This window comes from Macaca fascicularis, chromosome X (genome assembly GCF_037993035.2).
Source record: "Macaca fascicularis isolate 582-1 chromosome X, T2T-MFA8v1.1".
Lineage (NCBI taxonomy): Eukaryota > Metazoa > Chordata > Mammalia > Primates > Cercopithecidae > Macaca > Macaca fascicularis.
The window spans coordinates 116,351,147-116,412,500 of record NC_088395.1 but is presented as its reverse complement, the minus strand read 5'-3'; the positions used below and the strand labels follow the sequence as shown (position 1 = coordinate 116,412,500).

General features: G+C 41.8%; 1 protein-coding gene across 1 annotated transcript; it reads right to left on the bottom strand.

Moving 5' to 3' along the window:
• Positions 1-29,078: 29,078 nt before the first annotated feature.
• Positions 29,079-33,285, bottom strand: LOC123571271 (uncharacterized). Its single transcript, XM_045384057.3, has 4 exons — positions 32,953-33,285; positions 32,811-32,874; positions 32,622-32,695; positions 29,079-32,295 (listed from the first exon to the last, which is right to left on the bottom strand). Exon 4 carries the CDS (start codon positions 32,235-32,237, stop codon positions 30,645-30,647), a length of 1,593 nt encoding a protein of 530 aa, XP_045239992.2. The 5' UTR covers positions 32,238-32,295; positions 32,622-32,695; positions 32,811-32,874; positions 32,953-33,285; the 3' UTR covers positions 29,079-30,644.
• Positions 33,286-61,354: the final 28,069 nt, after the last annotated feature.

The window sequence follows — 61,354 nt, the reverse complement described above, 5'->3', positions numbered from 1 at the left end:
CTAAGTGAAGTCCCTCAGAGATGCTGAAGAAATCTCCAGAAGATTCAAAGTATCATATTATTAATCCCACCCCCACCACATCCCCTACTGTCTCTGCAGTAAACATAGCTCTGGAGAAGTATAGACTGACTTTGGGTTTCAATTTTCCTTAAAGTTGTCCAAACACCATTTTATTATTATTATTATTTTTAAAAGATGTTTATTTAGCTCAAGGTTCTGCAGGCTGCAAAGTACAAGAAGCATGGTTCTGGCATTTGCTCAGCTGCTGGTGAGGGCCACATTGTAGGTCAAACCATCTCAGGGAAAGTCAAAGGGGAAGTGGACTCATGCAAAGAGATAAAACTAAAGGAATGTCCTGGTATTATTAAAACCCATGTTCCTGGGAACTAATTCATTTCCATGAGAACTAATGAAGTCTCATTGGAGTGAAAACTTACTCACTCACTATCAAGAGAACACCACCAAGTTATTCATAAAAGATATTCCCTGGTGACCCAAACACCTCCCACTACACCCCACCTCCTGACACGGGCACATTGGAGGTCATGGTTCACATGAGTTTTGGAAACGCTTAATTTTAAAAGCAAGCGCCTGGTCAAATGATATGCATATGGATTTGTCAACCAGCTACTTTGAGTAATGATGATAACCATGAGGGCTGGGGTAGAGGAGGTTGGAATTTGTAATCACTGGAAAAGCAAAAGCCCTCACCACATCCAGAGCGTGACTTTCTGGTACAATAGGCTTCTGGAAATAGATGAATCTGGGTTTTTCAAGGTTGTCATCTTAGCAAGGGATGAACTTGGATTGTTCAGGTTTCCAAGGAAGCCTGAAGTATACCCAACGGTTCTGTGAAGGTAGTGATGATTCTGAGAAATCGTAGAGTCTAAAAGTTTATGGTAGAGTAGGTAAGGTATTCTTATGGTGATGTAATGAAATTGTAACTGGCCAAAATTCCAGAAAGTGTCAATGGTGTCTTCAGCCCAGGAAATGTCTAACTACTGCCCCTTTGGTTCCATGTGATTTAGAACTCTCCTGAAGCCCAAGGTTATTCTTCCGGAGGTAAAGGGCCCTAGGCAAACTATCTGTAGGTCTTGTTCAACAACTCCCACCATTTTCATTTCATATTAAGACGTGAAAAAGGAAGAGTTCTTTTTTCATTCTCCCAAAATTTTGTTTGGATAACTGAAGCAGAAGACTCCAGAGCACCGCACAAACAGAGAACGAGCACTGGGCGGATTAGGAGTGCCATTGTATGTAGGGGACAGAAGAGCATCAGTGCTCCCACTGTTACCATGGGTATGGTAGAAGTGTGGATGTGGGTGTGGCCATGTGACTCTGACCCTAAGAGGATGTGATGTCATGTCAGGTGTTTCATCATTAGCCTCTAGAAGTTGGGGGCTAACACTTCTGTCTGATCTCTGAAGCAACATACATTTCACCTATTCTCAGGGAAAGCCTGAAGCATTTGCCCTTATTTTCTTTTCATGAACAATTTTGAAACATCATGCTACTCATTAGAGCTTTGATCTCAAGGCCTATAACCTTTAATAGATCTGGTGTGAGTAGGAATGACTTGGACCAAAAGCAGCCCTAATTTAAGAAACTAACATTAAACACTGACTAAGGTTTCTACAGGGCAGCTAAAGGGGAAATGATCAATTACAAATCAGTAATAGCTAGCCAAAAGTCAGACTTCTCAGTCACAACCTGGGGGTAGGCCAAAATGTGAAGTCGAACAGTAGTGTCACAAATAGTTGACTTTTTTTGCATTTGTTCTGTTAGGAAAGTCTGTCTTGGAAGATTCAGTAAGGCAGCTGGCTGGTTGGAGAAGCCATTTGTCACTTTAGCCAGAGAAGCCTGTAATCTAATAGTTTCAGTTCCCCTGGGAACAAGAGCATAGAGGCATGCCTGCTCTGGAAAAGGCAATTTGAGCAGTGCCAGGGTGCTTGGAAGAGCTTCAAATACAGGCTGTGAGTGCTGGCTCCTCAGAAGGTCTTACCCGGAGAACAGAAGCCTGGGGCAGCCCAAGGTACTTCCCACCACCTTGTTACTTGTGATGTTGAGTCACCTATTTTGCTTCCCCAGGCCTGTCTTTTTACTTGTAAAATGGGGTTAAGGATAGTAACTCATGCTTTGAGTCAGGCAAGGCCAAAGTTCAAAACTTCATTCTAACATTTCCTATTTGACCTTTGGCAGTTACTTACTCTCACTCTGAACCTCTCTGAATGATCGTTTCTTCATCCATAAAATGTGGAAAATAATGCTGATTGTGTGGCTCTTAGAAAATACAATAATGTATGTAAACACAGTAGACATTCAACAAATATTTGTTGAATTAATAGATGAATGATAGTGCCTGGCACATAGTAGGTGATTTTTAGGTGTAGGTTCATCTTCTTTCTTCCCTAACTAGATATGATATGGAATCATACAGTGAGACAAATTATTCTTACTGAGCCACACGATCCAGGTATCAGCCTAATACTCTAGAGAATGTTAAGTTTACATCTTCTAAGTTTTTTCAATTGTTTTTATAGGCACTATTCTGGTCAGAAACATGCCTTAATTGCACTGATGGAAAATATGTCATAGCTAAAGGCAAAAATAAGAAGTAATGTCATGATAACCCAGCTAATATCAAAAAGGTGAACAATTCCTCTCTATAGAAAAATGTGCACACATTCATCAACACAAAGAAACCCTCACAGAGTTCGGCATGTAACCTCAAGGATCCTCCAAAGCCCCAGGTTAAGAACCTCTGGTGCGCAAGACTGGACAGGTAGGGCAACTGATCAGGTAGTTGGCATAACAACCTTGTAAAATATTTTGCCAAAAATTTTAGGCAGATGCAGATTTTAAAGAATAACATTAGCTTTTCCCTGCAAACTTTCACTCTAGTAGAACCCTGCTTAACCCTTCTTAGCTCCTATCTTTTCTTTTTACCGCCTTCCATTCCTTTTAAAGCTGGTCACAAGTCTTTCTTTAAAAAATGAAAATTACCCAGGCATGGTGGCTCACGCTGGTAATCCCAGCACTCTGGGAGGCCGAAGCGGACAGATCACAAGGTCAAGAGATGGAGACCATCCTGGCCAACATGATGAAATTCCATCTCCACTAAAAATAAAACAAAAAAAAACAAAAAAATAGCTAGGCGTGGTGGCAAGTGCCTGTAGTCCCAGGTACTTGGGAGGCTGAGGCAGGAGAATTGCTTGAACACGGGAGGCGGAGGTTGCAGTGAGCCGCCGAGATTGCGCCACGGCACTCCAGCCTGAGTGACAGAGCGAGACTCCGTCTCAAAACAAAACAAAGCAAACAAAAAAAAAGAAAGAAAAGAAAAGAAAAGAAAATTATAACTGGTTTATAACATTTCCATTTGTCTTTGCTATGTTGAAGTTAGGAAGATCTATAGTTGGTGGTCATTAGCATTTCAATGCAGTTGTATTGCTCTATGTGTTAAATGTTAATATTCTTTATGGTAATTGCTGATTGGTCTCGAGTTGCAATGTATATCTGTATATAATTATATATGTAGATCTCTGCCCATGACCATTAATATCATCCATTCTCCGTATATAAAGGTTGCACTTTGATCTATAGGTTCAGCTTAAAGCTCTTCGAGAGTATCCAGGCCTTTTAATGCTCTTTCTTAGAATGAGCAGCCCTAGTCCTAATCATGGCATACCTTGTATTCTGTCTTTCTGTCTGTTGCAATTTCCCCCGGCAACTGCAGTCTATGTTTTGAAGTCATGACTCAACACATATATAGAATTTTTCTGGCCAGTGCACTGGGTCACGTCTGTAATCCCAGAACTTTGGGAGGCCCAGGCAAGCGGATCATGAGGTCAGGAGTTCAAGACCAGCCTGGCCAACATAGTGAAACCCCATCTCTACTAAAAATACAAAAATTAGCCGGGCATGGTGGTGCGTGCCTGTAGTCCCAGCTACTTGGGAGGCTGAGGCAGGAGAATTGCTTAACCAGGGAATTGGAGGTTGCAGTGAGCCGAGATTGTGCCACTGCACTCCAATTTGTGCAACAGAGTGACACTAAAAAAAAAAATTTTCTGTTCACCCAGTTTGTGGTTAGCCCACTTTAATCTATCATATTACAGCTGTTTGAATACGGGACAGTTATCCATTTTTCCATCCTCGAGAGGCTGTGTTTTAATGATTATTGTTTCATTGCAAGTAGACGGTCTATGTTCCAGGAACTGTCCTGTCACTGCATATTGAGTACAGTTCCTGTATTATGCTGGTAAAGCAAAGGTCCTTCATTATAGCGTAAATCTACAATGTGATTCTGGGCACACATGACTGCAATTTTGTCCAGTAGCCAATACCAGAAAATTTCTGTTGGTGAACTTTGTTTCAGTGGAAAGCATGATAGCTACCCCAGGCAGCTTTTGATTTTGAAGATGGGGATGATTGCAGACTCTTTCCATACCATATCATTGGTCAAATGCATCAGACAGAATGTCCTGACTGGTTGAAAATTCCCATTTGTGAGTCACTGCTTCCTTCACTGTCTCTTACCAAAAGCTTTCCTTTAAAGTTCAACATTTGTATACTGTCCCTTAAGAGTATGAATGGTCCTGGCCGGGCGCGGTGGCTCAAGCCTGTAATCCCAGCACTTTGGGAGGCCGAGACGGGCGGATCACGAGGTCAGGAGATCGAGACCATCCTGGCTAACTCGGTGAAACCCCGTCTCTACTAAAAAAATACAAAAAACTAGCCGGGCGAGATGGCGGGCGCCTGTAGTCCCAGCTACTTGGGGGGCTGAGGCAGGAGAATGGCGTGAACCCAGGAGGCGGAGCTTGCAGTGAGCTGAGATCCGGCCACTGCACTCCAGCCTGGGCCACAGAGCCAGACTCCGTCTCAAAAAAAAAAAAAAAAAAAAAAAAGAGTATGAATGGTCCTATAATACCCTGCTATGTGAAAAAGAATGGTGGGAGGCAAGGAGACTGTGAGCAGCAAATCCCTGATACAGACACAAAGGATCACAGACGGCTTGAAGCTTTCACTCAAAGACCTTTTCTTCATTTTTATTCTTTAAAATCCAACCACAGATAGCATTTTTTTTTTCCCAAGGAGCTTTTGAAAGCTGTAGTACCAGCCTCCAAGAATTTTGCCAGACTGAACTCTGCCAGTCCCAGCCAATGCTAAGTACATGCCTAAATGTAAGCGATAGGGCAAGGGACAGGTGGAAATGAACAACATCTCATATTTTTACTTCCTTCTATCTTTCCCCCCTTCCACTGAGAGCTACATGTCAGAATGTCTGCCGTGGAAGGAAAAGATTGATCAAAGGATTCTCTCAGATCTAAAATCATAATGGCCACTAATGTTTGAGCACTAATTCTTTGTCTGATTGGCAGTATAGTGACTAAGGTCATGGGCTCCAGTGCCACATCCCTAGACTCAAATTCTGACTCTCTAGCTTAGTAACCTAGAGACTTTGGGACAATTGTTTTGCATGAGAGCTCTTGGTTTTCTCATCTTTGATGTGGCATTAATATCACTACCTACTTCATTGTGTTGTTGTGAGGTTTATATTAAACACCTTATATATGTGTATGTATACCTGCATGTGTCTCAAAACAGTGTTTTAATAATAATTTACTAATATTATTATTATTACCAGGGTTAAGGGCTCTTCCACTCTGCCCTGTTCTCTTACTGTCATGAATTCCCTACATTGTCCTTGGATCTTGATGCCATGTTTATTGTTCCAACAGTATCTTCAACTTTGAAGGATTAGACTACACCTATGTCCATGAGAATGTTCAACAGGCTCCTGTCCTAAATCCCCTTTGTTATGGCTCTGGGGGTCCACTTGGGGCCTTAACACCATAGCCAAAAATAAACTCCTTAATCTACAAGGGAACAAACAGAATATAAAGAGCAAGGGAGACAAAAGTCAGTAGCAAATGGAAGGCTGCCTAACACATCAAAATCCCTTCCATGCCAATAGGAAGTAGAAGACCAGAGCTATCCCTCTGGTTTGTGGTTTGCTCACTTTGTTCTGTTCCCCACTTCTTCTCTCCCTCCTATTTCCCCACCCATTTGGAAAAAAAAAAAAAAAACAGCATGTTGAGGTTGCTGACGCAGAAATTTGGCTTGTGGTAGCTCTTACTGTGTAGTGACTCACACTGAGGAGCAGGAATAATTTGCCTGATGGGGGAGGGAAAGAAAGTTTTGTCTGTGGAGGGTGTACAGAGCAATTGCTGGGGGGGTAAGCAGACAGCTAAAGCAGCACACCAGTCAGCTCTCCTGGGAAAACCCTCATGGGCCCAGGGCATGGCATCCCCTTGGTGGAGGAAAGGAGTTTGGAGAGGCTGGAAATCCCAATCATCCAGTTTTGAATTTAGGGCAGTCACAGAGGACTTCGAAGCCATGAGACTTTATAGATCTTGGCGATTCCAAACCTAAATCTGGAGGATTTGTACAAAGGAGAACAAAGAGCAGACTAGCGTATGAAGTTCTACTTTCCCCTTCCCCTGTCCTCCAGGGACACAGGGCTTTCATGAGGCTCCGTGCTTCTCCAAACAACTTTCCATTCAGCACCCCCTCTCAAGTGGGCAGGTTCCCAGCCCAAGTATTGCCAAGTATTTCCAAAGTTCATCACAGTGGAAACCATGAATGGGAAGCCTGACCCACTTCATAGCAGGGCCTTAGGCCTCTACCGGGCTGCCTTCTCGGTAACTCCCAGGCAATTTCAGCGTCAACCCGTAGGAGGAGATATGGGCAGGAAGCCACTTTTCCCTGGAGGCAGACCTCCTGGAGGTTTCTTTTCCCCTGGAGGCAGACCTCCTCCCACCCGCTGTTCTTCATACGGTTCATTCACCAGGTTCCTCATAAATACCACGGTCCCCTTTCCCTAGCCTCTCCTCATGACTTCAAAGTATAGGACAACTTAAATGTAGCTCTTTCCCCTAGAGGTGGTCAGGGTTTAGGCCTGCCTTTCTCTCTTTCCCTTATAAAATTTCTCTTGATGTATACTATTTTTCTCAGACCTCTTTTGAATGACTAAAACAGGTCAAATAATCAAATCCAGGTTTGAGTGATGATGGCAGATAGATAATAGCTCACTTTGCTACTTTTCTCAGGCAACTTATGCATTTTCATAGGATCCTACAATATGTTAGCCCATGTATTGGCACACTTTTTCTGTAAAGGGCCAAATAGTAAATATTTTAGGCTTTGCAGCCCATACAGTCTTTGTCGCAACTATTTAACTCAGCTGTTGCAGTCTGACATCAGCAATAGACAATTCATAAACAAATTGGAGTAGCTCTGTCCCAATAAAAAAAAAAAAAGGAATATCATGTTTTCATGTCACAAAATATTATTCATCTCTTGATTTTTTTTTCAACCACGTAAAAATGTAAAAAACATTCTTAGCTTGGACATACAAACAAAACAAAACAAAAAACAGGAGGTGGTCTAGATTTGGTTCGTGGGCTGTAGTTTCCCAAGTGATGCCTTATGAAAGGATTGATTCAAATAAGGGTTTCACATAGTGCTGTAAGTTGAATGGGATGGAGAGAGAGAGCTTTTTAGAATGGGATTAGGGACAACCTCGCCATCCTCTTCAAATCACACCAGCTAGGTACACTGCTGCATACTTGTTATTTCATTCAACACATATTTTTGAGGAACTATATATGCCAAGCACTGTGCTAGGTACTATGTAATACAATTATCATTGACAGAATAAAATATATGTTGTTTATGCCCCCGTAGAATTTAAAGTACAATGGGGGAGATAGATAATCAACAAGCAAATAGCCAATAAACATATCTTTTCAAGTTATGATAGATGTATGAAGAAAACACAGGAGAGAAGTTGCATAGGATGACAGGGGAGCATACTTAAAAGTTGCAGTCAGGGTAGGCCGGGCGCGGTGGCTCAAGCCTGTAATCCTAGCACTTTGGGAGGCCGAGACGGGCGGATCACGAGGTCAGGAGATCGAGACCACCCTGGCTGACACGGTGAAACCCCGTCTCTACTAAAAAATACAAAAAACTAGCCGGGAGAGGTGGCAGGCGCCTGTAGTCCCAGCTACTCGGGAGGCTGAGGCAGGAGAATGGCATGAACCCGGGAGGCGGAGGCGGAGCTTGCAGTGAGCTGAGATCCGGCCACTGCACTCCAGCCTGGGCGGCAGAGCGAGACTCCGTCTCAAAAAAAAAAAAAAAAAAAAGTTGCAGTCAGGGAAGGAAGATTTGTATATGGAGATGTTTTTTGCTAAAAAATTAGTCTGGTGAAGAGAATCAAGCAGTAGGGGAAATTAAGTAAATTCCAGGCAGCATGCAGAAAAACCAGCATGTGTAAGGAGCCTGAGACAGGAAAGAGCTTACCTTGCTCACAGACCTGAAAGTAGACATATAACTAGTAGGACTGGAGGAAAGTGGCTACAGAGGACGTGGGAGAAGTAGACAAAGTCCAGGTTATTTAGAGCTTTGTAGTCCATAGAAAGGAGTATGGGTTTCATTTAAATGCAAGGGAAACTCTTTTAAGAGCTTACTCTGGCTAATGTGTGCAGAATAGACTGCAGGGAAAGGGAGAGCATAAACCGGGTAATCAGTTAAGTATTCATTACAGTAGTATAGGCAAGAAGTGATGGTGGCTTACAGTAGGGTATCGGCAGTGAAAATTAAAAAGAGTGGATATGTATGAGATTTTTGGCAGAGGAGCTAGAAACTATGGAACTTGCTGATTAGATGTTGGAGGTGAGGGAGATAGCAGAATCAAAAACAATTTGCTATTTCTGGTTTCAATGGCCTGGTAGATGGCTGTTCCTTTTGATGAGATAGGAAAGACTGGGAAAGGAAATTATATTTGGGGAATGGGGGTAGAGAAGACGGTACTAATAAAGAGTTCTATTTCTGGACAGGTTAAGTCTGAGATGCCTTTGAGATATCCAAGTAGATGTCTAACTAGTTGATTGTGTGAGCTTACCATATAAAGTAGAGTTTTGCAGTTGGGGATATAAATATGGATGAAGTCAACATATAAATGATATTTATTTAATACCATGGGAGTAGAGGAGATCACTCAGTGAGAGTGCAGAGAGGGAAGAGAGGAAGCCCTAGAAACTAGTGACTGGGCCACTCAAAAATTTAGATATTGAATAGAGGAGGAGTCCATTGGATAGAGGAGGAGTCTTCAAAATGGACTGAAGAGGAGTAGTCACAGATACTGGAGAATTAAGAAAAATATGTATTGTCACAGAAGCTGAGAGAAGAGACTGTTGGAGGAGAGAGTAGTCAACTCTGTTGAATACTGGTGGAAGATCAAGTTAGATAAGGACAAAAGGAACACTATTGGTTTTGGTAACATGGAGGTCTTCAGTGACCTTGGCAAGAAGTTTGGGTGGGGTGGTAGCAATGACTGAGGTTAACAGAGATGTAAGATCTGATAGGATTAGCCTTGTAAGGTCAGCTGTGATCCAGAATGCATACTTGGTGGTTTGGCAGTTTCCAAGGCAGCTACTCCCTTGGGCAGTATTAAGTGGTACGGTCCTGATGGCATAGCATGGCTTTCTACTCTTTCACGGTGGCTTTTTTTTTTTTTTTTTTTGAGACAGAGTCTCGCTCTGTCACCCAGGCTGGAGTGCAGTGGAACGACCTTGGCTCACTGCAACCTCCACCTCCTGGGTTCAAGCGATTCTTGTGCCTCAGCCTCCCGTGTGGCTGGTATTACAGGTGTGAGCCACTATGCCCGGCTAATTTTTGTATTTTTAGTAGAGACCGGGTTTCACCACATTGGCCAGGTTGGTCTCGAACTCCCGACCTCAGATGATCTGCCCACCTCGGCCTCCCAAAGTGCTGGGATTACAGGTGTGAGCCACCATGCCCGTACTCATGGTGGATTTTAAAAGGAATTAAATGCTCATGTATTTATTTGTTCAGTAAATATTAATTGAGCCATTAATAAATGCCAGGTACTCTAGATTCTGGAGGTAAAGTAGGGAACAAACCCCTAAAACTTCCTGCCCTGGTGGAGCCTATATTCAACTGACTAGTAAAGCCAAATAAACAGGCAAATATAGTCAGTCTCATTGAGTACTATGACATAGGAAGATACATTAGTCAAGGTAGTTCATTCTGACTTCCGTAACAAACAACCCTCACATCTCACTAGTTCAACACCATAGAAGTTTATCATTCATGTCAGATGCCAATGCAGGTCAAGTAGCTCTCCTGGGATGCTCTCTTCCAAGCAGTGACTCAGGAACTAGGCCATTTTTGTCTCATGGCTTCACCATCCCATAGACCTCTTCAGCATCCTCAAAAGGAGCCTCTGTATTCTGTAGGTCAACAAGGAAAGATAGCTCACAGAGTATCATGCAGCATGATTTATGGCCAGACTTGAAATTGAAAGTGACCAGAAGCCAATCTAATGGCAAGGGATGCTGGGAAATATAATCTTCCTCTTTGTCCAGGAAAGAAATGGGGTCAATGAGAAACTAGTCTCCACCAGTGAAGTGTAGGTCAGAGGAAGAGCTTTTTTCTTTTCTTTCTTTCGTTCTTTCTTTTTCTTCTTCTTTCTTTCTTTCTTTTTTTTTTTTCTTCCTAACGGAGTCTTTCTCTGTCACCCGGCTGGAGTGCAGTGGTGTGATCTTGGCTCACTTCAACCTCTGACTCCCGGGTTCAAGCAATTCTCCTGCCTCAGCCTCCCAGGTAACTGGGACTACAGGGGCATGCCACCACACCCAGCTAATTTCTGTATTTTTAGTAGAGATGGGGCTTCACTATGTTGGCCAGGATGGTCTCGATCTCTTGACCTCGTGATTCACCCATCTCAGCCTCCCAAAGTGCAGAGATTACAGGTGTGAGCCACCGCACCTGGCCGGAAGAGCTTTTCATATTTACTTAAAGTGTCAGGAAAAGATTCCTAGATGAAGTGACATCTGAGTCACCTGAAAGATGATGAAGAATTAGCCTAGTCAAGTGAGGTTAAGAATATTTCAACCTGAGGAAACAGCAGGTGCTAATGACAGGAGGTAAGAAAGAACATGGTTTGTTTGAAGGGCTAAATGAAGTATGGCAAGGCCAAAGCATACAGCACGAGCTCAGAAATGGCAAGAGATGAGAATGAAAAGGGTCAATGGAAAGGTGAGTGCAGGCCTTTGGATTTCAAATAGAAGAGTCAAGAGATACTACAAGGTAGCTGGTCCCTGATGAAGGCTCTGGGTAGAAGTACTAGGGCAGAGGTCTCAAACATAAAGGCCTTCAGGGGCTAAGCGGAAAAGTTGAGCGTTGAAAACAGAAGAGAGCAATGGTGCCCACAGTAGGTGGAGTGTGTATTCCATGCCTAAATATGTTAAATTCAAAAACAGAAACCAACCAAAAATCCACTGCGCAGAACAAACAAACTGCATCTGCTATGGATACCGTTGCTGGTCTTAAGTTTGTGAGCCCTGGTAGAAGGTTTCGAGAGAGTCTTTATAGTCACCAAGGAGTTCAGGTCAAAAATAGGAGATAGGGATACACCAGACGTGTCAGGAACAAGTCTATAGTTGCCAAAGTGCTGATTTGCAAAAGCTTTCATATTTCTTCCTGCTATTTTCAGTTAACTGGCTGGTAAGATTGCACATTTTTGGACAGTAATGGGATTGTATTACTTCATTCCAATAATAATAATAACAACAACTAAAATGCCAGGTGCTTCTTTAAGTGCTTTAGTAACCCACTAAGTCCTCAAAACAACCCATGTGGTAGTTACAATGATTACATCCGTTTTTAGATGAGAAAGCTGAAAGAGTAACCTAATAGCAACTTGCCTAAGCTCACACAGTTAGAAAGTGACAAAGTAGGGATTTGAACCAAAGCAAACTGATTCTAGAGTCCATGCTCTTGCTAAAGTCTGGCTCTTCACAAACATTATTCTACACTGTCTTTCAGGAAATATTTACTGGACGCCAACTATGGGCACTGAGGCTAAATCCTGAAGAAAACGATGAATAAGACAAACCTCTACCTTCAAGGAATTATCAGTCTATAGCACAGGCCCACTGACCATGCTGCTTGTTTCTCTATGGCCCGTGAGCTAAAAATGGTTATTACATTTTTAAATTATTGAAAAGATAATTAAAATAATAATATGACATATGAAAAACAATATATATATCATGACACATGAAAATTATATGAAATTCAAATTCACTATCCATAAATAAAGGTTTATAGGCTGGGCACGGTGGCTCAAGCCTGTAATCCCAGCACTTTGGGAGGCCGAGACGGGCGGATCACGAGGTCAGGAGATCAAGACCATCCTGGTGAACACAGTGAAACCCCGTCTCTACTAAAACTACAAAAAACTAGCCGGGCGAGGTGGCGGCGCCTGTAGTCCCAGCTACTCGGGAGGCTGAGGCAGGAGAATGGCGTAAACCCGGGAGGCGGAGCTTGCAGTGAGCTGAGATCCAGCCACTGCACTCCAGCCTGGGCGACAGAGCGAGACTCCGTCTCCAAAAAAAAAAAAAAAAAAAAAAAAGGCCGGGCGCGGTGGTTCAAGCCTGTAATCCCAGCACTTTGGGAGGCCGAGACGGGCGGATCACAGGGTCGGGAGATCGAGACCATCCTGGCTAACATGGTGAAACCCCGTCTCTACTAAAAATACAAAAAATTAGCCGGGCGAGGTGGCGGGCGCCTGTAGTCCCGGCTACTCGGGAGGCTGAGGCAGGAGAATGGCGTAAACCCGGGAGGCGGAGCTTGCAGTGAGCTGAGATCCGGCCACTGCACTCCAGCCTGGGCGACAGAGCGAGACTCCGTCTCAAAAAAAAAAAAAAAAAGAAAGGTTTATTGGAACACTTCCACATTCGTTTATGGATTATCTATGGTTGTTTTCATGTTACCACCAGCAGAGTGGAATAGTTAGAGCAGAGATCCTACTGTCCACAAAGAATCAAATGTTTACATCTGGCCCTTTACCAAAAATATATGGTGACCTCTGATCTGTTGAGTCAGATGGATACATAAACATAATTTCAATACAAAATGAAGGAAGACAGTGTTGTTTGGTGTGAAAGTATGAGCTTTGATTCAATGGAGACTGACAGACTTGTATTTGAATCCCAGCACAATCTCTACTAGCAGTGTCGTTTTGGGTGAGTTATTTAACTTCTCTGAACCTGTTTCCCAGATAACAAGGCTAATAATGTATTTTTGCATACGTTTTTGAGAACTAGAGCTAATATATGTATAGTGTTTGACAATACTAGTAGCAATAATACAAGGGGACTTCAAAAAGTTCATGAAAAATGTGTATTATGAAAAAAACCACACATGGATTTCATTTGTTTTGCATCAAAATAAATTTGTACTAACTTGTTATAATGTGTCTGAATAGGATCTTATGTGAGGCACTAAGAAGAATAAGACATCGGTTTGAAAAGAGCCCCTATCAGAGCAACAGGACAGGTATTCTGCTAAAAGTGAAGCAAGAACAAGCACGAACTTTATGGTGAGATCACTGATGTTTCATGAAAAGTTTGCGGGGATAGTGTTCCAAAGAAATCAATAGTTTCCAAATGGACAACTCGTTTTAAGAAGGGATAAGAAGATGTTGAAGATGAAGTCCACAGTGGCAGACCATCCACGTCAACTTGTAAAGGAAAAATCCAGCTTTTTCATGTCCTAATTGAAGAGAACTGACAATTAACAGCAGAAACAATCTCCACACCATAGACATTTCAGTTGGTTCAGCTAACACAATTCTGACCGTAAAATTAAAGTTGAGCAAACTTTCCACTCCATGGGTTCCCAAACGATTGCATGCAAATCAGCTGCAGACAAGAGTAGAGCTTTCAATAGAAATTTTAAACAAGTGGCATCAAGATCCTAATGCATGTCTTCAAAGAATTGTAACCAGAAATGGAACATGGCTTTACCAGCACGATCCTGAAGACAAAGCACAATCGAAGCAATAGTTACCAAGAAGTAGAAATGGGCAAGTCAAGAGCAAAGGTTATGGCAACAGGTTTTGGGGGATGCTCAAGGCACTTGCTTGTTGACTTTCCGGAGGGTCAAAGGATGATAACATCTTCATATTATGAAAGTGTTTTGAGAAAGTTAGCCAAAGTTTTAGCAGAAAAATACCAGGGAAAGCTTCACCAAAGTCCTTCTCTACCACAACAATGCTCCTCCCCATTCCACTTATAAAACAAGGGCAGTTTTGTGAGAGTTTTGATGAGAAATCATTAGGTATCCTCCTTAATGTCCTTATTTGGGTCCTTCTGACTTTTCTTTGGGTCCTAATATTAAAATATCTTTACAGGGCACCAATTTTCTTCAGTTAATAATGTGAAAAATATTGCATAACATAGTTAAATTCCCAGGACTGTCAATTATTTAGGGATGGATTAAATGACTGGTATTATAGCTTACAAAAGTGTCTTCACCTTGATGGAACTCATGTTGAGAAATAAAGTTTATATATATATTTTTTTACTTTTATCTTTAATTCCATTTTTCACCAACTTTTTGAAGTCCCCTTGTAAAGTTAATAACATGTTGTGACAGAGGAGGCAAGGTGCAATGTGAACCTTGTGCATGGACACCTAAAACAGTTTAGAGGGTTTACAGAAAGCTTCCTGGAGGAGGTGACCCTTTGAGTTGGCCTCTGGTGTCAGATAGAGCTATTTTGAATCGCTGTTCTTTCATTTACCAGCTGTGTGTCCCTGGGCAAATTACTTTAACTTTTGGAGTCTCATTTTCCTCGTGTGTAAAATAGGGCTAATAATACTGATAGTGATGAGTTCATAGAGTCATGATAAGGATGAAATGAGATGATGCATACGCAACACTATGTGCTTTGTTTGGCACACGTTGAGCATCCAATAGAAGTCAGTTGTCATTGTTGTGGTGGTGGTTATTATAGTTTAGGACACAGATTTTGAAAACAGGGAGACCTGGCTTGAACTCTGATCCTGGGCAAGTTACTTAATGCCTCAGGTAGTAATTCTATCGAAGTATGATGGTTATCAGGATTAAATGATATAATTTACTTAACCCAATGTCTGGCAGGTGATAAGTGCCCCATAAATAGTAGCTGTTGTTATTAGGCACAGTGATGGCAACAGTGAGTGCCCAGTAAATATTGCTGAATGACCAACTAACTAGTGGGTACAAAGTATTCATATTCAGTAGTTGAGAGAGGAAACTCCATCAACTTCAGCTTTACTATTACAAATTGGACATGAAACCCTCTCTACCTGAAAAGCCTTGATACCTTATAGTTACTAAAACATTTTCAGAATTTCCTGTTATTTAGTAACTGCTAGTCCTCAGCTGATATGTAAATAAGACTTCCGAGTATGTGTAAAGTTACTAAACAGTATGGGGAAATGGTCCTTCTGGTTATTTTTTTCCATCAATAAATAACCCATCATTTGATGAAGCAACAAGCTCGTTTCCCTTAAAAAAAAAATAGCAGAAACAACATGACTCAGAGCTTTAAAAAGCCCGGTTTGGTAAGCCTTTGTTAAATATATATTTAGATAATGATAAACCAAGACCTTAGGCCAGATTCACAATCTCCTCCTCTGCTTCTGTGGCTATGGTTATGCAAGGAAATGGAAAAAAAATGTTCAAAGAGACCAGGGGCCCCAGTCCAACATTTAGTCTGATTGAATTTCCTAACCCCACTTCCTTCTGTGGTTCTTTCCCAGCCAGGCTAATGACCTCTATACAAGATTGACCCTTAGAAAAGTTATATGCAGGCCAACTTTGTCTTTGCTTCCTCCTAGCCTCCCTTTCCACTCCTCTGTGCTCTGTGTCTCCAGTATCTTCAGGTTCTTCTCCAGCCCCCCAAATCCCTTTCTGCTATGTCCTTTATGAAGTAGCTTTCCAGGGCATAGATAGCCCATGCCCTCCCTCCCATCAAATTGACCTGTCCTGTAGGTCACTCACCCAGGGCTCTGGCTATTGGTTGCTAAGGTGACAGGTGATCAAATTGTAATAGTATGGCTACTTCCACTGCCCCAACTCTGGCATATTAACATGCTCAGTTCCTTACTCCAAAGAACAGGTTCAGGAACTCCTCTATGAAACACTGCTAGGAGTCCCAGGTTTCCTAGTGTCAGGGTGGGGTTGCTGCATGAAACTCATATTAGCCACCAACTGCGCATTCTGCCCACAGTGGTGAGTTGGCTTGTGGCATGCTTTGTTGGAGCTCCTGCTTGGTAAAGTCAACTGGGGCAAGCGTAGGGTGCCAGTGAAATGAAGTTACATGGAGATAAGGATAATATCAACCACCACCCCCATATTGTGATGATTAAATTAACTGATAGATGTAAAACTTTCAGAACAATGCCTGGCACCGTGTAAGTGTCCAATAAATGTTAGTTGTTGTTACTCTCACCCACTGAAGACTGGGTGGCTAGCCAGCAAGGATTCTGATCCAACACGGCTCATGACTACAAAGGGTGTATCTCTCAGTGTGCCTCTTTTGGAGCCCACTCATCAAGTCCCTCCTGAGCAGGGATAACTCCCACTCAAGGACCACATTTGGGGCTCCAGCTTCCTGCTTTTCCCCACCTCCTAGTCTGTCCTGCCCAACTGCCTGCTGCTAACCTCATTTACCATTGGCACGAAAAGCCCTAGTGCCTTATTTTCCCTCATAACAACCCAGAAATCATACACCAGCAGCAAATAGGTGCTGAGGACATTTTGTTTGGCTGACGTGGTATTTTTTAAAAATTTCAGTTGGTTGACAATATTTAAAAATCAGGAGGTTTCCTATAAAAAAGCTGAGATTTTGACTTCTTTCTTTTTCCTTTTTTTTTTTTTTTTTTTTTTTTGACAGAGTCTTGCTCTGTCACCCGAGCTGGAGTGTACTGGCGTGATCTCAGCTCACTGCAACCTCCGCCTCCTGGGTTCAAGTGATTCTCCTGCCTCAGCCTCCAGAGTAGCTGGGACTACAGGCATGTGCCACCACACCCAGCTAATTTTTTGTATTTTTAGTAGAGAAGGGGTTTCATTGTGTTAGCCAGGATGGTCCTGATTTCCTGACCTCATGATCCACCCGCCTCGGCCTCCCAAAGTGCTGGGATTACTGGTGTGAGCCACCATTCCTGGTCTCTTTTCTTTTCTTTTTTAGATTTTAAGATCTAACAACAGGGGCTCAAATCCCAGTTGGCAAATATCCATTGCCTCTGAGTGGTGCCTGCCCCCTTTAAACCAGCGTTGTACTCTCTGGTTTGCCACTGGCCCCACTGGCCCACTTCTCTCTTTCACTAACACTAGCAATAGCCCTTAGGGCTCACCAGGAAGAGCCTTAATGGCTTATTAAAGCTGGAGCCCTTGGTCTCTCCCCTTCCCTTTCCTGTTCCTTCCCCTCTCCTCAAAAAACAAAACAAAAAAACCAAAAACACAGAAAACTGGAGCCTAAATCAGTAGCGACAGAAATCAAGTTTCTCTTCCCTGGAGGTCGGGAAAAGTGTTTGGCATTCACAAAACTCAATTGCCTATCTCTGCTTCCTGGAGGGAAGAAGAGCTATTCCTTTTATCCTGCAGAAGGTTGCTCTTTACTGGAGATGAGCCAAATGACCTTCCTAAATGCAGAAAAGAAAAAAATACAAAACAAGCTGAAGGGGGCCGGGTGCGGTGGCTCACGCCTGTAATCCTAACACTTTGGGACGTTGAGGTGGGCTGATCGCAAGGTCGGGAGATGGAGACCATCCTGGCCAACATGGTGAAAACTCGTCTCTACAAAAAATACAAAAATTAGCTGGGCGTGGTGGCGCATGCCTGTAATCCCAGCTACTTGGGAGGCTGATGCAGGAGAATCACTTGAACCACGGAGTTGGATTTTGGGTGAGTTGAGATAGTGCCACTGCACTCCAGCCAGGTGACAGAGCAAGACTCCATCAAAACAAACAAACAAACAACAACAACAAGTTGAAGATGAGCGTGGTGGCATGTGCCTACAGTCTCAGTTACTCTGAAGGCTGAGGCAGGAGGGTTACTTGAGATCAGGAGTTCAAGGCTGTAGTGCTCCATGATCGTGCCTGGGAATAGCCACTGAACTCCGGCCTGGGCAACATAGCAAGACCCTGTCTCTAAAAAAAATAGTAATTATAATAAAACAAGCTGAATGTGTGGGTGTATAATACTGTATGTTTTGCATCCTGCTACAAACTCATCTCTCCTCAGATATGTGTCTATTTCAACTAAGAAGTCCATATGTGTCTATTTCAACTAAGCTCTTTCTTCCCCAACAACTAAGGCTTTATCTATGGTGTTTAGAAGGCCATGTGTTATTCAAATACTTTGGGCTGCTTTGTGTATACACTGATGTACATTCTCCTGGAAAACTTTCTGGAAGCTCTCTAAGAACCTGCAGGGTAGGTTAGGGAGGATACTGAATGTTGACTTATCCAAACTTCTCCAGAGGGCAAGTTAGCCTCTAGGGGAACCAGGGCAGCTGCAACCTCTGCCCAGTAGTCAGGCATTACAGGAATGCTTGTAGGAGTGCATCTGCCCTGAATGTCTACAGCTTGCTCTAAGTCTAAAGAAGGAAAATAGCAGATCAGTTCTCCTGAGCATGAGGGTAATAATAATAAACATGCAGCTTACTATGGTCCAGGCACAGTTTCATTGTCTCACAACAATCCTAGGAGAGAGGTTCCATTACTATCTCCACTTTTATCAATGGGGAAACTGAAGCCCAAGAGGGCAAGTAACTAGCTTAAGGCTATGAAGCTAATTAGTACCAGAGAAAGGATTCTAACCCAGGCAGCGTGACTGCAGAGGTTGTGTTCCTAACCTCTACACAATGGGTCACACTATGGTCACAGGACCAGCAGCAGTAGCAGCACCACCTGTGAATCATTAGAAATGCAAATTCCTGGGCCCCACCGCATACCACATCAATGAAAGCTCTGGGAGTGGAGTGAAGCAACCAGCCCTCCAAGTGAAGCTGATGTTAGCTTAAGTTTGAGAACTGATGTCCTAGGGGATAAAGACCCCCAATAACTGTAATAGAACACTGCAGATTGTCTGCTAGAAAGAATTGGGATGGCAGAACATACATTCAGTTAGATGAGAAGTGAGAGGGGTATGGCAGTGGGGAGAAAGGTGGGATTGACCCATTAATCCAGAAATAGCTTTCCTGCCAACTTGTCCCAGTGTTTGGGAATTCCACAATTAGGCATTCATTCCTTTAAACTGTGAAGATTTCATGATTGTTTTTTTTTTTTTTTTTTTTTTTTTTTTTTTTTTACGGAGTCTCACTCTGTTGCCAGGTTGGAGTGCAGTGGCGCGATCTTGGCTCACTGCAACCTCTGCCTCCCAGATTCAAGAAATTCTCCTGCCTTAGGCTCGAGTAGCTGGGATTACAGGCATGCACTACCACGCCCAGCTACACTTTTTTGCATTTTTAGTAGAGATGGGTTTTCACCATGTTGGCCAGGATGGTCTTGATCTCCCGACCTTGCGATCCACCCGCCTTGGCCTCCCAAAGTGCTGGGATTATAGGCATGAGTCACCGCACCTGGCCGACTTCATGATTTAGAAGGCATCTTTATTAATAAGTAAATGCCACTGGCAGAAGGAATGCCATAACTCACTTATCAGCCATGGAATCTTATGGAGAGTGACCATTCATTTCTGTCTGTTGGGGCTGAAAGATTTCTGCTGATGCAAGAAATTCTGCAATTAAAGGGGGACAGTCCCGTTATCGTTCAAATCTACCCAGGATTAAGGTGGTTCCTTGGAGACAGGACTTTTGGTGTTAAAACCAGGGAAGTCCTACACAAACCGGGATGAGCTGGTCGTCTTATACCATGGAGGACAGAGCTGCGTGTTAGAAGCATGGAAAGCTGCGTATTAGAATACAACAGTAGGCATTGTTGTATAGGATGGCTTTAGAAGCCATGCAGCTAAAGGTGCCCCAACTTTAAACATGGGGTTGAGAGGCCAGGCGTGGTGGCTCATGCCTGTAACTCCAGCACTTTGGGAGGCTGAGGTGAGCAGATCACTTGAGGTCAGGAGTTTGAGACCAGCCTGGCCAACATGGTGAAACACCGTCTCTACTAAAAATACAAAAATTAGCCAGGCGTGGTGGTGTGCACCTGTAATCCCAGCTACTTGGGAGGCTGAGGCAAGAGGATCACTAGAACCCAGGAGGCAGAGGTTGCAGTGAGCCAAGATCGCACCACTGCACTCCAGCCTGGGCGACAGAGTGAGAGATCATCTCAATTACAATAAATAAATAAATAAACACGGGGTTGACAGGAAATTTTTTTAGAGCCAGGTTGTGCCAACTTCAGCAAATGAATGAAGGTAACCTTTTGCATACAACGAAGACCCAGAGGGTTATTAGGACATGTAATACCACAGTATAAGACTCTTTCATGAAATTCAGTGCAGAATGATAAAAGATTAAGAATTACTATCCCAAAAAAGTTATACAAATGTCAGTGCATGCATAAGATGGAATATGATGCCTCCGTTTAAATTATGGTAACAAAGACTCCTAAAGGCATGGAAAATGCTTGTGGATAAAATGGTTAAAGAGGAAAAAAAAAAAAAAACAAAAACAGGCAATAAAATGGTAGCTACAATTTTCAGGTAGTAGAATCTCAACCATGTCAAGAAAACATGGGAACAGTAAAGGCCAGGAAAGACATACCCTACTATGTTAATACGGGTTACCGCTGGACGACGGGATTATGCATGGCTGATTCGTTTTTCTGCTTCTTGACCCTTTTGTGGAGCTCTGTCTAAATTTCTACATAACCACATATCACTTTCTAATCAACAAATAATCTAAAATAAATTAATGAGGGAACCAAAAAGAAGACGACTTCTCCATGGGGGACTTATTGGAGGACAGTCATGTAAGGTTGGAGGTGTGGAGGGGATGGGGACTTTCTGGGTGAAGACTCTCCCTGGCCTAGCAGCAACTGCTGAAAATGAGGTCCAGGCACCTTTGGCTGGGGCAAAACAGCATACAGACAACTCACAAACCACCTGTGGGAACAAATGAAGGGAGATAGCTTTTCTTGTGCTAGAAACAACCATTGCCTGATCCTGCAGGGACGGCGCTGCTCCGGCTGTAGTTGTTGCCATCTGTGAGGTTTGTTGAAAGCTTATCTGGGAAGCTTGGCTGGACAACGTAGTTGGGCATAGTTTGAGATCAAGAAGTACCTTTTTTCTTCAGTATGTTATATTTAATTTTCACAACAACTCTCTGAGTTTGAATGGATTTTCTTATCTATAATAATAAAGGGGTTTTTTTGACTAAGAATTATATTTGTCTTTTGGCCTTTTGTATATCCTGGCTTGGAGGTCAGTTCAGTTAAAGTGAAGCCATGATGGCAACATTGAATGGGGAGATAGATATTCACGGAAGGCTCCGAGGGGGCTCAAGTGCCCAATTTATATGTCCCAGATGTTCTAGCAGGGGCTTTGGGAGATTTTGGAGAAGTACCTACTTAAAGGTGCAGGCAGGACTTTTCTGATGCCCATTCATCTTCCTGTCCTGAGGGGTTCTGCCACACTTTGATCTCCCTCAAAGGGGACTGTAATAATCTTAGTTGGCCACATGCCTTGCTGTTAAAACCATAGCCTTAACCAGAACAGGGACCGGGCATATGTGGGAATTGGAGAGTGGCCATATAGCCTCACTAAACCCCACTCTAAACTCAGTGAGGGGCACTCTGATATGCATCAAGCTTAGAATATGGGGAATGAAAGACTTCCAGTGGAGTGGGGCTTTGTAGGGACAGGAATAATGAATGGAGCCTACACTTTCTTTCTCCCTGGTGAGTTCTCTCCTTCACTGTCTCCCACATCCATTGTAAACCTGGTGCAAGAGAGTGAAGCAGAGCAAGGAGAGGGTCCAGGGAAAGGAGACAAAAACACACTCTTTGTCTTCCTATTTCAAATCTAACCCTTTTCTTGTTTAGAAAAAAAAGTGCAGCTCACTGCCAGCACTCATTTAATTTTACATAAACACGCTCTTTGAGGCTGAAGCAAATCAGACTCATTTTCAATGCAAAAATAAAATATAAAAACTGTTCTTGCAGTTATTTCTAAACAGAACTAACATCAGAATCATCTGAATCATCAGAATCGTCTGTTTCAGAAAAATCGGTTCATGAAATGAATCTTTGGCCAACAACTGTTCGAGAATGATGTTGACATCACATGTAGGAATGCTACGTTTTCTAGGATTTGACATTTTTGGTGATTTAGAATTACTATACTTTGTAAATGGAAATACCGCTACTAAAAACAGAATGCTATTAATAGAATGATGTCTTTTGTTTCCAAAGTTGACGTACTAGAGCAATGTGAAAATAATAATAAAAGTGAGAGATTTCCTGGCAAAGTTTTCTTAGGGTTAACGCTGCAGCCACAAGTGCCGAGGCAAATGGGAAAAGGGCTAAATCCTTCTGCCTGCCTTTCTCCCCTAAGAATGTTTTACATTTCCAGACCTATCTACAATTGCTTCCCAAGAGAAACCATTTGCTTCCACCAGCCTGCTTACCTTAGTGTCCCCCAAATATGCCATGAAGATCCCCAGTTTCAGGGCTGTTCACACATTCTCCCCTATGCCTAGCCTTTCTCTTTTGATCTATTCTCCCATTCCTGAACACAAAGCCCCAGCAGGCCTTCCATTTAGTCCAGTGATGCATTTTCATTGCTTTATCTGGGTCTTTCTTTTTCACCTGAACCAAAGCTGTTCATTGCTTCAGGGGTTCAGTGAAATTTTGTGACAGGAAGTATTCCTGCAGGATATATATTGTTCTAAAACTGAGTCAGCTACTTGGGGTTGGGGGGGCCACTTCCTGTACACATGAAGTGGGTTGGGTGCCCAAGGGACTGTGCTTTAATCTCACAGCTAGGTAAAGAAATTGCTGAACATCATTCATTTCCTACGGTAAAATAAACAGGCCCTCTGCAGTGGTGGTGGTGTGGGGCTTTGAAATACAATGACTTTTTCATGGGACCTGCCTTAGATAACAATCCTGCAGTACCCAGAGTTTACATAGTCCTCAGCTTCTCAGAAGTTCACGTGTCCCTTCATATCAAAGCATGCTGTCCTTAGTATATGAACATGATATCAATGACCCATTAGCAATAGGAACTAGAGTAGGCAGTAGGCTTGGAGTTGTTTTGCCAACAGCAGGGGTGAGGCTGCTGTCAATCTTTCAGGTTCCTTGCGACCAAGGGCAGCCATTTTCCAGCAACAGTTAGGCCATGAAAAGGAGCAAAGCTAATTGATACTCACGAAGTTCACTCATCTGGCCCTGTGCTCTAACCACCTCAACTAATCACCTCAACTAACCAGCCATACATGCTTTACTGTCTGAAGGCTTTTATGTTCTTTAATTTGTCACATGACTCCAGGAGTGCAGACAGACTCTGGAGTCTGACTATCTGAATTCAAAACCTGACTTTTTTTCTTAATTACTTAACCTTTCTATGCCTCACTTTCTTCACCTATAAAATGAAAACAATAGCATCTATCTCTTAAGGTTAGTTTGAGGATTAAAAAAGATAGTGTGTGTCAAGTGCCTAGAGCAGTGCCTGGCAGGTATTTACTCACTTAATGTTGGTTCTTACTATTATTCATTCTTCCCCAATGAGAATGCCAAGAGTGGAAATATCTTGCCCTGTGGACTTTGGTTTGCCAACCAAGTGAGTGCCAACTTCTTCCCCATCTATATTTATCAACCTAGATTCCTTGACAACCATGTAAGGCCCACCCATAGCCCTCACCCCCTGCTCATCTTGACAACATTGCTCCAGTGCTTTGTGTGTGTGTGTGTGTGTGTGTGTGTGTGTGTGTGGAGCAGACACTGCCATTGGTACTGTGAAGAAGCACCGAAGAAATTTTATCTCTGTCCTCAACAAGCTTAACATTCACCTGGGGAGATGGGCCAAAAGGAAGGCAACTTCAACAGCATACAAACCTATCACAGTACACACAGCCCAAACCCACTGGGCCTACAGACGTGCAGGCCCAGCCCCTGAATGTGCTTTTAACCCAAAGCTGGGAAAGTTACCACAAAATGTCCAGGAAATCTCTTATAAGACATTCCCGGTTTGTAAAAGAAATTTTTTTGGTTAGTTTCCTGACAACGTAAGAAAAATTTATATCCATTAATCACCCAGAATCGTGCTGAGTACTGAGAGAATAGATTATCTATCTTCTATCTATCTATCTTATTTGAGAAGGGTACTGAGCCCTTGAAGGGTTTCCAATCTAGCAGAATCTTTGAAATATTTTTTAGAATAATGCAACAAAAGGACAAACATTATATGATTCCACTTATATAAGGTACATACAATAGTTAAATTCACAGACAGAAACTAGACTAGTGATTGGGGGAGGAGGCCTGGGGAGTTGTTCTTTAATAGGTACTGAGCTTCTGTTTGAGATGATGAAAAAGTTCTGGAGATAGACAGTGGTAATGGTTGTACAACATGAATGTGTTTAACGCCATTGATTTGTACACCTAAAAATGGTTAAGTAGATAAATTTTATACTATGCATATTTCACTACAATCTAAAAAAATGCACAACTGTTTAAAAAAATCTTCATGTGCTAAATTATGCAGCCAATGCTGAAAGTGACTTGTAGCTATAATGAACTCACAATTTTAAAAAAGCTCAAGGAGGGCTGGAGTAACTGAGAAACGTTTTATAGGAAAGGCAAGTTATGGTCAGTGCTGCAATTCTGTGTCCACAATTGGTGGGTTCTTGGTCTCACTAACTTCAAGAATGAAGCCGCGGACCCTCCTGGTGTTACAGTTCTTAAAGATGGTGTGTCCAGAGATTGTTCCTTCAGACGTTCAGATGTGTCTGCAACTTCTTCCTTCTGGTGGGTTCGTGGTCTCGCTGTCAGCAGTGAAGCTGCAGACCTTCGTGGTGACTATTACAACTCATAAATGCAGTGTGCACCCAAAGAGTGAGCAGCAGCAAAATTTATTGCAAACACCGAAAAAACAAAGCTTCCACAGTGTGGAAGGGGACCGGAGCAGGTTGCTGCTGCCTACCTGGGACAGCCTGCTTTTATTCCCTTATCTGACCCCACCCACATCCTGCTGATTGGTCCATTTTACAGAGACCTGTCAGTCTATTTAACAGAGAGCTGATTGGTTCGTTTTGACAGAGTGCTGATTGGTGCGTTTACAATCCTTGAGCTAGACACAGAGTGCTAGACGGAAAAGGTCTCCAAGTCCCCAGTAGGTTAGCTAGACACAGAGTTAGCTAGATACAGAGTACCGATTGGTGAATTTACAAACATTTAGCTAGACACAGAGTACTGATTGGTGTATTTACAAACCTTGAGCTAGACAGAGTGCTGATTGGTGTATTTACAATTCTCTAGCTAGACATAAAAGTTCTCCAAGTCCCCACCAGATTAGCTAGATACAGAGTGCTGATTGGTGCACAAACAATCCTCTGGCTACATATAAAAGTTCTCCAAGTCCCCATCCGGCTCAGGGGCCCAGCTGGCTTCACCTAGTGGATCCTGCACCCGGGCTGCAGGCAGAGCTGCCTGCCAGTCCTCAGCTGCACTCCTCAGCCCTTGGGCGATCAATGGGACTGGGCGCCAGGGAGCAAGGGGCAGCGCCCGTCAGAGAGGCTTGGGCTGCATGGGAGCCCACCGCAGCAGGGAGCTCAGACGTGGTGGGCTGCAGGTCCCGAGCCCTGCCCCACGGGGAGGCAGCTAAGGCTGAATTTGAGTGCAGCGCTGGCAGGCCAGTACTGCTGGGGGACGTGGTGCAACCTCTGCAGCTGCTGGCCCAGGTGCTAAGCCCCACACTGCCCTGGGCCGGCGGTGCCAGCTGGCCGCTCCATATGTGGGGCCCACCGAGCCGGCGCCCGCACCCTCACCTGCCGGCACTCGCACTGGCCCGTGGTGCAGCCCGGGTTCCTGCCTGCTCCTCTCCCTCCACACCTCCCCACAGAGGGAGGCAGCTCTAGCCTCAGCCAGCCCAGAGAGGGGCTCCCACGGTGCTGTGGTGGGCTGAGGGCTCCTCAAGCCCCGCCAGAATGGATGCTGAGGCCGAGGAGGCACTGAGAGTGAGGGCTGCTAGCACATTGTCACCTCTCAATTCCAGCACTTTGGGAAGCTAAGGTAGGAATTCTAGCTGCTTGGGTGGGGTGGGGCCTTATTACAGATGGACCTGAGCAGCAGGCAGACACTTGAATTTGAAACCTTGGGCACTAGGGGTTCGTTGTAGCGTTTGTTTGTTTGTTTGTTTTTTCAGACAGAGTTTCACTCTTGTTGCCTAGGCTGGAGTGCAATGGTGCGATCTCGGCTCACTGCAACCTCTGCCTCCCAAGTTCAAGAGATTCTCCTGCCTCAGCCTCCCAAGTAGCTGGGAGTACAGGCGCCTACCACCACACCCCACTGATTTTTGTAGTTTTAGTAGAGATTGGGTTTCACCATGTTGGCCAAGTTGGTCTTGAACTCCTGACCTCAGGTGATCCACCCTCCTTGGCCTCCCAAAGTGCTGGGATTACAGGCGTGAGCCACCGTGTCTGACCCATTGTAGTGTTTTAAAATTTAGGTTTTTTGGCCAGGCGCGGTGGCTCAAGCCTGTAATCCCAGCACTTTGGGAGGCCGAGACGGGCGGATCACGAGGTCAGGAGATCGAGACCATCCTGGTTAACATGGTGAAACCCCGTCTCTACTAAAAAAAAGAATACCAAAAACTAGCCGGGCGAGGTGGCGGACACCTGTAGTCCCAGCTACTCGGGAGGCTGAGGCAGGAGAATGGCGTGAACCCGGGAGGCGGAGCTTGCAGTGAGCTGAGATCCGGCCACTGCACTCCAGCCTGGGTGACAGCGCGAGACTCCGTCTCAAAAAAAAAAAAAAAAATTTAGTTTTTTTTTTTTTACTGCTGATATCTGAGCAACGTCTGTATACTTAATTCTAATAAGCCAATGAGTCTGGTTTTGATAATATACAATAATTATGTAAGATGCCACCATTGGGGAAATCTGGGTGATGGGTACAAGGGACATTTCTGCATTATTTTTGCAACTTCTTATGAGTCCAGAATTATTTCACAATTTAAAAAGTTTAAAGTTAATTGTTGAAAGATTAATCTGCTATCTGTGTGCATGATAGTTTGAAAGAAAAAGAAATAGAGAGAAAGTCATTCCAAGTATGTATTTCCTTGCTTAAACACTTACCCATGGTTCATTCAAAAAAGAGGATAGTTCCGGGTAAATAAAACTCTCATTCCCACCATTTAGCTAAGGAAAAGATCTTTAGTTTATTCAGTTTTTGAGCCAAATGCTGTGTTGCTGGATGAGAATGTTTGGTCTTGTGAGTTTGGAATTGAGAGTGACTTTATAGGCAGTCACCTAGAGGTAGTCAGGCTCTGACCTGTTTATAAAGAGACTGAGCAACTCCATCCTCTCAGCTGTTGGACCAGCTAAAATAGAGTTTATTCTCTAGGAAAACACAATGAAAGTACCTCTCAAGGTCTGTAGCTCTACAAAGAGGGTATTGGGTTTGGTACAATCTTCTGCAGCTAGTGAGTGGGCATCTGGCTGAACAATATGCCCATCCTGAGTGATGGAGACTCAGAAGTCGCTCATCCAAACATCATCTGCTTGCCCAACCAAGCCTATTCAGCATCCACAATCCACAAAGGAAAAAGCTGAACACCAACAAGTAAATGTTCTCCTGCTTCCCTTCCTTGAGCTTTTTGTTTTGTTTTGTTTTCAGAGAACAGATATTGTTTGGGGTAAATAGTGAGCTTATATTTACCCCAAATAGTAAATAGGAGTTAGAGGTCATCTTTTCAAGTCATCTCTCTTATCAGGTAGCTAGTCCATCTTCCCTGTGTTCCCCCAGGATGATTGGGACCCATTAATGAGCCACTTGGAGTAAATTCCACCAGCTTGCTGCAGCTGGGTGCCAGGATATGGGCCAAAAGAGGAGGTGGCAGGGTGTCCAGAAGGAATTGGAAACACTTTGCCCTGTTTTTGTCTTTCACTAGCTCTTCTTAAAGTTTATGCCCTTCATCTCATTCTGACCCTTGCTTCAGCATTTCTTTCACAGGGGACAGGGCTCCTGCTGCCCGTTGAGTTTGTTTTCTGCTTTGGATAGCAGCTGGCTCCCCTAATGCTTCTGAGACAGCTCAATTATCTTGATTGTTGCAGTTTGGGCTGCGGAATTAAACCAGCCGGTCATGAATACACAGAGGATTTATCACTTAATAGCTGAATTGCTTGGGTCATTAAGGAGTAGGAGAGAAACAGCCAAGTGATTGTTAATCCTGCAGAAATGTAACAAGAAGATGGCTGTTAGCTTCCTGTTGCATCCTTTAACAGTCCCCTCTGTGAAAGGATGTCTTGTATTTTGCTTTTGTGATCTTTGGGGTGGGAAGCACAGTTTGGCGAGAGGTAAGGGGCATGGCAAGGTGACGGGAAAGCAGTTTTAGACTTCTGCAAGCAAGCTGTGTACTTTGGGTTTTTGCATATCCTGTCACACTAGTGTCCTCCTAAGGTTTATTCCAAAGGTATTTGCATGCTCTCCTGATAATGGTATTTGCCTTCAGCTGGGCGGATAGCTGGGTTCCAATCTTTCCCGCTGCTCCTGTGTGGACTCGGTGGGAGGACAGAATGAGTTTGCCAAGAGGACTCAAAACTTTAATGCTTGCCTTAAAAATTCAGTTCCCATCCACCTGGTGGCTGATGAGAGACCTTGACCCTGAACTATACCAGTGTTCCTACAAAGCAGAACATTTACTCCAGAGAAAAGCCATACACCAGACCAAAATAAAAAAATAAAAAAAAAAAATCACCTACTCTCAAACTTTGTGCTAGGGGGCAGGGATGGAACAAAGCAGCTTTTGAAAAAGGGGAATTCCTTGAGCACCTCCTAGCAGTGTGACTGTGCCCTCCTCTCAGCCTATGCCCTTTCTTCTGTGTGAGCCAGGTTTGAAAGCATCCCCTTGGAGCAGGAGATGAGTGGGCATCAGAAAAGTCCTGTGTGTACCTTTGTGTAGGTACTTCTTGAAATTTCACCAAAGGAACGTGTAAAAGGGGTGCTTGAACCCCCATCCCCTGACACACACACACACAGAGACTTCCATGAATATCTACACTTTTAATGTTGCCATGATGGCTTCATTTTAACTAAAATGACCCCAAAACCAGGCTCTACAAAAGGTCGATACAAAAATGTAATCCTTAATCTCAAATTACACCCAACTACCCTGTGCAGCCAAGCTTCCCACACAAACTTGCAACAAACCACAGATGACAGCAATAGTAGCCAGAGCAGAGCCGTCCCTGCAGAATCAGGCAATGGTTGTTTCTAGCACAAGAAAAGCCATCTCCTCTAGTTTGCCCCACAGGTTGTTTGTGAAAACTGGAAGTCCCTCCCCTCCTTCCCAGCGTAGTTGTCTGTGTGCTATTTGGCCCCAGTCAAAGGTGCTTGGATCTCTTTTTCAGCAGCTGCTGCTGGGCTGAGGGGTAGTCTTCACCCAGAAAGGCCTTGTCCCCTCTGCACCTCCAACATTGGGTGACTGTCCCCCAATAAGTCCACCTTGAAGAAGTCTTCTTCTTCTTGGTTCCCTCATTAATTTATCTTAGATTTGTTGATCAGAAAGTGGTATGTGGTCATGTAGAAATTTGGACCAGTTCCACAAAAGGGTCAAGAAGCATAAAAACCTAGCAGCCATGCACAATATCCCCGTCCAGCAGTAACCAATATTAACATAATAAGGTATGTCTCTCCTGGCCTTTATTGTTCCATGTTTTGTTGACATGGTTGAGATCCTACTACCTGGAAAAGGTAGCAACCATTTTATTGCCCCCTGCTTTTTTTCTCCTTAAGTATTTTATCCACAAGCAGGCATCATATTCTGTCTTATGCATGCACTGACGTTTGTTTTTTAGAACATATGATAACCACAGTGCCATATCTTTCATGAAATGTAATGCTGAAAGGTAAAATAACAATAAGTGATACTGTTAGAGAGCTTCTATGCAAAGTACTCTTCTAAGTGCCTCACATGTCTTAACTCATTTAATCCTCACACAACTCTTTGAGGCAGGTTCTATTAATATCCCCATGTGAGAGAGGGGGAACCTAAGAAGAGATGAGTGACTTGCTCAGAGAAACACAGGTAGTAAGCAGCAAGGCTGGGCTTTGAACCCAGGCGTTGTGGCTCTAGAGCCTGTGCTCTCAACAACTGCATGCTGGCCAGTATCAGCACTAAATGCAATCATTAAGGCAGCTTACAATCTAATATACAAGATACAACAACATTTTCCAGTCAAGAGAAGGGTTTTCAAGATTCAATATACATTCTTTCATTGGTTTACAATCCAGACTCATAATACTGTTTATCAGCCATAAACAACAGACCTTTCCCAATGCTGTTAGAGAACAAATGGGAAAGAGGATACACAGAGAAAAAGGGTGATTTTGCTTTTCTGAAGTATTGCCCTGTATCTGCCAATCAACTTAAAACTTAATTACAAAGAGAAATCATCCTCAAGAGAGTGTGATATTACTGTATAATAGGGAAAAATTTACCATTTATGTAGTGAGCTTCCCTTTCCTCAGGATAGCATTTCAAACACCTCTCTCCCTTACAGGATCCTGTAAGTGAAATGTAGACAATTGCACTTACAGGATCCTGAATGCTCCTTAATTCCCTTTCTTTTCTCTTCTGTGCCTTAAAAACTTTCCCATGTCCCCATCCAGACATTCAACCATTTCCTTCTCTCTTCGCTGCATTCCCATCACTGAACTACTGATGTGGGTATGGGCATTTACCAAAGTCAAAGCCTCCATCCTCTCTCGTGTGCAGAGCTCCCCATAACAACAGTCGACTTGCCTAGCAAATTTCATCACAGTACATTTCCAGAAGTTTTGATTCTCTGGGTATCTCTCTGAATTTCTCCAACCCTGATAGAATTTCAGAGTCTGCCCTACGCTGTTCTGCATTTGTTTCTCATCTCCCCTCTTAGGCACCCTTGTGAATTTGTTCAGCTTGGAATATATGTCTCCCAGAAATGGAGCCCTCTCAAATGAAGTCTGCAAAGGAGCTGTTGCTGAGAAAGGGGCACCAACCTGTGCCCTCACATACCAAGGAAGAACAGCCTTTGTTTCTTCCTCACTGTTCGCCAGGTGAATTCTCCAAATTTTCTGCCCCACATTCACCCTTGAACCTTCAGCAGGAGACTCTCTCTGAAAAAAAGTCTGGACTGGATCTGCTACTGTGGGTGATGCCCAAACTTGTACTGTCAGGGGCCAGGGATGAGCCAGAACACTTTTGTTCTTTCTATTCCTCCTTTTATGTCTTCTTTTCTTCCCTACCTTTCCCCCACTGTTAGCAGCAGGGAACGTCCCCTCCAGAGCTGTAGCTGAGCATGGGACACCATCCTGTGCACTCTGACACAAAGTAGGAGTTGACATTTTATCTGTCTCATCCTTGCTTTTGTGCCCCACACTGACCCCATCATTAGCAACTGGAATAGCCTCTGCAAAAATGGTCTGTACCTGAGCTGGGACTGTGAAAGATGCCCAAGCCTGTACTCTCAGAGGCCAAGGACTAGCCACAATCTTTTTGTTCTTTTCATGTCTCCCTTGATGGCGGCTTTTCTGCCCTCTTTTAATCTCCCCATTTGCTGCCAGAGAGGCCCCCTCAAGAGAGGACTGAACTGGACTTGCTGCTGGCAGCAGGGTGCCAGCCGGTGTCTTCCAAGGCTGCAAGAGAACTGTCTTCTCCTTATTATTCCTTCTTTGCTCCCTGCTTTCTTGCCCTGCATTGACATTGACATCGGCAACTGGCAAAGCCCCCATAACATAAGTCTGACTCAGAACTGGGGCTGCAGAAGATGCCCGAGGCTGTAGCGTCCGAGGCCAAGAAAGATACACAACCTTACTTTCCTTTCTATTCCTCCCTTTATGGCTATTTTTTTTCCTTACATTTCCCCCATCATTAGCAGCAGAGGACGCCCTCTCCAATACTGTGTGAACCAGAGCCACATTTGGGCCTGAGGAACCAGGCACTGTACTTGGACACAAAGTAGAATGAGACATTTCTTCCATCTCATCATTCTCTTTTTCACCCATGCTTTTCTGCCCATTTACCCCTTGACTGATGATGGGCGGAGCATCTTCAAGTGGAGTCTGAACTGGAGGTGCCACCTCTGAGGGTACTGCTGCTGTGGCTGGATCTGTGTCACTTGCCTTGGTGGTCAGAGCCTCCATATGAGCTAAAATGTCCTTTTTCATGTTTCTCTTCCTTCTAACTTTGCTTTGCTTTTGTTTCTGGATCAGGTGGAGTGTTTACCTGGAGTGGAGAGAGCAGAAAGTAATCCAAGAGACAAATATGAGTTGTAGTCAACACAAGTAAAATGTCCTTTCCGGAAGAACAGTTATAATTAAGTATTAGATCTGAGGGCTGAAATCAGGATTAGTCTCTAAGGATACCTGAAATGAGTAAAAATAGGAACTCAGTACAGGTTGAGGAGGCCATAAACAAGATAAGGATGTCAGAAGCCTGTCCTCACTGGCTGTTGATTCTTTGGTGTGGTGCTAAACCTCCACAACCTTCCACAAAATTTTCCTCTCCCACTACAGTGAATCAACTGTGGACCCTGGATGCCCTCAATATACCGATGCGTGGCGCAGTTTCAATCTTCATCAGCTTTTGAAATCCTCAGTGTCTTCTTTGAAAGCAGAGGACAACACTGAAACAAACAACAAAAATCCCACAAAGATACTTGGATAAATATTCCCATTTTCACCTAAGGGGGATAGACACATCACTTATTGGTCAGGTAAAGACTTTAGCACTGTTGTTACCTTTTCATACTTCAGATTTCAACCTCAGGAGACCAAATCACACGTGAGAAAACTATGGGTGAGCCTGTAAAATCAGAGAAAGAAAGTATCATCAAAATGAGCCTGAGAAGGTGTCTGGGAAGCCACTCTGACAGAATCTTACCTGACTATCCTAGAAATGTGGTGTCCACGTTTCTTCTCAAGCTCACTCTCTTTTCGGTCCCATGTAGAGGAATTGGTATACATACAGATGACCCAGACACTATATAATTCTGTACCACAATAGCTTTAGCAATTGATGAAGAGATTCCATTTAGGTCTCCTTCACTGATTTCCGATTCTTTGCAAGTTGAGAATCCTGGTGTGGGCTTGTGGGGGAGGGCTCATTCCATTAACCAGCCCAATTCTTCCCTCATGCATTCAGATAAGCAGACCTATAGACAGTTTCTATTTCCCAAATTCGTAAACTGTCTGGCTCCCCTGTGAATTCCAGCCCTTTTTTAAGCTTTCCACTGTACTATATATATGCGGCATAATCTTGGAACGGGCTAATTATTTACATAATCTCCTTTCTCTCTGAGCAAACATTTTTTTTGTTGTTGTTGTTGACCTTTTGACCAAAAAAAAAAAGAGAGAGAGAGAGAGAGAATAAATCAAGATAGAATCAAACTTTCTTTCTGTAATTATGACTGACACAGAAAGCTTGATGAGGCCCCTGTGTTTTCCTTTGATAAGAAAGTGTAACCACACATCAGAGCAAAGCAAGGCCTGGCATTGACCTGGCAAGTTCAGAAATGGAAAACTTGTTTTTGTTTTTTAATCTGGAAAATGTTTGTATCCAGAGCAAGAGATGCATCAGTGCCTATGTGAATATGGTGTCCTCCTCAATGGATATCGGAGAGGGCTCTCTAGACCTTCTGTTGGTGTCATAAAGCGCCTAGGGCTATTTTTGCACAGGCAATATTCTCACACAATCCTTGTTCAAGTGCTCCCAATATATGATTGTAGAAAGAGGAATCACACAGCAAAAATTACATACACTTATTATCTAGCAAGATTTCTACTTTTTTTTTTGTTTGTTTGAGACGGAGTCTCTCTCTGTTGCCAGGCTGGAGTGCAATGGCGCGATCTGGGCTCACTGCAACCTCCGCCTCCCGGATTCAAGCGATTCTCCTGCCTCAGCCTCCCAAGTAGCTGAGATTACAGGCGCCTGCCACTACGCCTGGCTAATTTTTGTATTTTAGTAGAGATGGGGGTTTCACCATATTGGTCAGGCTGGTCTCGAACTCCTGACCTCAGGTGATCTGCCCACCTCAGCCTTCCAAAGTGCTGAGATTACAGGCATAAGCCACCGTGCCGGCGCACGATTTCTATTTTTTAAAAATTTTTAAATTTTTTAAAATTCTACTTTAAGTTCTGGGATACATGTGCAGAATGTGCAGGTTTGTTACACAGGTATACACGTGCCATGGTGGTTTGCTGCACCTATCAATCCATCATCTAGGTTTTAAGTCCTGCATGCATGAGGTATTTATCCTAATGCTCTTCCTCCCCTTACCCCGATTTCTAGTTTTTAAATGTCTTTCCTGATGCTATGGTTGTTTTTTCATTGCTCCATGTGTAGGTTAAGGTACTTGTGGTGCTAAGGCTAGCTTAGCTCATGACCAATGCAGAGGTTATCACTAGATGAAATCCAGCTGGCTGACTGCCAAGAGGTCACACAAAGTGAAATTTACCTGGTTTAGTGCAATAGGGTCCAAGGTCTGACCCCCTCACTGAGAGTGGGCGTCTGGTGGTAGATGTGTATTAACCAATCACACAGAGCCAGGTCTATCTCAACCGTCTATCTATATCCACATCCATGTTTGTAACTATGTCTATATCTATGTGAGACACACTGTCCCCTGGATTACACGTGGAGGATGACTGCCTGCTTCAAGCTCCTTAGATTTTCCTTGCTGTGTTGACCCTTTTATTCACACAGATTCACTCATTCACTCATTCAACAAATATGTACTGACACTGCTTTATACCAAACATGCGGCTAGGTGCAAGAGAACATATAATTACTTTTCATGTTACTTAATTACAGTCGCATTCCATATGGGTTTCTCGGAGATGAATACTTTAATTGGAGTTTTAAATGTTTCCAAACCTCAAGTCACACATTTAGAGGCAGTCTCTTCCTTGGCTGTCATAGATGGCTATGACCATTCCTTGTGTAAGGTTTCTACTAGTTTAATTCTCAGAGGCCAACTCAAGTTACCCTTTATTGAGGTTATTGAGGCCTTTATGCACTTTTTCCCCCTGGTACTGGCAATCAACCTGTCTGACTTTTGTGTAAGAAGAGAATAACTCCTAATTCTGGTATCATTCTCTTGCTTTGTGCCATCACCAATTCCTTTCCAACTTTTCAGTAAAGAGGTAGCAACTGTTTGATGTTCATTTATGTGTGTGTTACATAAGAGTCTAATTTACATGTGCTGTAGTATAGGGATTGTTTGATGTCCCTCCTTTGATAGGCAGGAACCACTGAGTGTGGGCCTGATAGGCAGGGTCCTATAGGGGGCAAAAGATTTGAAACCATGTCCTAAAGAGGGTCGTGCACCAGGAAGAGTAGTCTCATCATTTAGGATTCTTTCATTGCAAGTGACCAAAAGATAATAAACTACCCAAACTGGCTTAAGCAAAACGGGCCATTTATGGCTCACTATAAGCATAAATGATTGGGGCAGATCCGACTTCCTGTGTGACTCAATTCAATGTGCAAATTATTTCACCAGGAACCATCAGAAATACTTGTCTTGTGTTGGTTTTCATTTTCAGGCTCTTACTAGAGACCCCTGGTACCTTCAATGTCACAATACTTCATACAGCAGTAGAAGTTGCTTCCCTAGATCAATTATTGTGGTCAAATAGATGGAATGTTCATACACTGAGTCTCTTCAAATTCAAGAGGGAATACCAGCAACTTCAGAGGCTGAGGTGGGAGGATCACTTGAGACCAGGGGTTTGTAACCAGTCTGGGTAACATAGCAAGACCTCCTCTCATTTAAAAAAAAAATTAGCTAGATATGGTGGTGGACACCTGTAGTCCCAGCTACTCAGGAGGCTGAGGTGGGAGGATCGCTTAAGCCCAGGAGTTTGAGGCTGCAGTGAGCTGTGATCACACCATGGACAGCAGAGCAAGACTTTGTCTCTAAAAAAAATTATTTTAATTAAAAAAATTTAAAAATTTAAGAGGGAAGCTGGAAAATGAGAATGAAAATACATAGAGATGTTTGAGAAGACAGAGAAGGTGAGAAAAGTGTCACATAGAAGTGAAGAAAGCCTAGAGCAATTCCTGAATAGTAATGTAGGCACCCACACTGATCCATTTTTTATTTATTTATTTATTTTTTTGAGACGGAGTCTGGCTCTGTCACCCAGGTTGGAGTGCAGTGGCACGATCTTGGCTCACTGCAACTTCCGCCTCCTGGGTTCAAGTGATTCTCCTGCCTCAGCCTCCTGAGTAGCTGGAACTACAGGGGCATGCCACCACGCCCAGCTAATTTTTGTATTTTTAGTAGAGACGGGGTTTCACCATGTTGGCCAGGATGGTCTTGATCTCCTGACCTCATGATCCACCCGCCTCAGCCTCCCAAAGTGTTGGGATTACAGGCGTGAACCACCACGCCCGACCGACTCATCTTTTAAAATAACTTTTTTGAGATAGGATTCACATACATAAAGTTCACGCTTTAAAAGTTGTTTTTAAGTATATTCACAGAGTTGTGCATCAGTCACCACTACCCAATTCCAAAGCATTTTCATCATCCCAAATAGAAACTCTTCATTTGCTCTCCTCCTCCCAGCTTCTGGTAACCACTAATCTACTTTCTGTCTATATAGATTTGCCTATTCTGGATATTTCATACTGGAACAATATAATCACATATAATTATACAATATGTGACATTTTGTATCTGACTTCTTTCACTTTAGCATACTGTTTGCAACGTTCATCCATATTATAACATGTGTCAGTACTTCATTTCTTTTTATGGCCAATAAATGTTCCATTGTATGGATATATCACATTGTGCTTATCATTCATCAGGTGATAGACATTTGCATTGTTCTGCCTTTTGACTATTTTGAATGATGGGGCTATAAACATTTGTGTACAGGTTTTTGAGTGGGTATATGTTTTCAATTCTCCTGAATATGTACCTAGGAGTAGAGTTGCTGGATTATATGGTAACTTAATGTTTCACCATTTGAGTAATTGCCAGGGTCTTCTGCAGGGGATACGCCATTTTACATTTTACATTCCCACCAGTAAGGTGTAATTTCTCTACATCCTTGCCAACATTGTTGCTGTCTTTTTTTTAATTAATGCCATCTTAGTGGGTGTGAAGTGGTACCTTACTATAGTTTTGATGTGCATTTCCTTAATGACTAATGATGTTGAGTATTTTTTCACGTGTTATTGGCCACTTCTGAGTCTTTTTTTTTTTTTTTTTTTTTTTGAGATGGAGTTTTGCTAATGTTGCCCAGGCTGGAGTGCAGTGGCGCCATCTCGGCTCACCGCAACCTTTGCCTCCCAGGTTCAAGCGATTCTCCTGCCTCAGCCTCCTGAGTAGCTGGGATTCCTGGCATGCACCACAACGCCCAGCTAATTTCTAGTAGAGATGGGGTTTCTCCATGTTGGTCAGGCTGGTCTCGAACTCCCGACCTCAGGTGACCTGACTGCCTTGGCCTCCCAAAGTGCTGGGATTACAAGTGTGAGCCACTGCGCCCAGCCTCTGTGTCTTCTTATAAGAAATGTCTATTCAAATCCTTTGCCCATTTAAAAAATTGGGCATTTTGAAATTTTTTAAATTATATTTTTATTATTTAGTTGTAAGAGTTTATTATATGTTTTGGATCTAAGTCATTTATGATACATGTGAGTTGCAAATATTTTCTCCCATTTTGTTGCCTGGCTTTTCACCTTCTTGATAGTGTCTTTTGAAGCACAAGTATTTTTAATTTTGATGACATTCCATTTATGTTTTTCTTTTGTTGTTTGTGTTTTCTAAGGACATAGAAAGTTGTCATATTTAAAGTTGTGCTTTCTTTTTTTTAAGTTTGTTTTGTTTTGTTTTGTTTTGTTTTGTTTTGTTTTTGAGATGGAGTCTTGCTCTGTCGCCCAGGCTGGAGTGCAGTGGTGCAATCTCAGCTCACTGCAAGCTTCACCTCCTAGGTTCAAGCGATTCTCCTGCCTCAGCCTCCCAAGCAGCTGGGGTTACAGGTGCACATCACCACACCCAGCTAATTTTTTGTTATTATTATTATTATTTTTTGAGACAGAGTTTCACTCTTGTCGCCCAGGCTGGAGTGCAGAGAGCAGTGATGCGATCTCAGCTCACTGCAACCTCAGCCTCCTGGGTTCAAGCGATTCTCCTGCTTCAGCCTTCCAAGTAGCTGGGATTACAGGCATGTGCCACCACGCCCGGCTAATTTTTTTTTTTTTTTTTTTTTTTTTTGTATTTTTAATAGAGACGGGGTTTCGCCATGTTGGGCAGGCTGGTCTAGAACTCCTGGCCTCAGGTGATCCGCCCGCCTCGGCCTCCCAAAGTGCTGGGATTACAGGCGTGAGCCACCATGCCCGGTCTAAGGTTATGCTTTCTAAGGGTATAGAAAATTGTCATATTTAAGGAATGATGGCCTAAAAAAAAAGCAAGATTTAAGCCTATGTTTTCTTCTAAGAATTTTATAGTTTAAGCTTTTACATTTAGGTCCTTGATCCATTTTGAGTTAATTGTTGTGTATGGTATGAGGTAGGATGTCTCACTTCAGGTTTTTTTTGCACATGGCTATTCCATTATATCAGCACCACATTATTGAAAAGACTATGTCACTGTTGATTATTCTTTTTGCCACACATTGGCTTTTTTTTTTTGAGACGGAGTTTTGCTCTTGTTGTACAGGCTGGATTGCAATGGTGCAATCTCTGCTCACCGCAACCTCTGCGTCCCAGGTTCAAGTGATTCTCCTGCCTCATCTTCCCAAGTAGCTGGGACTACAGGCGTGTGCCACCATGCCGGGCTAATTTTGTATTTTTAGTAGAGACGGGGTTTCTCCATGTTGGTCAGACTGGTCTCGAACTCCCGACCTCATGTGATCTGCCCGCCTCGGCCTCCCAAAGTGTTGGGATTACAGGCATGAGCCGCTGTGCCTGGCCCACACATTGGCTTTAAAAGCAATTATTGTGCTTGGCTGGGCACAGTGGCTCACACCTATAATCTCAGCACTTTGGGAGGCTGAGGTAGGTGGATCACTTGAGGCCAGGAGTTCGAGACCAGCCTGGGCAAAATGGCGAAATCCTGTCTCTACTAAAAATACAAAAATTAGCCAGGCGTGGTGGTGCAAACCTGTAGTCCCAGCTATTAGGGAGGCTGAGGCAGGAGAATCGCTTGAACCCTGGAGGTGGAGGTTGCAGTGAGTAGAGATTGGGCCAGTTCACTCTAGCCTGGGCCACGGAGTGAGACTCCAACTCAAAACTCATAATAATAATAGTAAATAAAAATTTAAATAAAAAATTAAAAGTTAAAGCAATTATTGTACTTAATGTGTTCAAAAGGACTGAAGAAGATTAAACAAAGACACAACATGTACAGGCATGGGACAGCTTTTAAAACAGACATAGCATACTTCATGCATTCCCTTCAAAATTATCATTTTGGGAATACCCCTGAGATATGAGGAATAAAAAAATCAGGGCAAACTTGAGTATGTGAGTAGCAAACTGATCTTAGATGGTATTTCCATAGACAGAACTTGAGGCAGCAAGAGCATCAATTGATTATGCATATATCTCTCCAAGATAAGTACTTTTAAAGAAAGCACTGATTTAGATGCATACATCCTGTTCTTAAAAAAAGTATACTAATTTGAGGCAATATGCCCTAATAATAGAGAGTATGGACTTTGAGATCAGACAACCTGGGTTTGTATCCAAACTCAACCACTTATTAATTGTGTGAATTACTTAGCTTTCTGATCCTTACTCTCCTGATATATAGTATAGGATAATAATAGCTATTTCATTTTTGTAAATTTTGTTTTGATATAATTTCAAACTTACAATTGTTTATATTTTGCCCCATTTACTTAATTTACTTTATCATTCTCCGTATGTATGTGTAGGGGTATATATATATATGTGTGTGTGTATGCATATATATACACATCTCACGTTTATGTGTGCGTCGATATATTTATGTGTGTGTGGGATGTGTGTGTGTGTGTATATATCCACATATACATATACATTTATATATATGTATGACACATACACATATATTTATATATTTGCAAAAATATATTTATATATTTGTTTCCTGAATCATTTGGAAGCAAGTTGGAGACATCACGTGCCTTTATTCCAAAATACTTCAGTGTATATTTTCTAAGAAGAACATTATCTTATATAACTACAGTACATTTATCTAAATGAGGAAATTTAAAATCTATACAATACTGTTATCTAATCTGTAGTATACATTCAAATTTTCAATTTTTCTAAATATTATCCTTTGTAGCTATGTTTCCCGGTTTAGAGTCCAAAACAGGATAATGCATTGAATTTAGTTGTCATCACTCTTTAATCTCCTCTAGTCTATAATAATTCCTGAGTCTTTGTGTTTCATGATGTTGACATGTTTGAAGAGTACAGGTCAGTTATTTTCCAGGATGTCTCCGAAATTGGATTTCTCTGATGTTTTATCATGATTAAAATTGAGATTATTTATTTTTGGCAAAAATACCACAGGAGCTATGTTGTGTCTTAGTACATCATATTAGGAGGGAAATCATGTCAGATTGTTCCGATATTGTTAGTATTAACTTTATCACTTGATTAGGATGATGTATTTCAGGTTTCCCTACTGTAAATTACTATTTTTCTTTTGTAATTAATAAGTAATTTATAGGGAGCTATCAGTTGGTTTCCTTGGATCAAATAAGATGACATACATGACATATTGAGCACAAAAGTCCGGGTGCAGTGGCTCACGCCTGTAATCCCAGCACTTTGGGAGACCGAGGCGGGCAGATCACCTGAGGTCGGGAGTTCGAGACCAGCGTGACCAACATGGAGAAACCCTGTCTCTATTAAAAATACAAAAGTAGCCGGGCGTGGTGATGCATGCCTGTAATCCTAGCTACTCGGGAGGCTGAGGCAGGAGAATCGCTTAAACCTGGGAGGCGGAAGTTGTGGTGAGCTGAGATTGTGCCATTGCACTCCAGCGTGTGCAACAAGAGCAAAACCCCGTCTCAAGAAAAAAAAAAAAAAAAAGAAAGAAACATTGAGCCCAATGTCTGGTACATTGTAAGTGTGCAAAAAATGTTAGGCATCTTCTTCGTATTATCTTACTGCCACCATTATTATTGTTAATTTAAAATGTTTTAGGACTTAAACCTAGTATTCTACACCTTGGGTGATATGAAAATAAGTCAGGAACATGGAACAATTAAAAAAATACTGAGTTCAAGTACTTGGTGGCATATTGCACAAGAATACCTCTGTGACCTTTCAGCCTCGGGATGCTAGCCTGTTTCATGGACTAGGCTTTGGCTGATCACAAGACCCTTGAGAAGACTGTTGATACAATTTAATTTATTTTACATGGTCACTTCAAGTTATCTTTACTTCTCACTATGTTGTATTCCTAGAAATCACATCAAAGAAGGATCATTATAAAGTAGGTTAATGAATTTCTATACTAGCAACATTATAATTAGATGATATATTCCTGATTAAGCTTTGACTTAATCATAGCTATGGTGGGCAAAGCAAGCATGAAATAACTATAAATTCAATTATAATTGTTTTTATGTAAAAATATTTAAAAATCAAAGTATGAACATATAGTAACATGCAAACAGTACAGGAGATCTTATGATGAGAAGCAACGCCTTCCCTTTCTACCCCAGGAATAGAGGTAATACTAGCAGATACCCTTGTCTTGTTTTTTATTGTAATGAGAAGGCCTCTAAAGTTTCATTATAAAGTATGATATTTCCTTTAAGTTTTGGATTGATACCCTATATCACGTTAAGTAAAAGTTCATTTCTATTCCTGGTTTGCTAAAGATTGTTCTCTTTAAAATCATGAGTAAGTGTTGAATTTTATTAAATAATTTTTCTGCATGTACTGAGTGGTCATATTTTTCTCCTTTAATCTGTTAATGTGGTGATTATGTTGGTAGACTTTTTATGTTGCAACATCTTTACATTCTTGGAATGAACTCTACTTGCTCATGATGTACTTTTTAAAAATACTTTACTGAAATAGACTTGCTAAAATTTTATTTTGGATTTTTCCATTTATATTTGGGTGTTTGGTCTGTAATTTTTCTCATAGTGATCTTATCTGGTTTTAGTTATAATATATTAATAGATTAGATTACAATATATCATATAAAATGAATATTGGAAGCTTTTCATCTTAAACAGTTGAGGTAAAATCTACTGCTAAAACAATTGAGGCCTGCAATATAAGTGGTGGGAGGACTTTTAAATGAAATTCAAATTATTTCTGGTTATTAAATTGTCATTATTTATTCTTAGGCCAATTTTGGTAACTTATGCTTTTTAGTACAAAATGCCATTCATCTGTCTTCATATGTATTTGCACAAAGTTGTTTATATATTTCTTCGTGCTTCTAAAATTGTGACAATTTATGCATGTATACCTATGTCCTTTTTTCATACAAAGAACAGGAATGAAAGCAGCATTAAATTTTACAGCACCAATATTAGAAACCTAGATAAAGTGCAGCACTACTTTCAAATTATTTTCATCCTATAATTCTATATTGAGCAAAGTTAGGCTAAAGTCATTTTCAGTCATGCAAGAATATCAAAGGACTTAAAATTTTTACCTCCCATTTATCCTCTGATTTGAGGATACTAGAGGATTTTCTCCTGCAAAATGAGGTTGTAAACTAAGAAAGAAGACATGAAGTCTAGTAAACAAAGGCATCAATACTGTAACGTAGTGGAGGGAAGTTCCAGGATGACAATAGTGCTGCAGGCCTATGGAACAATTAGTCCAGTTTACAGCAAGCAAATAAAAAGAGAGGCAGCTCCAAAAAGGAAGTTTCCAATAAGTAAAATGGAATTTTTACATTACCAGATACACATAGGGGTCAGAAAAAATTTGGTGGACATTTGACTGATCTGACAAAGCATTTTGATAGGTACGTAGTGCCTAAGGAAATACAATGCTTTTAAGAACTTAAAAACAAAAGGGTACACAAAAAAGAATCATTGAATCTCCTTGGTTCAACAATGAAAGATATTTAGAGATTTTGACCACTGATTTAGCAGAATGAGTTGGGAGGGTGGAAGAAATGCTCATGTATCCAAATGGGAAGTCACTAGATAATGCGAAAAACTGATAAAAATAGCAATATAAGCTTAGCGATTACATATAGAAATATACAGATAAATACAAGAAGAACCCAGCTGAAAGTGTTGAAAGTAGTTGTCCCTGAGAAGTGTACTGGGAGGTGAGGAGGAAAAATTACTGCTGCTTTTCATTATGAATCTTTGAGTACTATTTTATATTTTTAGGTTTATTTATTTATTTATATCAGTACAGACTTATGTATTTCTATTTTGCTCATGGATTATAATCTCTTAACATAATTATTTATTTTTAATAAATCTTTTAATTTTGGCACACTTGTAGATTTACATGTAGTTTTAAGAAATAATACAGACAGGCCGAGCGCGGTGGCTCACGCCTGTAATCCTAGCACTTTGGAAGGCTGAGGCAGGTGGATCACGAGGTCAGGAGATGGAAACCATCCTGGCTAACACGGTGAAACCCTGTTTCTACTAAAAATGCAAAAAATTAGCCGGGCTTGGTGACGGGTGCATGTAGTCCCAGCTACTCGGAAGGCTAAGGCAGGAGAATCACTTGAACCCGGGAGGCGGATGTTGCAGTGAGTCAAGATCGCGCCATTGCACTCCAGCCTGGGTGACAGAGTTAGACTCCATAAAAAAAAGAAAGAAAGAAGGAAAGAAAGGAAGAAAGAATAGAGATTCCTTGAACACTTAACGCAGTTCCCACCAACAGTAACATCTTGCAAAACCATATAACACTAGTTCCACTAGAAAATTGACATTGATACAGTCAAGATACAAAGCATTTCCATCACCACAAGGATCCCTCATGTCGCCCTTTTATAGCCAGACCCACTTTCTCCTCCCACATCCAGCCCTTTTCTTAACCATTGGGAGCCATTAAACTTCATACATACTGTATGGAATCATATGTAACCTTTTGAGATTAGCTTTCCACATTTAGCATGATTCTCTGGAAATTCATCCAGTTTGTTGTGTATATTAATAGTTCATTCTAGTTCTTTTTTTTTTTTTTTTTTTTTTGAGATGGAGTCTCGCTCTGTCGCCCAGGCTGGAGTGCAGTGGTGCGGTTCTGCTCACTGCAAGCTCCACCTCCCAGGTTCACGCCATTCTCCTGCCTCAGCCTCCTGAGTAGCTGGGACTACAGGCGCCCGCCACCATGCCCGGCTAATTTTTTTTTGTATTTTTAGTAGAGACGGGTTTTCGCTGTGTTAGCCAGCATGGTCTCGATCTCCTGACCTCGTGATCTGCCTGCCTTGGCCTCCCAAAGTGTTGGGATTACAGGCGTGAGCCACCGCACCCAGCTCCAGTTCATTTTTTTGTATTCCTGAGTGGTATTCCATTTAATAAATGTACCACAGATTGTTTAAACGTTCACCCATTGAATGTTGTTTTCAGTATGGAGCTATCGTGAACAAAGCTGCTATAAACATTTATCTACATGTTTTTGTGTGAACTTAAGTCTTCATTTATCTGGGATAACTGCCCAGGAGTAAAATTGCTGGGTCATATGGTAGTTGCAATTTAATTTATAAGAAACTGTTTCCCAGTGGTTGTACCATTTTACATTCCCACTAGCAATACATGCATGATCCAGTCTCTCCATGTCCTCAGCAGCATTGGGTGTTGTCACTATTTTTTGTTGTAACCATTCTGATAGATATATAATGATATCTCGTTGTGATTTTAATTTGCATTTCCCTAATGCCTAATGATGTTAAACATCTTTTCATGTGCTTATTTATCGTTTGTATAACCTACTGGGTGAAGTATCTGCTCATGTCTTTTGCTCATTTTTGAATTTTTTTATTTTTTGCTGTTGAGATTTGAGAGTTCTTAATATATTCTTGATACTAGGTCTTTGCCAGGTATGTGGTTTGCAAATATTTTCTCCTACTCTGTACTTTGGTTTTGCATCCTTTTCACAGAGTCTTTTACAGAGTGAAAGTTTTTAGTTTTGATGAAGCCCAATTTAACAGTTTTTCATTTTATGGATCATGCTTTTGGCGTGAAGTCTAACAGCTCTTTTCCTAGGCCTAGATCCCAAAGGTTTTCTCCTATGTTTTTTTCCCCCTAAAAGCTGTATAGGTTTATATTTTAAATGTGTCTGTGATCCATTTTGAGTTAACTTTTGCATAAGGTGTAATACTTAAATTGTGAATCTCCAGTTACCCCACCACCATTTATTAAAAATTCCAACTTTGCTCCTTTGAATTGCTTTTGCATCTTTGCCACAAGTCAAATGGGCATATTTTTGGGTCGTCTGTTCTCTTCTATTTATCTATGTGTCTATTCCTCCATCAATTCTATGCAGTCTCAGTTATCTTTATCTGGTAGGCTAAGTAATGGCCCCTCACAGATGTCCACATCCTAATCTGTGAATATGCTACCTCACATGGTAAAAAAGGTTTTGCAGATGTGATTAAATTGAGGATCTTGAGATGAGAAGATTATTCTGGATTATCCAGATGGCCCAATGTAATCACAAAGAAATCAGGATAATCAAAGTCAGAGAGAGAAGATTTGGTGATGGAAGCAGAGGTGAGAGTGATGCCATTGTGAGGAAGTGGCCACAAACCAAGGAATGCACATGGTCTCTAGAAGCTAAAAAAAAAAAAAAAAAAAGCAAGTTAACAGATTCTTTCCAAGAGCCTCCAAAAGGAACACAGCCTTGTTAACACCTTGACTTTAGCCCAATGAGATTGATTTAGGACTTCTGACCTCCAAAACTGTAAGATAACACATTTGTGTTGTTTAAAACCACTAAATTGTGGTAATATGTTCCAGCAGTAATAGGAAACTAATTCATGTCACTATACAATAAGTCCTGAAATTGAGTAGACTGATTGCTTTCATTTTACTCTTTCTTTTCAAAATTGTTTTACCTATTCTAGTTTCTTTGCCTTTCCATACATATTTTAGATCAACGTTGTTTATATCTTCAAAAAGTTATTGCTGGGTAACCTGTATGTCAATTTGGGTAGAACTGACATCTTTACCATATTGAATCTTGCAATCCATAATAAATACAGTACATCTGTCCATTTATTTAGATCTTCATTTCATTTTTCAGCATTGTGTACTTATCAGTATGCATGTCCTATGCATGTTTTCTTAGGTTCACATGTAAGGTTTTTTTTTCCTTGAGCAATTGTAAATGGTATTGTATTTTAAATGTTGGTGTCTGTACTAGTATACATATAGTATATACTCCTAGTATATGCTATATATTCTGTTTGTTAATGGTGTTGTTGAATTCTTCTATAGTCCTGTTGATTTACTGTCTAGTTCTTCTAACAATTCTATTTTTTTTTTTTTTTTTTGAGACAGGGTCTAACTCTGTCACGCAGGCTGGAGTGCAGTGGCACAATCAGAGTTCACTGAAGCCTCGAACTCCTGGGCTCAGTGGATCCTCTCCCCTCAGCCTCCCAAGTAGCTGGGACTATAGGTGCATGCCTGGCTAATTTTCATTTTTTTGTAGAGATGGCATCTCACTTTGTTGCCCAGGCTGGTTTTGAACTCCCAACCTCAAGCAATTCTCCCACCTCGGCCTTTCAAAATGCTGGGATTACAGGCATGAGCCACCACACCCAGCCTCTTCTACCAGTGCTTGGGAGAGGGGTGTTGAAGTCTGTAACCGTAATTGTGTTTTGTTTGTTGATCCTTCTATCTTATAACTGATATAAGTTCTATCAGTTTTCGCTTCACGTATTTTGGGCTTTTCATTAGCGCATGTAGTGCATATAGGATTGCTATTCTTCTTGGGGGAACCAGTCTTATTATCATTACATAATGTTCCTGAATAGCTCTCGTAATTTTCTTTGCTCTTAAGTGTACTTTGATATTAATATAGCAACTCTTGCTTTCCTGTGATTAACGTTTGCAGGATATAACTTTTACCACCCTTTTATTTCCACCCCACCCACATAGGTATATTTGAAGCGATTTGTTTTTTAGATAGCGTATTTTAAAATCGACTCTGCCAATCTCTGTCTTTTAATGGTTGTATTTAAACTCTTTAAATTTAATGTACTTATTAATATGTTAGGCCTGAAGTATGCCATTTAATTTTGGGGGCTTTTTTTTTTTTTTTGCTTGTGCTTTTTGTTGATCATATCTCTTTGTTTCCTTTTCCTGTCTTCCTGTGGGTTACTTGAATATTTCTTAGAAATTCATTTTTATTATTTATAGTGTTTTGTGACATGTCTCTTTGCATACATATTTTAGTGGTTGGTCTAGGTCCTGTGTCACATATATGTATAAAACATATCACAGTCTACTGATGTTGTTATTTTATCTGTCTAAGTGAAGTGTAGAAACTTTTCCTCCTTTAATGTGCCTTTATCCTTCCCCATCTATAATACGATTGTCTTATGTATTTTATCTACATACATTTGGAACCACATCAGAGAGTGCAAGAACTTTTGTTTTGACTGTCAAATATAATTCAGAAAACTCAACAGAAGATTTTTTTCCTATGTTGAACATATATATTATGATTATGATTATGATTATTAAGACAGAATCTTGCTCTGTCACCCAGGCTGGAGTGCAATTTCGTGATCTTGGTTCACTGCAACCTCTGCCTCCTGGGTTCAAGCGATTCTCCTGTCTCAGTCTCCCAAGTAACTAGGATTGCAGGGGTGCATCACCACGCTCAGCTACTTTTTGTATTTTAGTAGAGATGGGGTTTCACCATGTTGACCAGGCTGGTCTCGAACTCCTGACCTCAGGTGATCCACCTGCCTTGGCCTCCCAGAGTCCTGGGATTACAGGCATGAGACACCACACTCGGCTAATTTTTTGTATTTTTAGTAGAGATGGGGTTTCACCGTGTTAGCCAGGATGGTCACGATCTCCTGACCTCGTGTTCCGTCCGCCTCAGCCTCCCAAAGTGTTGGGATTACAGGCATGAGCCACCGCGCCCCTCCACAAGGCAATTTTTTAAAAATCAAGTTTGCCATGCCATAGCCCTCCAAGATCTTTAACTGAGCTCTTACATGGAAACTCAACTGAAAAATGTATTAAAGCAAGTTCAGTTGTATATTTGCAAATACTCTTTTGTCATATGGTTCTCAAACCAGTATAAATTTTCTTTTTAATTTACTGTCTAAGGATTCCTCATAGGAGATGATCAAAGAACAGCAGTAGTACAGGTCGGTCTGAACAGTCTGAATTAATTTTTTGTTGTGTTCAGAGCATTGAAATAAGTAAGTCTTAAGGATGCTGGTTCAGATTTGTGTGTGTGTTTGCTTGTTTTAAAGGCCCATCCTTCTGTCATGAGATTTGTGTGCTGAATTTTGTCTTTTTCTTTCTTACTGGCTTTGAGAGCTAACTTCTTGAGTGTGGCATGTGGTCACATTTCTATATGGAATTCCATTTAGATTGGATTACATTTATGCATCTTTCAGCTCTAGGAACCCAAGAAGAGCCTCATGTATTTCTTTTTTAAAAGTTTTAGTTTAGAGTCAGGGGGTGCATGTGCATGTTTGTTACATGGGTATACTACGTACCGGTGGGGATTGGGCTTCCAGTGTTCCCATTACCCAAATAGTGAGCATTGTGCCTGATAGGTAATTTTTCAACCCATATCCCCCATCACCCTCCTTACCGTCTATTATTTCCATCTTTATGTTCATGTGTACCCATCGTTTAGCTCTCACTTATAACTGAGAACTGAGGTATTTGATTTTCTGTTTCTGAGTTAGTTCGCCTAGGACAATGGCCTCCAGCTCCATCCATGTTGCTGCAAAAGACATGATTTCATTCTTTTTTATGGCTGCAAAGAAGAAATTTTGTGTTTACATGTATTATTTTTGCTTACTGTATTCTTTGTTCCTTCTTGATATTTCATGTTTCCTTCTTTTGTCATTTCCTTTCTGTTTAGAGAACATCTATTTGCCATTCTTTTAGGGCACGTCAGCTAGCAACAAATTCTCTTAGCTTCCCCACATCTGAAAATGTCTTTAAAAAATCTTTTTAGAGATGGGGTCTCGCTCTGTATTTTTAAGTTCTAATATTTCCATATGGTTCTACTCTGTTTTCTATTTTTTCTGAGATTTTTTTAAATTTTTTCATTTGTTTCAAGCATGTTTATAACTGCCTGTCACCCAGGCTGGAGTGCAGCAGCACAGTCATAGCTCACTGCAGCCTTGAAATTCTGGCCTTAAGTGATCCTCACACCTCAGCCTCCAGAGTAGCAGGGACTACATGTGTGCACCACCATGCCCAGCTAATAAAAAAAAAAATTAAAGATGGAGTCTTGCTGTGTTTCCCAGGCTGGTCTTAAACTCCTGGCTTGAGCATTCCTCTTGCCTCAACCTCCCAAGTAGCTGAGATTACAGGAGCAAGCCACCATGTCCAGTTGAAAACTTGATTCCCCTTCATTCCTAAAGGAATTTTTTTTTTTTTTTTTTTTTTTTGTGCTGAGTGTAGGATTCACGGTTGACAATTCTTTTCTTTCAAAACAGGAAAAATATTGTTCCACTCTCTTCTGGTCTTTACAGTTTCTGATGAGAAACCATCAACTGCCATTTGAATTGTTTTTGCCCATCGGGGTGTTATTTCTCTTTGGCTGCTTTCAAGATTTTTCATTTGTTTTTAGTTTTGGGGGGTCAATTATATGTCTTTGTGTGGATTTCATTTCAGTTTATCTTATTTGAGATTTGTTCATCTTGTTGATTTGATATGTAGGTTTATGTCTCTTGCCAAATTTGGAGAGTTTTCATCTTTCTTTTTTTTTTTTTTTTTTTTGAGACGGAGTCTCGCTCTGCCGCCCAGGCTGGAGTGCAGTGGCCGGATCTCAGCTCACTGCAAGCTCCGCCTCCCGGGTTCACGCCATTCTCCTGCCTCAGCCTCCCGAGTAGCTGGGACTACAGGCGCCGCCACCTCGCCCGGCTAGTTTTTTGTATTTTTTAAAGTAGAGACGGGGTTTCACCGTGTCAGCCAGGATGGTCTCGATCTCCTGACCTCGTGATCCGCCCGTCTCGGCCTCCCAAAGTGCTGGGATTACAGGCTTGAGCCACCGCGCCCGGCCGGAGTTTTCATCTTTCTTTGAGTATTTTTTTAGCCTTGCTCACTTTCTTTGTTCTTTCTGGGACTCTGACGACATAAATGTTACTCTTTTGTTACGGGTCCATGAGTGCTTGAGTCTCTTTTTTTTCTTTTCAGTCTATTTTCTTTTTTGTTGTTTTGAGTGGGTAATTTCTCTTGTTCTGTCTTTCAGTTAACAGATTCCTTCCTCTGTCCCCTCCATTCTGCTGTTGAACCCATCCCTTTTTTTTCAATTATTGTATTTTTAAGATCTAATATTTTCATATGGTTCTACTCTAAGTTTTCTATTGTTTTCTGAGATTTTCTATTTTGCCATTTGTTTCAAGTGTGTTTATAATTGCATAAAGAAACAGTTTTATTATAGCTGCTTTAAAATCTTTGTCAGATAAATTCTTACATCCTTTTCGGTTTTTTTTTTTTTTTTTTTGAGACGGAGTCTCTCTCTGTCCCCCAGGCTGGAGTGCAGTGGCGCGATCTCGGCTCACTGCAAGCTCCGCCTCCCGGGTTCCCGCCATTCTCCTGCCTCAGCCTCCTGAGTAGCTGGGACTACAGGCGCCCGCCACCGCGCCCGGTTAATTTTTTGTATTTTTAGTAGAGAGGGGGTTTCACTGTGGTCTCGATCTCCTGACCTCGTGATCCGCCCGCCTCGGCCTCCCAAAGTGCTGGGATTACAGGCATGAGCCACCACGCCCGGCTTCTTATATCCTTTTCAGCTCAGTGTTGATGTTTTTGCTCATTCGGTTTGAGATTATCCTGGTTCTTGATCTGATGCATGATTTTTTTTTTTATCAAAATCTGGAAATTTTCACATATTAGGAGACACTGTATCCCATTTAAGCCTATTTCAGCTGGCGTTCTCTGATACCCCTCTAGAAGGGGAAGGAGTAGGGCTCCCTCATTACTGTTAGGTAGAAGTAAAAGTCCAGGTTCCCCATTTGGCCTAGGTGACACCTGAAATTGGAGACTACTTGTTGCTCTGGGAAGTTCTGGCTCCCCACAGTGGTATCCATTGACACCATGGGAGTAGGAGGAGGGATCATTACTGGCTACTGAAAGTCTGGATTTCCTACCTGGCTTCCTCTGACACCATCTAGGTGGAGATGTTGAGATATCATATTACAGCCAGGTGAAAAGGTAAGTATAAACTTGCCTGTTGAACTTTACTGACATGGATAGGGTGGGTTGGCGGGAGGCGTCATCGTTTTCTTCTGCAGTGTTTGGCGAATGTGGAGCAGTTATTGTCTAAAAGTTTTCCGTTTGGCAAGGCTGCCTCTTTCCTGGTCCTTTGGCTAAAAAGAGCAGGCCTAAATGTTTAGACTGTTTCTTTCTGTACCTCTTGGTGTTTCTGGATTGCCAGCTTCTTCAGCTCCAAGTCTGGGATATGCGAGGCAAAAGGAAAATCTAGGTAAACCACCAGCTGTCATTCTTTGGTCCCAAAGTCCCTAGCTGGTCTGCTTTCTTCTGTTCACCTTTCGGAGTCTTCTTATATCTGTTTTATATGTAATATCCAGGTGTTTTACTTGTACTTGGTGGGAGGAATAAGTAAAAACACATTTACTACATCTTCCAAGAATCAGAAGTCTCCTACTTTATTTTTAACAGTGTTCCTGCTTATTTTTATCTATCTATCTATCTGTCTGTCTGTCTATCTATCTATCTATCCATCCATCTATCTGTTGAATGCCACGTAAGGAAGATACACCTAAAATACTTTTTCCCCTTTTGGAAGTGGAGATTAGCAATCATTGCATTTACTTTAACACTGTGCTCAACACTAAAGCAGGTACTTTGATGATAATGATGTGCTTATCACTAAATTTAATTGCTAAGGTACAAACTGACTAATATTTCTGCTCTATATTCTCTCATACTGTAAGATGTGGTTGGAGAAACAATAGTTCAGCTCATGTTGCTAAACGGTATCTGCAAAATACTGAGTACATTGAACACATACCTGAAGCTCTAATTTTGAAAAGAGATAGTATAAAAAGTACACTGAAAGCAATTTCTAGCTTTCATCAGATTGCACTGCTTATGTGTATACACTGCTTATGTGTATACTGTGTATACTTATGTGAACACCAAATGAGCAAAGCTAAAGTCTAAGAATCAGTGAATCAGTGAAAGCTTTGCTATAAGAAAATGATACCATTTATTTAATTGGAAAAAAAGAGACAGTCATATGTCTGGTATTTTTTTACTGGGCAGCAAGTTCAAATGTTAGACTGTCTTTGTGAAAACCAGACAGCTGGCAACCCTGGAACCTCACCAGGGAGAGCCAGACCCACTGGAGCAGGGCAGGCAATCTGGGAGGGTTCCAGGAAGTTAAATTCAATCCACATTTATTGTGCAAAGATAGGACATCTGGACCAGTAGATAGCACATTGGTAAAGTCTAACAACAGGCAATAGGTAAATAAATAATTGGCATCAGCGACATCTAACTAGAAATTGTAGGTGGGTCCTCAGTAGCCTGGAAGAGCTCATTGATAGAAGCATTTGGCTATACCCAAAGCACTGGAATAGATAATGACTATTAGGAAATTAGTAGAAGAGATTGAAGTTCAAGCAGAGACAAACAACATTAGGAGAGGTATGGCAGGGCCCCAGGCCCAGATGAGTCAGGATTCTGAGATTACCAACTCTGGTATGCAAGGATAAAAGAGCAAAGGGAGCACCAAGTTAAAAGAAACAAGGCAAGGGTCCAGTAATCAAAATCTGAGTACGAACAAAACAAAACAAGAAAAAAACCAGACTCTTCCCTCTACTCAAGCTGTGTTACATGATTTTTGTATACAAACCCACTGAAACTTGTGCTGTGGCTGGATTAAGAAAAAATGTGGAAGGCTTCTGCACTCACTTTATCTCTGGAATTTCTTCATGTTTGATTCCATTCACCCAATTGTCCTTTGTTTATTACTTTCTGGCTGTTCTTTTTTGTATTTACTTTGTTTTGTTTTACCCGATTCTGATTCCGGACTTTAGCTCTTGCACTAGTATAATTTATTAGAATGTTGCGTCTGTAACTGTACATACTGTCCTTTTGTTCATGGGATCCTCTAGGACACCTCGAAAGCCTGGATATGCTCTCTGGCTTTTCACACTATAGCCACAGAGAAATTGTGCTCTGTTATGGTTCCATTAGAGTCATCCACTTGGTCCTACACTTTGTCCAGCCCCCATCTGATAGGGGAGAGGGATCCAGTACACACTAACACCACAGTTGGCTTAATGTTGAGACTCTAGAGCTACCAGCCTAGGATTCCTTGTCTCCTTGACAAGGAATACCTTTGGTCCCTAGGACTGAGATGGGGTTGTCTGCAGGTAGGGTCTAAATGACCCAGTCAGGCAGGTCATTTCACTTACCTCCTATATTTAAAGCTCAATATCAAATTTAAATAAACATCTGTGGAAATAATAATTATTGTTGAATCACTCTTAAACATTTCTGACAGGATTCTATACTTCATAGAAAAACTATATATGACGATTACCCGATGATGATGATGATGATGATGATGATGACTAGAGACGGAGTTTCGCTCTTGTTGCCCAGGCTGGAGTGAAATGGCACAATCTCGGCTCACTGCAACCTCCGCCTTTCAGGTTCAAATGATTCTCCTGCCTCAGACTCCTGAGTAGCTGGGATTACAGGCACCCGCCACCATGCCCAGCTAATTTTTGTATTTTTAGTAGAGGTGGGGTTTTGCCATGGTGGCCAGGCTGATCTCAAACTCCTGACCTCAGGTGCTCCACCAGCCTTGACCTCTCAAAGTGCTGGGATTACAGGCATGAGCCAACACGCCCAGTCAATTACCAGATTATTAATGCAGTGTTACAAAACATTTCTCATAGAATGCCCAAGACAGACATAAGACTGCATATGGGCTTTTGTCTTGGTATGTGCAAACACTGGTAGTAAATGTTGGATGAATGAAGAAGGATAGCAAAAATTGAAGGGTGAATGTTTATTAGGAACACCAAATGAGCAAAGCTAAAGTCTAAGAATCAGTGAATCAGTGAAAGGTAAATAATTAAAAGCCTGTGCTTTTAGATTCGCCTTTCTTGTCATGTTCTCTCAGCACCAAAGTGCCAGCCAGAATCTTGATTCAAGAAGCTATGCTTTATCTTGCCCACACACCCATATCTCAACTAGGGAGTCCCAAATAGCAACTCTCACTTACGAGACCTCACTGAAATTTTCTGAGATTGATTCATGCCTTAAAAGGAATGTTAAGCTCCAAATCGCAGACAAACTGGATCAGCATCAAGCTCTCATTTGTACCTTTTACCTGTTGCCAGGACCTCTTGCCTCTGTTCTGATCTTTGATCCCATAACTTCTAATCTGGTTTCTAATTCTCCTAACACACTCTTTGTCAGAGTTCCAAGTTCATTCTGTCTAGAGGTGTTCCAGAACTGCTCTCTGTTCTAACCTTATACATTCCTAAACTTTTGCTCTTGTCTGCGTATCTTATTCTGGCCACCTTCTTGCTCTGCCAACTTTGATATCTTGTCCTGATTCCAGACTTCCAACTTTGTCATAGCCATCTATTTCTGTGATCTTCACCAGATGTGACCTTCTTTTGTATCCAGCTTTCCTGGACTTTGTAGCCTTGGCTTTTGTTTTCCAGTCCCAGACACTCATCCTGGTCCTTGATATTGTCAGCATTTATGTTCTTAGTTTTGACACAGGGCCAATTGGATTTGGTTGTGCCATAGGTACATGGCATGTTTGGTACACTACTAAGCCCTTTCAGGATTCATATTGATGACTTTTCCTTCTGTTTCAGGGAGTCTCAGCTCACTCATACCTCACTGGTCCTTCCTGTGTCTGTACTCTTAGGGTATCCCTTGTTTCCAACTTTTCTAGATTGTTTCCTTCCAAAAAATATTGTGTAGCTTCATGTCCTAATTTCTCACCTATACATTTTTATTCAACTAGTTCATTTTAATAGTTACCTGATTATCCCTTTTCTCCCTGCAAATCTGTATGTAGTCTATATGGGGACCTGATCTGGAAAATGCTTTTACTTGAAAGAGGAACTTTAATTGGATGTAAGGGAATTGTTAGGTACTAAAGTAGGTAGTTGTGGAGAGGCTGAGATGAGGCTCAGCAGATGGCTGAGGCTTTAGGACCCCTATTCAGTCACAGTAGCATATCTACTTTCTAAAATATTAATTTAAAATTTTTAGGCTGAGCATAGTGGCTCATGCCTGTAATCCCGGCACTTTGGGAGGCCGAGGCGGGAGAATCACTTGAGGTCAGGAGTTCGAGACCAGCCCGGCCAACATGGTGAAAGCCCATCTCTACTAAAATACAAAAATTATCTGAGTGTGGTGGTGCATGCCTGTAATCCCAGCTACTCAGGAGGCTGAGGCAGGAGAATCACTTGAAACTGGGAGGCAGAGGATGCAGTGAGCCGAGATCGCGCCACCGCACTCTAGCCTGGACAAGAGTGAAACTCAGTCTAAAATTAAAAAAAAAAAAAACAAAACCAAAAAACAAAAAACAAGATGTATTGTGGTAAAAGAATACATAACAAATTTTAGCACCTTAACCATTTTAAGGATAATTCACATTGTTGTACAACAGATCTCCAGAACTTTTTCATCTTGCAAAACTGAAACTCTATATGTGTTAAACTGTAACTCCTCTTTTCCCCTTCCCCCAGCCCTGGGCAACCACCATTAGGAGTATACATACTTTTGAATTGAGTTGGCCTCTGTTCACAAAAGGCTCAGTTGGGATATTAAAGGAAGACCACACTGGTTTTTTTTTTTTTTCAACCCAAAATGATAGATAGTGTTTATGGTAGAGATCAGGGACCTGCTCTACCAATTCCATTCCAACAGGCAGGAATGACCTAAGTAACCAGGCCAGTTGACACTAACTGAAATTTGATGAACTCTAGAGGCAATCAGAAGTGCTGTGGAAGACCACTTAAAAAAAAAAAAGGTTACTTTGGGTCTTGCAAGTTCTATGATCTTTCTCTAAATTGTAATAATTCATGTAATTATCAACCCTGGTCTTCCTCTATTTATGTAGTTGGCATTTTCAGGACATAAATACAATAATAGGCTTGACGGTGCTGAGCACAGTTCAATAAGAGAAAATAACACTATTAAGTCTATTCAGTGATGGACATGAACTTGATACAGCCTTTCTATAGGAATTTTTCAGTTGAATTAAAAAGAAGATAAATATCTCTTAATTAGTACATGAAACGCTTTCAGCATCAAGTAAAGAAGAAAATCCAAGAAGACCAAGGGAAAGTTTGCTTGCCCAGAGGGTTTGGCTTTTGAAGCATTAATCTCCTGAAGGAAGCTCTGAATCACCTACCTGTGTGTTTTACCATCTCAGAGGAATGTGAGCACACCTCTAGAACCAAGAAAAAGCTTTAGGTCCGTAGGTTTCACTTGCTCATACTTGCCCTGTGGTAGGCTGAAAAAACGTCCTCTGTCAGGTGTGTTTGTTTTGTATCTTTTAAAATAATATAGCTATGACTTGCCTATTATCCCAAGACAATTTTCAATGATAAACTTCCATATATGAATATTGTCCATATTAATTTTTCTACCAGCCCGCACATTCTTCAAGAGGCTCATTCTGACTTCATCCAAAGCAAAGGCACAAGTGCACTCCAATGTCTATTGTATCTTCACCATGGAGTATTCAGAGACATGAAGACTGCCTCCCATGGCCTACACTTTGGGGCATAGGTGGCGTCAGGGCAGGGGTCATACAGCAGAGCAGGAAGGTGAGGGATAAGATATTAAAAGTCAACAGAGAGAATGGGTTAGAAGACCAAGAAGTTAGACAAGGTGTGAGGGCTTCAGCCGTTCTTGGGGGAGAAAGTGAGGAGGGGTCCTAAATCCAGAAAGATGGAATTTAAAGAGCAGTGACTATGGGAACTTCATGATCTTCTTGTGTCTCATTTTATTATTAGTAAAGTAAAAGAATTAATCAATGTTATAGGTTAAGTTGTGCCCCCTCCCAAAATAATATGTTGAAGTCCTAACTACTAGCACTTCAAAATGTGACCTTATATGGAAATGAAGTCATTGCAGATGTAATTAGTTAAGATGAGGTCATACTGGAGTAGAGTGGGCCCTTAATTCAGTATAACTGGTGTCTTTATTAGAAGAAAAGAGAAACACACAAAAAGAACTCCATGTAAAGCTAGACGCAGAGATTGGAGTTATGCAGCTGCAAGCCAAGAAATGCCTGGTGTTACCAAGAGCTGGAAGAGGTAAGAAAAGATCTACTCCCAGAAGCTTCAAAAGGACTGTAGCCCTGGGCTGGCACCTTGATTTTGGCCTTCTAGCCTCCAGGACCATGAGAGAATAAATTTCTGTTGTTTCAAGCCATCACAGTTTGTGGTGTTTTGTCATGACAGCCCTAAGAAACTAACACAGTCAACATCTAAGTTTTCTTTCTGCACTAACACTTTCTGACCCTGATTTAGAAAAGAATTTCTGATGGATATTGTAGTTTAATTGTGCCAGGCATATTTAATATTCAGTGAAATATAGATGACTATTCCAGGGAGCCCAATGAAATGTATGTTGATCATGTTTTCTTTTTTTGTCTTTCTTTTCTTTCTTTCTTTTTTTTTTTTTTTTTTTTTTGGACAGTCTCGCTCTGTCAACCAGGCTGGAGTGCAGTGGCGTGATCTCAGCTCACTGCAACCTCCACCTCCCAGGTTCAAGCAATTCTCCTGCATCAACCTCCCAAGTAGCTGGGACTACAGGCGCGCACCACCACGCCCAGCTAATTTTTGTATATTTAGTAGAGACAAGGTTTCACCATGTTGGCCAGGCTGGTCTCAAACTCCTGACCTCAAGTGATCTGCCCACCTCAGCCTCCCAAAGTGCTGAGATTACAGGCGATTATAAGTTTTCAAAGCTCATTTTGGAGAAAGCCACATCTTGCCTAAAAGGTGACATTTTATTTGGCTCCCTGTGGAAAAAGCAATGCTTCCAGTTGGAGATGTCATGCTGGAAGATAGCATGCTTGTTCTGGCTCCAAAAAATTAATGAGTTTTCAAAATGCCTATTGTAGTGGGAAAAAAAAGAGTAAAAGTCTGTATGATGTCTCAGGCTGAAGTAAAATAGGAAGCAAGAGTGAGATATGCCTCAGTCTGCAGTCAGGAAAAGGAAATCACAAGAGGTGAGGGAAGAATAGTCTTTTTATTTGAGTCATTAGGTAATTCCTCAAAAGATCAAATCAGGGTCCAGAGGAAGAAGGTACAGCATGTAATGTGTGCAGATAGAAACAGGGACAAAAGATAAGTTATGTTTTACTCTGGTTCATAATAGTAGATGATAATAAAGATAATAATAATAATAACAGTTGTTGTGAGAGGCAATTCGCCATAGTTCCTGACCATCCCTGCATGCTTTTGTTGAGTATGCAAAGCCTTGCCTACTCTTTACCTGGGCCATTTCTTCTCTCCCCCTCTCCCCACCTGTTTCTCAAGTTTCCAAGGAAGGGCCATTTCTAAGACATTTGTTTGCAGTGTGCAACAGAGAGGAGACATGATCTTCAGGGACAAAGAGCAGGCTTGCTTACTGCCCATTGTAAAAGCTATAAATTCTCCAAGCTCAGTGTTCCTCCACTCTAATGCAAACCCACTGTGTACTCAGCATCTACCTGGGTTCCCAAGTGTCAACCCTGTGGAACTTGAGGGCAACGGGGAACCAATGCGAATATGTTGATGCTCATGTTACTTGCTGTGCTGTGAGTAAAATCCTTTACTCCTGAATGCTCGTGTCTTCTGCCATCATCCATTAAACTGTGGAAAGCTAATTTGTTAGCTTGCCAGTGGCATAAAGTCCCAGATCCTGACAACAGTAAGTTGTCTTCATCTACTCTGATTAATAATAGTAATAGGTAATAATAATTTTTAAAACAGTAATTATTCTATTGAGGACTTACTGTGTGCCAGGCAGTGATTTATGCACATTACATAAATTGCCTCATGTCATACACAGGATAATTTCACTAAGAAGTTAGATGACTTTCCCAAGGTTACATACTCTCTCTCTCATTTATTTATTTAGAGATGGAGTCACACTCTGTCACCCAGGCTGGAGTGTAGCAGCATGATCTTGGCTCACTTCAACCTCCGCCTCCTGGGTTCAAGTGATTCTCCTGCCTCAGCCTCCCGAGTAGCTGGGACTGCAGGCGTGCACCACCACGCATGGTTAATTTTTGTATTTTTAGTAGAGATGAGGTTTCGCCATCTTGGCCAGGCTGGTCTTGAACTCCCTACCTCAGGTGATCCACCCACCTCAGCCTCCCAAAGTGTTGGGATTACAGGCATGAGCCATCGCGCCCGGCCGAAGGCCACATACTCTCAAGGTGTCCTGACCATTATCATTATTCTTTTTTCCTTGCCAACATCCTTTTTAATCCCCGAATTCTACCTTCTTCCTGTAATTCCTTGTTCACACAATCAAAATGATCATCATGTAAATGTAATGTAAAAATCACTGCCCCAGAGAACTCTTTTGTGTACTTCCTTTCTTCTTCTCAGCACAGTTGTTAATAGCCCAGACCCTGGAGCCAGCCTTCACTCACTAGCTGGGTGACCTTGGGGCAAGTTATTCATTCTCTCTGTGTCTCAATTTCCTCATTTGTAAAATGAAGGATAATAACAGTACCTACCTTATAGGGTTCTTGTGAGGCTCAAGTGGGCCAATATATGTAAAGGTTTACAACAGTGTCAAACACATAGTAATAATTGAATAAGAATTAGCTACTCTTCTTCTCACTTTTTTGAAGGTAGAATAGTCCTGAATCATCTTTTCTACCATATAAATGCCTGATTGGTGGTGATGGTACCAATCATCTTCAACTTCATCATCATCATCTTCAACTGAGTGTGTACTATTTGCAAGGTAGGTATTGTGTTTACAACAGAATAATCTATTTCAGTCAGGTGCATTGACTCATCCCTGTAATTCCAGCACTTTGGGAGGTCGAGGTGGGTGGATTGCGTGAGCTCAGGAGTTCGAGACCAGCCTGGGCAACATGGCGAAACCCTATCTCTATAAAAAATGCAAAAAAAAAAAAAAAAAAGTAGCGAAGTGTGGTGGCACATGCCTGTAGTTCCAGCTACTCAGGTGACTGAGGCAGGAGGATCGCATGAGCTGAGGCAGGAGGATTGCTTGAGCTCAGGAGGTCGAGGCCGCAGTGAGCTGTGGTGGCGCCACTGCACTCCAGCCTGGCTAACAGAGTAAGACACTGTCTCAAAAACAAAAAGAAAAAAGAATAATGTTCTATTTTAATCAAATAATCCCTCTTACCAGGGACCTAACATTGCCAGATATAACAAGGAATGCACGTGGTGACTCACACCTGTAATCCCAGCACCTTGGGAGGCTGCAGCTGGTGAATCATCTGAGGTCAGGAGTTTGAGACCAGCCTGGCCAACATGGCGAAACCCTGTCTCTATTAAAAATACAAAAATTAGCCAGGTGTGGTGGCAGGCGCCTGTAATCCCAGCTACTCAGGAGGCTGAGGCAGGAGAATTGCTTGAACCTGGGAGGTGGAGTTTATAGTGAGCCAAGATTGCACCACTGCACTCCAGCCTGGGTGACAAGAGCAAAACCCTGTCTCAAAACAAAACAAAACAAAAAACAAAACAAAAAAAACAAATAACAAGGAATGCAAGGCAAGTTTAAGGCACTGCCCTGGCTCTAAAGAAGCTTATAATCTCCCTGAAGAGATGAAATTAGCACACATGAAATCATAAATAATGATTGATATATATTGCTCATATAAACTTATATAAGTACAATATAAGTTCAGAGAAGGGTGACAGGAGTGTGGCTGAAGCAGGCAAATACACTTTCATACGGTAGAAGTTATGAATCACAATGAGTCTTAAAGTGTGGGCCACATTTACTTCAGCAGAGGGGGAAAAGTTGAAGATTCCACATTTGTTTAACACTTTCCAGCTTGTAGAATTCTTTATTTTAAAAATTTTTTTAGATGGAGTTTTGCTGTTGTTGCCTTGACTGGAGTGCAATGGCGCAATCTTGGCTCACTGCAACCTCCACCTCCTGGGCTCAAGCAATTCTCCTGCCTCAGCCTCCCAAGTAGC

Excerpts from the sequence above, each read along its gene's own strand:
- LOC123571271 (XM_045384057.3), bottom strand. The coding sequence starts at position 32,237 with ATGAAAAAGGACATTTTAGCTCATATGGAGGCTCTGACCACCAAGGCA.